A 72,089-nucleotide genomic window follows, 5' to 3' on the forward strand; every position below is an offset into this window, starting at 1 on the left:
CCTTCTCTAAAGCTACCCAACAGAAGTCCTTGAGGCAACGCTCCGACGTGGTTTCTGCTACCAAAACCAGGACCATGTTACTGGTCCTGCCGACCATGGCGCTGATCCTGCCATCTATCCTGATGACAAAGTCCCTGACTCCTCCTGCCTGCTCTGAGGAAGTGACCACTGCATGAGGGCTGCAGGCAGAATCCAGGCCTATGACATATGATTTGATGCACCTGTTCTCATTATTTTATATCATTATAGACTTTATCTTTTTAATTTCCAAAAGCTAATATACCAATGACAACTGTCCACCTCCCTGGATGGTGGGGGAAAACCAATGGAGCCAGAGGTATGGCAAAAGCCATGGTACTTCTTTGTACCCACCTCCAGGGTCCCATTCCCAAATCTCACTCCCACGGTTGGTAGCAGCATACTCATCCTCTTTCTCCAACATGTTTAATGGTAAGAATGGAAGCAAACAGCCGAGAACATCCAACTGTGATCCGGTGCTGATGGTACCCACCGCTTCTTCTCCTACTTCTCCAAGCAGCAGCACCTCTGCACCACCTCTGCCAGCACCAGGCAGTGCAGGATGAGCTTCCTTTCTGCAGCCAGTTCCTTCTAAAGACCTGGCCCCAGAGCTTCTGCACAAACAGATTTGACTCTTTCTGGAAACTGTTCTTGGTGACACCTCCATTTGGTACATTCTCCAGGGATCCAGATTTCAAATGGAACCTTCAATGTCTGTTTCTTTGAAGACAGGCCATTTCTCCTCAAGCCAGATTAGCAGATTGTAAAAAGACAGGAGAAGCCTCACTTTAACAGTGCATGGTGGGGAGCAGGTGGGGAGGCTTGCCCACCTTCTTCAGACATGGCCTCACTGTGCACTCAGCCTCCTTGCAGCTGTGGCTCAATGTGGCAGCTCAGTGACAGCAGATGTCCATCACGCCACAGGCCATCAGAATTCTTAGTGCTCTTCTCATCACATTCTCCTGACTCTCTCAACCTAAACATGCCAGAAAATACCAACAATTGGGTCCAAAGCAGACAGGGTCCTCTGTTTCCCTTCAGTTTCCCACTGAAGCTCCCATCAGAGCTCCTGAAAACCTACAAAGTAGGAAAAATATCACTTCTCCAGATTGTGACCCCTTTCTCTGGGTTGTTTCTTTCTGGATAGCAGGGAAGAGTTCTGGTGTCTGCCTGTGCAATAGTGAGAACATTTTCCTGGGTAAATTCTGTCCTAAAGGAAGGGTCTTGTCCATTCATGATCTGGGTGTTTATGGCAACTGAAGCCACCCAGTCCATTGGAGCCAGGCCTGGGCTCACTGAGGGGGCTCATCTTTGATATCACTCATGAATATTTACAAATGCAACTACTCACCAACCAGGGCACTGGCAATTCATTCTTCTCTTTGTAGGAAGCTGTCTAGCCATAGCCACACATGTGTCAGCATGTCAGCACCTGTCTGTAGGCATAGCTGAGAGGTGATTTTTGAGCAAGTCCTGAAGAACCAGGCAGGGCACAGACCTGCGATCCTCCATCCACAACATCCCGAGGACCTGGATACAGATGTTCTGTCACTACTTCTAAATTGGATATCTGCATGAGTTTGTCGAACAAACGGAATGCATACTGTTACAAAATTTAAACACAGCCAATAAATTAATAGGGACTGTGGTATGTGAGGACTGTGAGAAGATGCAGACAGTACCATGTGTGGTCTATACTTGTTTCTGTGTGCTTCCCGCATGGCTGGGGAGAATGCACACAGTGTGAGGACCGCAGAAAGGCAACTGGAGTGAGGACTGAAAATCCCTGGACCAGTTACTAGTTGAATAGGAAATGTTGCCTTGGTCCTTTGCTTGTGGACCTAGCGGGGGCAGTGCTGGAAACTCAGCAGTTGGGACCTAGTGTAATAGGTCACTGGGGTCATGTGTGTACCTGTACTGTGCAGCCTGCTTTGGCAGCATGAGGGAAGCAGCCTCTGCCATTGCTCACTGCTGATGAGATGATGTCTGCCTCACCACAAGCCTCTCACAACCAAGCCTGGACTGAAGAGGCCGGAAGCAAGCCAAAACACTCCTTTCCTCCTTGAAACAGTTTCTCTCGGCCACTTGTTGTAGACAAGGAAAGTCTAACAGCATCCTTGCAAAGTTTCTTAAACTTTTGTGCCTCAGTTGCCCCTTCAGGGAGTCAGTATACAGATTGAGTCAGAAAACATTTGTAAAAGGCCAGACCATTCTGGAGCAGGGTAATATATAAGGATTCCACTTCTGAGCATTTACCCAAACAAGGCCATACTAAAGCTACCAGCACAACTATGTCTATCGCAGCATTATTTACCATAGCTGAGATATGGAACCAACCCAGATATCCCTCAGTAGATGAATGGATCAAGAAAATGTGATGTGATATGTTTGTGTGTGTGTCTGTGTGTGTGTATATATAATGGAATTCTATGGTTCCATCGGAAAGAATGAAACCGCCCCATTAGTTAGGAAATGGCAAGACTTAGAAAAATTATATTAACTGAAATAAGCCAGACCCAAAGAAATATAGCTCCCATGGTTTCCCTCATTTGCAGTACTTAGTATATATCTAGGATAATTTCGTCAGATGAGCAGTTCTATAGCTATATACATGACCATAGAAGATGATGCTAGGTGAAATGAAGCCCAAGATATGGACCCAAGAGGTCTTTCTTTGTTGTAGTTTTTAATGTACTATGTGAATTTTTTGGTTTCCTTTGTATGTTCTTCCCTCTATGGTATAAACCCTGTTGTCATTGTACTTGATTTTGGTACCCTGCATCTTGTATATACATTTGTCTAATTTGGGGAGGGAAAGGGGAATAACAAAACTCTGAACCAAGGACACAGGATGACCTATTGCAACAATGATACCCAAAAGACAGTGTATTGGAAATGAACTTTACAACTGTGCTGCGGGAGAGGAGTGAGGGAAATGTGGGAGGGAAGGGACAGTAGGAGAACAACAAGGGAGTGGGTAACAATGCTTGACAAGAAATGTACTCATTCCTTACTCAAGTAACTGTAAGCCCTCTGTACAGCAGCTTTACAATAAAATAAAATTGAAAAAATTTGGAAAAGGCCAAGCCGTGCTACTCATAAGACATTGCTCCTACTGCATTTGTATAGCAGGGATTGGAGGGACAACCTCTTCTTTTTTAGACAATTTGTGTGTGTGTGTGTGTGTGTGTGTGATGGGGCTTGAACTTGGAGTGGGCACTATCCCTCAGCAATTTAGCTCAAGGTGAGCACTCTACCACTTGAGCCACAATGCCACTTCAGTTTTTCTGAGTCTCACAGAGTGTCCTGCCAGGGTTGCCTTTGAACCGCGATCCTCAGATCTCTGCCTCCTGGGTAGCTAGTATTGTAGGCGTGAGCCACCGATGCTCAGCTTTTTCTAGGAATTTTATGGGCAACCTTCATAATCACCCTGTGTCCTCATTCACTCAACTCTACTGTCCAAAGGTAAGCTAAGGAATTTTGTCCTAAGCAACAGTCATCAGTAGCTCTTAATGTGTGATGGTACGCTCCAGACATATGCCATGTTTGAGCTGAGGTGTCTCATTCTAGCTTACAAAATGGGATAAACTGGAGGGAGAGAGAAAACAACTGGAAACATGCCAAAGCATTCCTCCAAGGCACCATCAGAAGCCAGGAGTGCAGTCACAGGTTAAGACAGCTCAAAGACATTGGATATAAATACACTTTAGGTAATATAAACAGTCTGATCTATCTCAGAATGTTTATCATGTCTTCAGATATGAGGCATTGCAGAATGGCAAGATGTTTCTCACACCTCCATTTCCTCATCAGTAAAGCTGGACGTAGGGGTGCAGGCCTAGAGTCCTAGCTATTGGGGAGTTGAGGCATGAGGATCACTTGAGCCAAATAGATCAGCATCCTCCTGAGAAAACCAGTGAGAAGCCCATCTCTAAAATGAGTATACAGTCACAGTATCAGCTCCAGAGCCTGTGCTGTGGCCCTGTCTGGTCAGTGTAGGAACCTTCTCAATAAAGTTGCTTCTTTGAAAAAATAAATAAATAAAATAAAATGAGTAGGGGCTAGCTGGGAAGGTGGCTCAGTGGTAGAGCGCTTGCCTTGCATGCCTGAGGCCCTGGGTTCGATTCCCCAGCACCACATAAGCAAAAAGAAAAAAGCCGGAAGTAGCGCTGTGGCTCAAGTGGTACAGCGCTAGCCTTGAGCTGAAGAGCTGAGGGACAGCGCCCAGGCCCAGAGTTCAGGCCCCACGACCGGACCCCCAAAAACAAAAAGAAAAAAAGTAAAATGATTATACAAATAAATAGATAGATACTAAAGATTCTATTATTTGCCTTGGGAAACATGCTTCAATTCTGTAAGCAACAATTCACTTACTGGACAATGGAGGCCACACAAGCAGGACTGATTTCTAGCTCTGCTGCAGTGGGACAACTGGCCGTGTCCCTTGGGTTTTCTCTGTTGTCACCCTTGTGAAGAATGGACAAAGCCCAAAGTCTCTCTCTGTGCAGGTTTCTCACCACTTACCATCTGTCTTTGGTCTGCAGATGCACAGTCATTTGCATATACTGCTCCTCTTCTTGCTCTTCCAAAGTGGCAGACACCAGAGAAAGCTCACCCAACAAGGATACCAGCCAGGTCAGATGAAAGATGCCACCGAAGCTAGAAAGCCATACTGCTCTTCTTCCAGTGGGCCAGCGGTGGGGAATCACAAACTCTGTGAGGACTAGGAAGAAGAGAATGCCTGACAAAGAGCAGGACCCAGGTACATGGGAGAGCGCATGGACACAGGGACCTTGCATTACCAGGCGGCCAAATGTAGCCTCAAATAAGCAAGTCTCTTGTAGGTTTGAACTTCAATTTTGCTAGTAAAATGAGGCATGCTACTGGCAATAGCACACAATTCAGCTAAACAGTATGATGAAAAGATCTAGGCTTTAAATATAGGAAGTTTACATGTACTTAGGTAGACACACACATACAAACACATACATTTCACACGTGCACACGCATATACACACACACCTCTTCAATAAATGATTTAAAGTCACCCGGCAGCCAGGCACAGTGGAGCAAACCCGTAATATAAGCTACTTGGGACATGGAGACTGGAGGAGTATGCTTCAAGACCAGCAGTCTGGGAAAAAGTCAGTGAGGTTCTATATAAAAAAATAAGGACCTGGGGTCCCAGTACTTGCAGTCCGGAGTGAGGAAGGTCACTGACTGAATCTGGCACCAGGTAAATGTTCAAGACCCTTTGAAAAACTAAATTAAAAGGTGTTGAGGCATAGCTCATGTGTAGCAGGTAGAAAGTCCTGAGTTATTTTCCTCTGCCACCAAAATTGTTAAAGTCTTCTGCAAGAGGAGAACAACGATGGTTTGCTAGCTCCTAAAACCCAGAATCTTATCAATGGCACACATGAAAACGGAAACAGAGAAACAGCAACACCTTTCAGCTAGTTCAAGAGCATCAAGTTGATGGAGTGCTAAATGTTTCCTTATATCTTCACAAAAGCACACTCTGAAGCGTGTATGAATTAGAATTTCTGCTTGATCATGAAACTGACAGCCCACTCTTGTCCTTAGCCCAAATCTTAAACAGAACTAGACTTAACACTTCATATATGTTGCATTAAATTTGTCAATCAAGTCTTATGATTCTGACATTAACACTTAAATCAATGAGCATGTTCTTGAGAAATACAAAAAGAAGTTGTAGCTGAGTGCTGGTAGCTCATGTCTAGAATCTTAGCTACTTGGGACTGAGATCTGAGAACCACAGTGTGAAGTCCTTTGGGTCAGGAAAGTCTGTGACACTCCTATCTTCAGAAACCACCATAAAGCCAGAAGTGGAACTGTGGTACATGGTGGAGTGCTAGCCCTGAGAGAAAAAGCTAAGAGAGAACACACAGACCCTGAGTTCAAGCCCCAGCCTAGATACACAGAAAAATTCTAAGTAAACACACAAAAAGATTCATGGAGGCACTAGGACCTAAACGAGTATCAACCTTAGAAGCAAAATCAGCTCCCTCCAGGCTTCTCACCATCTCCTATAGTTCATCTCCTCTGAACACCTTACAGAACAGCTCCTACCACCTCCTGCCACAAACTGAATCTAACCTGGTTCTGTCACATGACTGGTGTGTGAGCTCAATGCCTGTGAGCTTCTATTGCTTTACCTGTTCTGAGGGTGGTAATTACCAATTTTACATAACCATTATGTGAGTTTCTGACACTTTCAATTGTTATCCTTCTTGTCCTAAGTCTCCTACATCATTTTCAAGCATCAGGACAATGAGGCTCCATTGTTTTGAAACTCATGAGGAGATAAAGCATCTTATCACCCATTGAGGTTAAGGATCCTAAAGATCTTCTTTCTCTAATAAAAGACACTCAGGTGGTCCTGATAACCACAAGAACATCCATCCAAACACAAGAGCAGGAATTTTCTAACAGGGTCCTCTTCTACTGTTCAGGCTCAAAGAATGATTACCAAACAATAAATGATCTAATGTACAATACATGAAATACTGTGCACCCGACCAATGTTCCTGTAACTTCCGGGACAAGGAAAGGAACAGCAGACTAAAACTGACCTGTGAAGACAAGGGACCCCTTGAGCTGTTCTTTCCCCATGACTTCTTTTTTCAGGAATGCAAATTCCTCCATCAAGAGTTCTCTGTGGTCTTCCTGCAGGACTTTTCCTATCATGACAAAAATGGGTTACATAAGCCAATTAGCAGTACTGGGTACAGCTGCACATCTTGAGAGGCTGTGTCAGCCTCAGGACAGGGCAGGACTCATGTCCCTTACAAATATTTCTCTTAGTCAGGTCCCACTGTCTCACTACGGTAATCCAAGCTACTCAGTTGGCTGAGATTTGAGGCCTGTGCTCCAAAGCCAGCCTGGGCAGGAAAGTCAGTGAGACTCTCCTCTCCAATTAACTGCCAAAAAGATGGAAATGGAGCTGTGGTAGAGCAGTAGACTTGAGACACAAAAGCTCAAAGACAACATTCAGGGACTGGGTTCAATCCCCAGGACCAGCACAGAAACATATACTATCCTAGTCAGGTGTCTAAGCTGACCTAGACCACACCTGAACACACCTCCTTCTACGTGCCAGCTGAAGCAGACTCCAGGTCAAAGCTGAAAACAAATAAAACTCTTAAGAAAGCAGAATGGTAGCCACCTGTCTCCACACACACCAGGAAACTGCAGAGTTGCCTGAGAGCCCACAAGTGATTAATTTGTGTTTTAGAAAGGATTCAGTGCCTGCCACAAACACACACACACACACACACACACATGACTTGAAGGAAGGCGTTAGACAGACTAGAGGAAGAGATAATGTATGACTCTATTAAAACTCAAGGAACAAATAAAATAAAATAAAATAAAACTGAAGGAACAATGATTCACCAATGATCGTGTCTTCAGGGTCACTGAGGAGAACATTATTTATAACTCAAATCTTCAGTTGTACCAGTAAGATGTTAACAGTTTTTGATGTATGGTGGCATTTTCATATCTAGGTATGATGCTTTCCTGTATGTAAAACAAACAGGCTCAGAGGTTGCCTAGACTTACATGAATATCTAGAATAAAATAGAACACACAGATTTGAGGATCATGTTTCAAAAGCCAGCTGGGGCATGAAAAGCTGTGAGACTCTTATCTCCAATTAACCACCAGAAAACCAAAAGTAGAGTGCTATCCTTGAGCTCAGTGACAGCACCGAGGCCTTGAGTTCAAGCCACACGACTGACAAAAAATAATAAAATAAAAATTGTATCCAGTCGAAGAATGGCAATGCCTCTGATTTACATGCCAGGTTTCTCACAACTCCTTGGTTAAGGCATCTGGGTGGGCTTGGGGGGGATTCCCGGCCAACGCACCAAATGTAAAGCTGAATTTGGAAATCCTTACCCAAAAGACCACCAGAGACCGTCACCAATGTAAAAGCAAAGGAGTCTTTATTGCAAGCTCGAGCTTGGTCCCCCCATGCACATGGCAGCAGCCCATGATGCTAAGAGGCCCCGAGCCCAGGGTTACAACACTTTTTATACATTTTTTAGGGAAGGCAGGGGCTTTGCATACATCATAACTTCTTGTAACAAATGACTACAAACCGCGGGAAAATCATAAAACAACTCTATAGTATGATTGGCGCACTACAAAGCGGGAAAGGACCAGAAACAAATTGTCGGTTAGATCCAGGGGGCTGACGTACTTTAAACTGTGTTGGCTTGCACCACAGGGGAGTCTCAAGAGGATAGGTGCTCAACTGCAGGGTGTCTGGTTTAGATAATGGTCACCAGACCCTAGGAGGAGCTGCTCTGGAGTTGCAGATATCGTAATTCCAGGCAATGGGGCTGAAGTGGGTCAAGGGTTAAGTTGCAGAACTGAGATGGGGGTCTTAGTGAAATGGAGTTGCTTAGGTTCCTCAATGCAAGAAGGCCCAGACCTGCTTTTTCACAGCTTTTATAATACACAGTGAGCAAACTTGGGAATTTCATTTAGGCCTACACTTGATTGGTTGACAATACCCTTACACATGATTGTTTAACACTTGATACTGTAGACATAGCAACTGCAGACATAGCACTTTGTTGGTGCAATCTGGCTGATCTTGCTTCCAGTTTGAAATGCAAGGGATCTTTGTTCTGCTTATCCTAGGTTCTTTCCACCTATTCCCTTTTCCATGGTGATTGGCTGACTTGTCCTGTGGTTATCAGCAAGCTCTAGCCTTTTCTGAGACTCAAGGACTACCTTAAGATTAGAGTTACTGTCTGGCTCTTCAATACCAAAGGAAAATAGTAATTTCTTCCTAAAAAAAAAAATTGTATCCGGTCTATTCATAGTGAAGCTGTCTTGGGTGAAGAACACTGACTACCCATTCAACACTGCTAGCTGCAGCAGATCCCAACGTGTCATGTTCCCCTCCTTTCTTAGCTATCCTGCAACAGGGTAAAATAAAACTGCTCCAAAGCATTATGAAGGCCAGCATGTAGATGCCCAGGTCCCGTCCTTCCCAGATCATACCTGAGATGTACTTAAGGAAGCTGAACATCCAGGAGGATGTGGAGGTTCTGGAGCAGTTTGGCAACCTTAGTATGTGAGCAATCTCTAAGACATGTTCAAGCAAAGATAACCATGACCTCCACTGACACTACTATTTTTCCAATACATGCCAGGCATTCTGCTTCAGGTGAAAAGTGGCAGGGAGGGAAAAATATGGAGGGAAAATATAATGCCTGGTCAATATTTGCACAATGATGTTCATTGTGGCATTGTTCATAATCACCGAGAGATAGAAACAAACGCTCCTCACTATGTGAATGCCTAAACAAAACTATGATGTATACACAGAATGGGATAGTACTCAACAAGAAGGAAGTCTCAACATTTGCCACAACATGAGTGATTACAGAGGAGGAAAAGCTAGTCCCAAGAGACAAGCAGTGTAATGACAATAAATATGATTAAAGTAGTCAAACTCTTAGAAAGAAAAAGGTGAATGCTGGTGACCAGGGGCTGGGCAGAGTGAATGGTGGGAGTTGTTCAATGGCAAGTTTCAGTCAGGCAGAATGAAAAAAGTTCTACAGGTCTGTTGCAGAACTGTACAAAGGTGGCCAATATCACCAAATACCATACTTTAAAATGTTCATCGTGATACATTTCATGTTCTTCTTTTTAGATGTCATGGTTTGAATTCGGAGCCTCATGCTCACTCAGCATGCTCAAGTCTTGCTCTTGGTGGTTCTTTTAGAAATGAAGTCTCATAGATATTTTTACCTGGGTTGACTTGGAACTGTAATACTCTGTATTTTGGCTTCCTGAGTAGGCAGGATTATAGGCATGAGCCACTGGCACCCCAGCTATGTTGCTTTAAAATACATGCATGCACACACACAGACACACACAAACACATACACACGCTAAAGAATTTTAAGCTGGGCTACTGTGGCTCATACCCGTAATGCTAGCTACTAAGGAGCTGAGATCTGTGGATCCCAGTTCGAAGCCAGCCCAGGAAGGAAAGTCAGTGAGACTTTTGTCTTCAATCAAATCACAGAAAAAGCTAGAAGTGGTGAGGTAACTCAAGTGGTAGCCTGATAGGCTTGAGAAAATGGAGCTCAGGGACAGCACCTAGGCCCAGAGTTCAAGAGTTCAGGACTGGCAAAAAGAAAAAAAAAGAAAGAAAAAAGAAAGAAAACAGGGAGAAAAAAAGAATTTAAAAACCAAATAATTTTCTGACCCAGTGAAGGACATAGCCCTCAGCAGAATTCAGCAGAAAGCACCTCCAGGAAGCTCACACACATTAGGGTTTTGCAAATAAAACATAAAGTTGCCTAAAACCTACTGGATACTATTGATCATTTCTATTAAAATTTTAATTAGTAAGTAATTTTTTAAAGCTATCATTACTGGAAAGTTACTTTTGTGCTGATTTTTGGGCCTTTTTTCATGGACTCTTCTTAGTGACTTTCTTTGACAAGCACCTCATCTCAGTTATATATTGCTGCATGAAAACAATCCTAAAAGGCAGCAGTTCAAACAATACCAATAGTTTTAGTCGACTTATGAGAGGGCCAGGATTGGTCTGTGTTCAAGCAGAGTCAACTGAACAAGGGCTTACTGGATGATTCACTTGCAAGACTGTCATTCACATGGCCAGGAATGGTCCCAGGCATTTACCAAGAGCTCAGCCAGGCCTGCAGGCCCCAGGCCTCAATGACTCCCACATGAGTGTGGGCTTCCTCAAGCATGGATGCTGGATTCTAAGAGAAATACATGTAGATGCTTAGCATTTTGATCATGTAACTTTGCAAGGAATATAGTAATCAATTCCACTATAGTCTGTCAGTCAGTCAAGGCTGTCATAACATATCCCTGGAAGACCAAAGAGAAGACACATAAACCCTACACCTCGAGTGAGAGGAGTAAAAAGGGAGCAGTGTGTCTATCTTTGGAAAAATTCAATATGCTACAGAATTCTTGATATCATCTCCATTTGGAAGATGGGGAAGCTGAACCTAGACAGACACAGTTTTCTAGAGACCCTGAGTTTAGGACTGTTGAGAAAAAGATTCATATGATCGGTGAGCATATTTTTTTCCTTGTCTGGTCTGTAAAAATTTGACTTGCTTTTTGATAATTATCAAAGGCACTTCAACAAGCACCTTCACAGTCTGCACGTCTCAGCATGGAGGAGAACAAATTCTGTGCATGGCTGCAGCTGTGTAAATACTGAGGAGGGAGTTTGAGTCTTCTTCCACTGTGATCACTACCTGAGGATTCTGGCCCTGGCACCTTATCAGCTGCCTGGCAACACCTCAGTTAAGAGACAGGTGCCAGTGGCTCACACCTATAATTCTAGCTAATAAAGAGACTAAGATCTGAGGATCCCAATTTGAAGCCAGTCCACACAGGAAAATCTGAGTCTTATCTCCAGTCAGTCACCATATAGCTAGAAGTGAAGGCATGACTCGAGGGGTAGAGCAACAGCCATGAACAAAAAAGCTAAGGGACAGCATCCAGGCTCTGACTTCAAACCTCAATATTGCCACAACATCAAAATCTCAAGAGAAAACTAGGTTAATGGAGAAGAGAGAAGTACTGAGTACTTACAAGCAGCACTTTCAAGTCAGGGAAGTGTTAGAAGAGTGCTGTGACTGTGCTGTGCGAGGTGTCAATAATTTCCAGGGCTTTAATTTACTGTTGGGGTGGATTGTTTTGTTTTAATTGATTTCTAATAAAAGGAAAATTGTGCTGTTGTTGTTTTTATCCATTACTAGTTGTTGCAAGGAAGAAATCTGATAGTGTGTGACCACACTGAGAAACAATTCAGCAAACTTAAGATTTCCTTGTGTATTAAAATGTAGGGGTTAGGGGCTGGGAAGTTGGCTCAGTGGTAGAGTGCTTGCCTTGCATGCATGACGCCCTGGGTTTGATTGCTCAGCACCACATAAACAGAAAAAGCTGGAAGTGGCGCTGTCGCTCAAGAGGTAGAGCACTAGCCTTGAACTGAAGAGCTGAGGGACAGTGCCCAGGCCCAGAGTTCAGGCCCCACAACCGACCAAAACAATAAATATATAAAAAAAGGTAGGGGTCAGTATCATTACTTCATATCATTAATAATTGCACACTGTTGGCTAGATGCAGGAAAGCCCGTCTGTCATCCACATATGAGTATGCTAAAATCTTCATATCATGTATTTCGCTCATCATTTATGGAATTTAGACCAAAGTCTCTCAAACTATGTGGCTTGTCCTTATAGGCATCTACCCTTGCACAAAATGTTTCAGTCATTGCTCTAAAACTGAATGCAGGAAGACAATCACATTTCCATTTACTTCTCACTGGAAAACTAGGCTGTTTCCATTTCCTCCCGCACAGCTAAAGCAGAGTGAACCTTTTCAAACAAAATTCTTGTGCAGAGTGCAAGATAAAACCCTTGAAACTTTTACCAAGTTCCAGGCACTACATTATGTCCTGGAATTTCTGCACCTTGCTCCCAGTCATCTTACCAGCAGCCCTGAGGCATGCGCTCTGGTTTCACCCATTAAATAGGAGGAAGGAGAGCATTCAGGTCAGGGAGGGCAAAGCACATGGACCGGCACACTGGCTGGGTCCCCATCAGGCTAGGATCTGTCATCTAGACAGATCACAGGGGAAACCACATAGGCCAAGTTCACAGTCACAAGATGGACAAACTGCCTCCTAGAAAGGCAGGAGCAATTTTACCCTGCAGAGCTATCCTGGCGTGGCCAACAGCAGGACAGCAGTTTTATTAGGCTTTGAGCCAAGGACAAACACATTTTATATATGATCATCTAGGCACAGGGGTGCATTTGCCATCCAGCTTATAAAACCCTTCCCATGATTGAGCCCTTGCTATTCTCCTTGCAAATAAAGGTTTTTTTTTTCCTTTTGTCACTAGTTTGGTGTTATTTTATTAATGCAAGCCCTACAACCCTACATCCATTGTCTAGCAAGACCACTGGGGGCTGTGGCAAACATAATGCTAAGTGCACTATGCCAAAGGTACTTTCCATAGCCACACATTTCCCAGGCACCTTGGCACTTGCCACTACTTCAAGGAACACAAGTAGAATGTAGGCCCCAGGTTGGCAATGCCCCTAAACAGCCCCATTCGCACTACATCAATATTTTGGGGTCACTTATATTGGATAAAACTCATAAGAGGACACTGATTGGATCAAACCAGTAATGGATTCACTCATGTTAATAAATAAGCTATTAAATCCAAGAAGGAACTCTTAGTCTGTCCTGGTAGCCTGACTTCAGTTAATGGCAGAAGGACAGACAGTTCATTAGAATAAGGTAAAACATAACTAATTAGAAAATTGCTGTCACCAACTAGAACCTGTCAATATCTAATTTTGACTTGTGTCTAATCTGGCAGGCCCCAAGTTCTCCTAACTTGTTTGTGTCTCTGAGCTAACAATGCTGTTTTCTTTTGTTTTGTTTTGTTTTTAACTGCTCTGTAGTATACTCTGCTGAATTTGATTAGTCTAAGAGGATATTGTTTTCCTCTTAACATTTTGAAACAGCATTTATCCTTAACTAGGTAACTAAAGACAGCAATGTCTTCCAAGAATGAACCACTCAAGTCCCACTAGTCTCTTGGCATGTCTGAGTCCAAATTACCTAGCTAATTTGGCATCTTTTGTTCCTGTTTCCAACCAAGCCATCCAGTGTGCCCACTGGGCTGTGACAGTCTTAGAATTTCAGAGCTGGAATCTCCTAATATCAGGGCATAAGCAGGACCCAGAATTCCTAGCCACTGTCTTCCTTAGGCCTAAATATACACTCTGCACCAGGCTTAGCTGTCTACTGAGGAGGCAGAGTGAGAGGCTGAGTTGAACAATTCCTCCAAACAGTTTAAAATCCAGAGTTGTCTGCAAAGGAGCACAGATGTTCTGATCTCTGACAACAGCCAGAATTTGTTGCCAACAAATCAGCCCATTGGAAGAAAAAAACAAACACAAAATACCAGATCTATGTTACTCTGTTTCTGCCTGACCTAGCATCAATTTTGTGATCTCCTAGGACACACACACTTGGCGATTACCAGCTAGAAAGGCTCAATGTCACTAGCACCCTTCAGAAACCTCTGTACTCCAGCCAACAACCTTATCAAAATATCACGGTTCATTTGGGTCACCCGCCAGATACGATAAATCTTTCCCTACGAGGATTCTCTCCACATATCAAAGCAGAGAACACTTGAGCCTGGAGAGTCTCCATCAGAATCAAGACTTCTGAACTCTAGGCTGATTGGAAGCTGACCTCAATTCACCACCTGGCTTCTTCGGGATTTGAATCTGAAGCCAATGAATGAAGCAGCACCAACGGTAGGAGGAGAAAGTTTAAGTCTGTCTCAAAACCGGGCACTGTGATGGATCTTCTGAATATTCTCCCAACAGGCAGTGATGGAAATGGCCAGGTATCACAACTTCTGCAGGAGAGAGCTAGCCAGGGGATTAAGTCACTTTCATTGGCCAAAACTGACCTAGTGCTTGGAGTTTGCAAATATACTATGGGGTTTAACTACAAGGAGCAGGACCAGAAGTGATGGGTGGGTGGGTCAGTCCTGAGTGAGACCAGGAAGCCATTGTACCCTCCCCAAATACAGACAAGGAGTGCCTCTGTCCCCATCCAAGTGGTAACCTTTAAAATATGCAGTTTGCAACCCGAGTGCATTGTACAACTAAGATATGTGTGGCCTTGTCAGACTGGTAAGCTCTGATGCTTAGGACATCTGACCAATGAGGTGAAAGCCAGGTGTAGCCAGAGTAGAGCAGCCCACCTTGATGCCAGCATCAGATTCATCTTCAGCCCCAACCACCATCACCATGCAAGCAAAACAGGATTTATTGATTATTGATGACACTGGTAATGTCCAGAGAAATAAATGCAATGAAGAAACATGGCTGTCTTATTCATCAACGTCTTATTCAGCCCTGAAAGAACCTTATTTCTAAATCTCCACAGGGAATTTATTCAACACGCTGGATATTATTGGCTTAATTCATCAGGTTGGTTTTTAATTTTACATGTGCTTTACTTTGGCCTGGGGGGTCTAACACAAGTCAGAACACATGTGTGGCATCAATGTGGAAGCTCATGTGGCTCTTGGCAAGAACAGATAACACTTTTAGGGAATCTGGTTTTGTTAGGAAGCAGTTGCTTTTCACTGGCTTGCCACATTCCTGTGGCTGTTCTAACAGTTGAACAGGCACATAAGCAAAAGAGGCAAGCGACAGTCACCTTCCTACTCAGGAGAGGGTCTTAGAACATGTTCACTAATTGTCAAGTAGTGTGTTCTGTACTGCAAGATGTCCCATTGAAAGAACTTGCCAAATCCAAGGATGCTTTGAGTTCCTTTGTGGGCTTGCTATGAACACTTGGAAATTTGTACACTTTTCTACTTATAATTCATAGGAAAGGGAGGCTACAGGTATGTGTTGAATGTTCCTATCTTGCGGAGGAAGAACAGGAGATTTTCAAGCACTACCTACTTTAGAGTCTCAATCCTATGACACTGAAAAAGGATCCAGGTCTGACTCTTCCTGACTCCAGGCTCTCTGCCCCACACTGATGATGTCTTTCGCCATGACAGGACATTTCCTAAGAATATGCAAGAGGAAAACCCTCAAGACTTCCCTTCAGTAACATATGACATGATTTCATCTGCCATTCCCTTAAGACACCAGTGGTTCATGCCAGTAATCCCAACCACTCAGGATGCTGAGATAATAGGATCACGATTCAAAGCCAGGCTGAGCCAAAAAGTTCATGAAACTCTTACCTCCACTTAGCCAGCAAAAGATCAAAAGTAGAGCTGTAGTTCAAGTGGTAGAGAACCAGTCTTGAGCGAAAAAACTAAGCAAGAGCAGGAGGCCCGGAGTTCAAACCCCAGTAATGGCACACAGACATACACACACACAAAAAGACATTCCTCTGGGGCTGGGAAGGTGGCTCAGTGGTAGAGCGTTTGCCTTGCATGTCTGAGGCCCTAGGTTTGATTCCTCAGCACCACATAAGAAAAAAGAAAAAAGCCAGAAGTGTCACTGTAGCTCAAGTGGTAGAGTGTTACCCTTGAGCTGAAGAGCTGAGGGACAACGCCCAGGCCCAGAGTTCAGGCCCCATGACCCGACCCAAGGAAAAAAAAAAAAAAAAAGACATTCCTCTTACAACCCATGGCAAACTGCACATATGACTAATCTATGACATACCTAACCTGTAAAGGCTCACCTTCCCCTCTGAAACTAAAGAAACTCACAGTTATCAATTTGTCAAACCTCTCTTCTTAATCTTCCTATGTATTTCATTGTAGCTCTTTCCTCAGATATAAAGGTCTGCTATTGCTACAATCCACAAAGCCATGTAGAGGGGAATCATTCTTTCCTGGAAGTGCCCTCCTTGGGATTTACCCCAAGAATCCTGCAAATGAAGCTGAAAGATGGGGATCAGATTGCCTTCCCTTCCTCTTCCTAAAGGTGTGAGGGCCTGTACCTGAGAGTGGCTGCATTCATAATCAGTGAAACTCCCTCTCTTATGTTTCTCATGCCTGTCCCCCTGCCTCCTCAGAAGCATTGGGAGATGACAGTCTGAGAGCTCTGCAAGGTGGTGATCTAGGATACTTGGGGGATACCCCTGGAGCAGGGAGTTCCCAGTGACAATGTAGACTAAGGCCCCTTGAGGAGAGACAGAGCATACTGTCAAAGGTCAGCCCTGGGGACCGTGCTGGACCAGCAGCTTCCATGTACCAGCTCCTCTGGGGATAAAAAAAGACTGAGGGTGGGCTATCATTGCTTTGTTGGCTTTCTCTACCTTTCCAGCTAGCATTGAGCATCTGGAAAGCTCAGAACCATTTGTACAAGGGGCTCAAAGCCTCTTGCATCATTTTATTTATTTATTTATTTTGCCAGTCCTGGGGCTTGAACTCAGAGCCTGGGCACTGTCCCTGAGCTTCTTTTGCTCATGGCTAGTGCTCTATCACTTGAGCCATAGTATTTTCTGTTTATGTGGTACTGAGGAATTGAACCCAAGGCTTAATACATACTAGGCAAGCACTCTACCACTAAGCCACATTCCCAGCCCTCTTCCATGGCTTTAGTACTAACCATTTTTCTTATGTCTTCATCTTCCTGTGTCAAAGTTGCTATGCATGCATCTTTTTACTAGTCCTTGGTCATTCATGGGCAAAAATGCACTAGACAGACTGGAAAACTGACAGCTGCGCAGATTGCCCAGGACCCTCTCATTCAGCCCCGGAAGCACTGACTGGTCTGTACGAGAACAAATGACACACTCTCCAAGAATAGGTTGATATAAGCATTGGGGTAAAGCATTGACAATTTGGGTATTTTAGTAAGAGGGCCAAGAGTTTAGGTATCTGCCAGAGAGTTGAGGGGATTTATAAACTTGGGGCTATAGCACTGCTTACCAAGGCTGAGAAATGTACAGAGATAATTTTCAAGCAGAAGTCTCATATACAATCTCTCTTCTAATTGGTGTCTGAGGTCAAGGCTATTACTATGAGATCAAAAGAACCACTTCCATCTGGGGACCTCTCAGGACATTTGGCTTTCAACTTCCTAAAGCATAATGCATCCTAAAAGTAGTGGCTATTGTTGCTCATTGATCTTAATCGTATTCTATTATTCACTTGTCTTTGGTTACAAAATAGGAACCATTTTGGAATCTTCAACAGCTTGTTCATTTACTTAAAAAGTACTGACTTTTTAAGCCATGTTGGTCCTACCCACTGCTAGAAATGAGGAAAATAAAGTTGAAAGGTAAAGGCAAGCCCTCCCTCTCCAGGATGCCCAGCGAAAGCACACATTTCCCACCTCCCCAGACTTGCTTTCTTTGTCAATTCAGCCTGCTCTAGCAGCTTACTGAAGCCTACATGGCTGAAACAACAGAGGATTCTTTCTCTCTACTCCTGAGTCTGGAAGTTGGAGATGGAGGGGTAGTGTGCTTGGAAGGTTGAAGACTGACAACAGCCTATATGAAGTTATGAGGGACCAGGACGAGAATTCTTGTGTCCTCTCTATAGGCACTTGCGGAGTAACTCATCACAACTTCATTTTCCACCAGTGAACACCAAGAACGGAGGGAACGTCACTTCCTTCCTGCATTCTAACAGAGATGCATCAGTTAGGAGTACTGGGTATTGGTGATGCACACCTGTAATCCTAACCACTCAGGAGGCTGAGATCTGAGACTCATGGTTCAAAGTCAGACCAGGCAGGAAAGCCTATGAGACTCTTATCTTAAAATAATAACTAAAAAGGTGGAAGTGAAACTGAAGCTCAAGAGGTAAAGTACTAGTGTTGAACAAAAAACCCAAAAACAGTACTCAACCCCACGACCAGCAGCCAAAAAAATAAAAAGAGGAGGAAAAGGGAAGTGTAAATAAAAACAAATCCATTGGAATAACTATGTGAAATTATTCATGTGTCTTTCTGGGTTTGGGGCTTGGGGATTTGTGGCAGTACTGGGACTTGAACTCAGCACCTCACACTCTGCTGCAGAGCTTTTCCATTCAAGGCTGGCATTTTATCACTTGAGCCACAGATCCACTTCTGGCAGTTTCTTAGCTAACAGGAAATAAGGGTCTCATGAACTTTCCTTACCAGGATTGCTTGGAACTAAGATCCTCAGATCTCAGCCCTCTAAGTAGCTAGGATTACAGACAGGAGCTACAGTGAGTGCCTGTCCCAAAGCCTTTCTAATCTTCTAACAAAAGCACCTCCCTATTGAAGCACAATCCAGAGAACTGCAGGCCATCTTTCCATTCAACTCTGCCTCTGTCGGGATCTACCACCTTCTATGAGTTCACTCTCTGAACTATGAACTTTTCTTTTCTTTTTTTTTCTTTGTGTCCGGTCGTGGGGCCTGAACTCTGGGCCTGGGCACTGTCCCTCAGCTCTTCAGCTCAAGGATAGCACTCTACCACTAAAGCCACAGAACCACTTCCAGCTTTTTTCTTTTTGCTTATGTGGTGCTGAGGAATCGAACCCAGGGCCTCAAGCATGCAAGGCAAGCGCTCTACCACTGAGCCACCTTCCCAGCCCTGAACTTTTCTTAAATGAAATAGGAGTACTAATAGTTAAAAGGCTGCAGTGAGGATTAAATGAGATAGGCTGACTCCCTCACTGAGCACCCTTCTTTGCAGTGAATGCTCCAAATGCAACTGTCACCATCACCAACACTGAGGTTTCAAGCTATGTCCTATCCAGCCTCTGCACCAGCTCAGGCCCCACACAGGCTCTGCAGTGCATCAGTGCTGCCCAGGCCTTTTCTTGACCCAATTATACTTCCTATATCTCTTAAAATCACTGCAACTTAGTCTCATCTGAAGCAAGAACATCAGTCCATCACAAGTCTGCTGTGCTCACTATGCTTCATCAAATATGGGTTAAAAGAAACAAACAAACCACCATTGAAGTATTCCTTAAAAGCCAGCAGGAACATCTCACACATTTCTTCCACATTCTGCAAACTGTTCACTCAGCATCCTCATCCAGAATCCTATCCCTAAAAAGTCTGTAGCTTCCTTCTGGAAAAATCACAAGCCAACCTCTGCAAACTCTCCCCTGAGCCTCCTAAGGCTGTGGAGAGAGGTTCAGAACAACAGGGGATGTCTTTGGAAATGATCTTCAAACCACTGACTGTCTAGAGTGTAACCTCGACAGCTCCCCACCCCCAGGCCTAGGTGTTAGCTCTGATGGCAGCCTGGAAGGTTCTAGAACCTTAGCAAGAAGGGCTCAGTGGAAGGAAGTCAGGTCACTGGAGACTTGTCTAAGGGATGGTGGGACCCCACCCCTTCGTGTTCCTCTCTTTTTGCCTCCCGGCCACCATAAAGTAGGCAGCTTTGCTCCATCCTGTGCTTCCACCATGAGGACTTGCTTTGCCACAAGGTCCAAAGACAAAGGGCTGAGACACCATGACCCATCTCTCTGAAACCCAAATAAACCTTTCTTCCTTAGAGTTTGGCCGTCCTGGGTGTTCAGTCCCAGTGACAAAAGCTGACAAACAGGTATGGAGCCGACCCTATGGCTTTCCTAAGTCAGACTGACACCCAGACTGCTCCTGTCAAGAATGTTAACCTATGTACTTTGGTGAAATCAAATGGCTTGTCTCCATGGTCAACTTTTTTGCAGTTCAGTTGAGAGAAGAATAAGAACTCTCTGTAATGAGCTGTATTCCCTGAGAGAGGAGAAAAAGTTTTCTTTGGTGGTGCTAGGGTTTGAACTCAGGCCTCCCATTTGCTAAACAAGTGCTCAGGTTATTGAGTCACTTCAACAGTTGCTTGATGCAGTGGGTTTTGTGGGGGAGGGGGTTGGGGGGTTGCTGTTTTTTGGTTTCTATTTTTGTCAGTTGTGGAGCTTGAACTGTGGGCCTGGATGTTGTCTTTGTGTTTTTCAGCTCAAGGTGAGCACTCTACCACTTAAGCCATAGCTCCATTTCCAGTTTTCTGCTGGTTCATCGGAGATAAGAGTCTCATGGGCTTTCCTGCCTGGGCTGGCTTTGAACTATGATCCTCAGATCTCGGCCTCCTGTGTAAAGAGGATTACAGGCATGAGCCACCAGCACCAGGCTGCAGTGTTTATTTTCAAGGTGAGGTCTCAATTTATGCCCCAATCAATGTAGACTGTGATCCTCCTATTGGCGCTTCCATTCAGGGATGATAGGCATGGACTGCCAAGCCCAGTGATTGATTGAGTGGGTCTCAAGAACTTTTATGCCCAGGCTGGCCTCAAAGTACCATCCTCCAATCTGCACCTCCCGAGTAGCTAGGATCACAGGCTGGAGCCACAACATCTGGCTGAGGAGCGCTTCATAAAGATATAAGTTGGGCTAAGATTTTTCCCAAGTTCTGGAATTGACAAAAATCATGCAATAGATATGATGGTCCTGGCCAAGAATGAGAGGCCCAGCCTCCTTCCAGGAAAAGCTCAGAGCCCAGTCACATCCATAAGAAACAGCAGCAGCCACTACACCATAGGATGGCAGCAACCTGCACAGACTATGAATCATAGCTCACACCCACAGAGACCCTCCTTTCTATGGGGCAAATGGAAAGCCACTGCTGACATGGGGGAAAGTAAGCATCATTAAAATGACCTAACATGAAATTTGAAAAATCTGCTATGGACTCCAAAAGCTCAGCCCTTTCATGGAAAAAAAAGCTGTTACTCACACATGTGTGTGAATGCATCTATGCATGAATACATCTGTGTTTGCATGTATTGGGGCATGTGTGTATAAATACATATATATGCATTTGTGAGTGTGTATATGTGTGGGCATTGTAAGCATGTGTGTATGCATGTATCTGTGTGTGCCTGTGCATATATGTGTGTGAGAGCATGTACCTGTGAAGTCATGCATATGTATATGAGCATGTGTATGCATGTGTGTGCATGCATTTCAGAATGTGTATGTGCATGTGCACATGTGTGTGCGGCTGTGTGGTCATATATGCATGCATCCATGTTTGTGTGTGCATGTGTGTGCACACATATGCATATGTTTAAGGAAACAGAGCCCACAGTTCCCTTTGGAAGAGAAGAGTTCATATTCCAGATGTGATTAATCCTGTAAGCCTCTTCCTCTAAGGACACATCCCAGGGAAAAAAGAAGCAGGTCAGAGGCACAAAGCAGTCCATAAAATAATAAGATTCTAAAGCTAAAATTGCCCCTAGTAAGACAGGAAAAAAAAGTGAGTGATGACTTTTGGCATCTGTCCCCAGATACTAAAATTGTGTAAATGTGAAAGTATAACTTCAGAGGAGCTGTCCATACTCAGGACAATGAGGGCTGCTCTGCAGCCACTTAGCAGCTCTGGGTAAGGGGACACCGGGTCCACACAGGGAGAGGACACCCCAGTGAACAAGCAGGGACATGCTGCAAAGCCCAGGGCTCCCACCTCCTCTGCACAACCACCAGGGCCCCTGGCCCACACGGGATGTACCCGTCCTCATACAAGTCCCCAAGTCCACATACAGCCTAAAAGATGAAATCAACGCAAAGGAAAGGCAAATTACCAACACCTCAAACCACACGCTTGCCACACTTTTACATTTTCACCAACTCAAAGACTCCACAGAAAAAAGCAGCGCAATTCACCGCGGAGGGCGGAGGTGGCCGGTGGCCAGGCCTTCTCCCTGGGCCCTCGGTGCGTGAGCTCAGTCTGGGCGCGGGCTGTGGCCGTTCCCTCTGTGTGAGGTGGGGACGTGGGGAAGTCGGGCCCCGCCCTCGGCGCGGTGGGCGGCGGTTGGGGGCGCGAGCGCCGGCGCGGGTGGCCGGCGGTTGGAGGGAGTTGGCTGGGAAGCGCGCGGTGCTTTGCGCAGGTGCAGACGGAGGCTGCGGCCGGCCGGCCGGCGGGAGGAAGAGTTGGTGAGAGCCGCGGCGCCTCCCGACTCGCAGAGTGAGTGCGAGCGGAGTGGCAGCGGAGCCGGGGACCGGCGGGGAGCAGCGATTCGCCGCCCGCCTGGCCGGGCCGCCGAGCCGCGGGGCCTCAGTGCACTGCGCGGGGGGGTCGTCGGGCTCCATTTGCCGGAGATTCCCACACCCCCTTCCCCGGCCGCCGCCGCCGGGGAGGTTCGTAGTTTTCTGGCCCGCACCGCGCGGGGTCGCTGACCTCCGGCCGGCGAGGAGGGGAGAGGGCTCCCGGGGCCGGCCGGGAGGGGAGAGGGCTCCCGGGGCCGGCCGGGAGGGGAGAGGACTCCCAGGGCCGGCGGGGAGGGGAGAGGGCTCCCGGGGCCGGACGGGAGGGGAGAGGACTCCCGGGGCCGGCGGGGAGGGGCCTGGACCGGGTGTCGGCGTGGAGGGCTCCGGGGTGCGCGGGAGGGGACCGGCGTGGGGCGGTGGGGATGGCGGGCAGGGGGCTCCAGGGCGGACGGGGAGGGGGTCGGAGCCGGGCAGGGGCCGGGTGATCAGCGGAGAGGGCGCCCGGGCCGGTGCGGTATCCCGGGACGCCTCAGGGCCGGAGACCCCAGCGAGACGTGTGGACCGAGACCGGCTCGCGGGGCGTCGTGACGGCAGAGTCCGCAGCTGCAGCAGCTGCTCCGGGACGCGGCTGGCGGGGGCTGGACCGCGCTCGTGGTTGTGTGTAGCCGAGAAGCTCCCCGGGAGCGCTTATGGGACCGGCCGCGGTGGATGAGGCCGAGGAGGCACAGGGGGCGCCGTGGACAGCTGCGATCCCCGCAAACTCCCGCTCCTGGGGATGCGTCGGGGCCCCTCTGGGGTCCGGGCTGGAGGCGTGGACCCGCCATGCACCCCGCAGGACGAGGCAGTAGTGCCAGGGGATTCGAGCCCGAGCGGAGAGCATGGCCCGGTGGCCCTGGGACGGTTTCCAGGGCTGAGGGAGTAATGCCTCCTGTCCCGGGCTGAGCATGGGGCCGGGAAAGTCGGGGGCCTGGAAAGTCGGGAGCCGCGGGTGGGAGCGTGAGGCCAGTGCAAGTGTGGCTGAGGGCGTCTCCCCTCCCACTGATCCTGTCTGTCCAGGGGCCCCTTGAAGATGGCCAGGAGGGTCAGGAGCCTTTGATTTCAGAAGCAGCCTGGCTTATTGCCAAAGGGCCTTCCTCCAGCAGGGCAGGTTTCTAGAGGAAAACACCTTAAAATGTTTACACACTGGATGGATTCCGCCTTTACTTATGGAGCACCTTAGTAGGTGCTTCTTAAATGTCTGTTGACTGACTGCAGAGATGCACACTTCATGGGCCAACCTTATGTCACCTCGGTATAGTTACCTGAGGGAACAAAGTGCAGCCACAGAGGTTTCCTTTCTTATAAAAATCTTTAATGAAAATAGCTATTTACAGAGCAGATAATAAAACAGATGCTTCTAGCTCCAATTCCCTTCCCCCAGCCAGGCACAGAGGTAAAGCAGATACTTCAGGTGGCTCTGGCTAATGGAAACTGAGATTCCGTTTTCAAGAGAAGATAGGGAAAAAAATCACATTTTTTATGCTGCCTCTGTAGTTGATTCTCCTCTTTTCAAAGTCATGGAGTAAGACACTTAGCTAGGTGGCAACCTGTTTTACATATCCCTATATAAAACGAATGGATTCATAGGGTAGCAAAGACATTTGTATGAAGTTGGTGGCCACGGTGTTCAGCACCCTGACAGCTACAGGGAGACAAGGGACAGAATCCTACTCTCAGACCAGCTGATGAGGCAGAAAAAGGTGCAAGGACAAAGGATGGGAAAGGAGGCCAGGTGGTGCCTGCCACAGCTGCATATGCAGGTAGTCCTGGGAAGGGCGGTCACTGGCATCCACGATATCCTCCAGACTCCAATGAGAACACCCACTTGTCCTAATTTCCCAGGAGCCTCTTGGCTTCTTCACTTTGAACCTGAAGGGTCTCCCTGGCTTATTGCTGAAGCAGTTTCATTTTCTTCCTTTGCACCAGGGCCTCTTCAGTCTCCTGCTGTGATGGCACAGGAACATGAGCAATGAACTTCAGCTGCCCATCCTCCCCTGCCTTCTCCAGGCTGCCTTCCTCATCATACTCCTCCTCAGTGACAGCATAAATGTTGATCTCCTCTTCCTCCTCCTCCTTTTTCGCCTCTTGCCAGCCGAGCCTCTCTCTCTGCTTTCCATTTTTCCACCAGCTCAGCTCTCAGTTTCTTTTCATAGTCTTGCTCCAAAGGCACAATAACACCATCATCTTCATCTAGGTAACCATAGTATTCATCAGCTCAGCACGTGTCTTTCTGGGAGGAGGAAGAGGTTCTTTTTCAAACAGCTCTCTAACACCAGGTAAATCTCTTGCTGCTCCAAAGTGCTTGTAACCTCGGTTTCCTGGGACTGCTTTCCCTTCATGATCCAGCATTTTAGGACCAACTTTCCCATAATCAGGGCCATCAAGTTCTTTTATCCGCACCTCCCAGTGACCTTTTTCTCTTAACAGCTTATTGATCTCATCATTCCGGTTTCAAATTTGGAATTCACCCAAACCAGCATTCTGAATCTGAGCTACTTTTTTGGAGATCTCTCCAATAATCTGTCGTCTCCACTTCTCTGCTTTGGGCAACTCTGTACATTCTGAAGCAAGGAAAGGTCTTCGTTCCTTCACTTTTCCCTCTTCCACCTGGGCTTGGCGAAATCTTGCTAAGGCCCTCATGGCCTTTTCTGCATTTTGGGCCATGGCACCAAGGTGCAGCCGACGTCTCCTAGGCCCTTCTTTTTTTAAGTTTTCTTTAATAATCCAGGAAGTTCTAGGAATCTACACTTTCTGCCAACTTTGTAGTGACTCTGAGAATATTGAAATAAGAAAGACATAGCTGTTTCTGGTGGCTGTTGGTATAATCTGTAAAAGACACTATTTCTAAAGCTTGAAGCAAGAGCAGTAAATGTCAGTCATTGGCTTAACTTAAAAAAATATGCCTCTTTAGGCAATTTTTGTCTTCTGTACTAGAGTTTGAATTCAGAGCTTTGTGTTGCACACTGCCATGTGACCCAGGCCCTTAGTTCTTTCTTTTCTGTAGTTATTTTTTGAGATAGGGTCTTACTTTTCATCCCTGATGGGGTGAATGGACTGGTGGTCCTGTGCTAGCAGGTGCACACTGCTGCTCCCTGCTGAATTTTCTGTTGAGGTGGAGTCTCAACATCTTTTTGGCCTGGGCTGACCTGAAACCTAGATCCTCTGATTTTTTTGTCTGCTTATGGACCACAGCAGTGTGCTAGGCCCAAACATCACCCTCCTGGAGGGATCAGAGACCCAAGACCATGCTTTTCACTGTGGTGATACAGAATTACTTAGTTACTGCACTTAGAAGTAAATCTATTTGCTAGTTTAGAACTTTGAAGATTTTTGGAAATTTACTCTGGTATGCCTTCCTTTTCCTATTTTATGCTGAGCAGTTGTCATATGTTTGATTTTAATTAAGAGATTTGCAGAGACACTGGCAGATCTCTTTTGCTAGCAGCCACAGTGCTGCAGTATCTGATTCAATTAGGCATTTCAGCCAGTTGGGACTTGAGACCCTTTATCTAAAGAAACAAGCCAAGGGTTTCTAACTTCAGCACTGTCAAAACCTAAGGATGTGAAAGCCAGCCCTACATCCACAGTTCCGGTGTGGTCCCTGGAAATTACCCGTCCCTCAGCCTTGCAGTATGTCAGCGTTGTGTTTGCAGGCTACTAAGCAAAGCCAGCTCATGTGCAGCATGCACACAGGTTGTTCTGCTCAGTTAGTTCTGAGCATAATTTAGGCTGTGTGATTATTAACTATCATGACCTACCTAACATAACCACAACTGAAGCCTGACAGACTTCAGTTTGCATGATATACAGTGAAATTAATGGTGTCTTTGCAGTACATCTTCTGATGTTTTGCAAAGTCAGTGCTCTCATAATTTGAGCACTTTTGTCACTGTCCTAAAGCCAAGGGAGGTGTGTGTGGGAGGTGATGGGAGAGTGGAGTCTGAGGAGATAGAAGTGCATGTGAGCACAGGAACGCTAGCTCACAAAATGGAATCAACTGTAGGCACAACCTGATATAGTGGTGAGTAGAGAAATTAGTCACATGTATAAATAGAAGGAGATGCTGGTCAAGGTTTCTGAGGCCGTCTTCCCTCCCCCCCACCCCCACTTCTCCTGTCTTCCAGAAATGGAGCAAGATTATTATTGGAACCACAATTTTAAGAATTGAGGCTACAGTTTGGGCTCTTTTAGTTGTAAGAGTTAATAATGTAGGAACAAAACTTTACCTCAGTTGAAAATGCTGGATTCTTGGTACTTGATCTGCTCCAGGGAGAACTGTATTTCTGCACAAAGAGCAGTATTTGGCAGGATGGTGGGTCGGTAAGCACTAGCACATGGGTTGGAGAACCAGTGTGGAGTTAGTTGATTCTTCCCCTGAGCAGGAACCCTTTTCTCTCATGCAATTTGGAAGCCCAAGGAGAGTCTGCACATAATCCATCTCCTGACACCTAGGGCTTGGAGGAGTGAAATGTCTCAGGGGTATTTGGAGAGCATATCTGAGCCTAAATCCAATTCTTTTGATTCTTTTTTCTGCTACCCTTTTTCATCTTCTATATCTGATGTCTGAATGTACTGGTTGATTGCTTCTCTTGTTGGTTTTCCTGGACTTGCCAGCCTCAGAGACTAGAATGCTTGAGTCAGACTTTTCCTGCAGTAGCTTCTGGGGAGGATCATCATCATGCATGCTGATAGAAATGCTCAGTGGGCACCTGTAGTTGTTAGCACCTGTAATCCCAGCTACTCAAAGGCTGCAGCTGAGGATCATGAGGATGAAATTGGTGTGGTTCAGCTGAGGGAGTTGCTCAAGTTGCATGCCACCTTGACTTCACTCCCCAGCACCATAAAAAAAACAAAAACAACACAAACAAACAAAAAAATGAATGTTGTTGCTTGTGAGGGATGGTTTCCGGGTTGCCATGGAAAACAGGGCTACCTGCTGCCACTGAGGCAGAACTCTGTAGAGCTGACTCCTCTTTGGATTTGCCATTCTTCAGATGACCTTGGCTTTCACCTTCCCCTAGGGACAGTGTGCCCATCAACCTAGCCCAGGATAGATGTACTCTGGCATGTGAGCCAGAGTGCAATTTAAATCATCAAAAGAACTATTTGCCCTATAGAACAAATGTGTGTGTGTGTGTGTGTGTGTGTGTGTGTGTGTGTGTGTGTTTCTTGTGCCAGTACTGGGGCTTGAACTCAGGGCTAAGTTCTCTCTTAGGTTTTTACTGGTGCTCTACCAGTTGAGACACACCTTCACTTCTGGCTTTTTGGTGGTCAATTAGAGATGAAGAGTCTCATGGACTTTCCTGTCCATGTTGGCTTGGAACAGGGATCCTCAGCTCTCAGCCTCCTGAATAGCTAGGATTACAGGCCACTGAGTCACGCTGAAGACAGGAGCATAGGCCCCAGGGTGCCTCTGCTATTTTCAACCATAGATGAATCCAGAGTCTGTTAGGCAGGATGGCTTTCCTCATGGGGGATGCTCAGGTCTCTGGTAGTCTTTTTTTCTCTACTTGCAGAACTGCCCTTGAAATTGGCCGTCTATTTCACAAAGTCTGAGTCTCAATGCTATTGACATTTCAAGCTTTATAACCAAAAAGTTTCCCTCCCCACTTCTGGGGACTGGCTTGCTCATGTGTTGGGATAACCAAAAATGTGTCTACACTTTCCAGATTGTCTTCTCAGGGAGCAGCCTATTCCCTTTTCCACTCCTCCCTAGCTGAGAACCCCTGCTTTGTTCTCGCTAAGAAGTGAGAGCAGTTGTGTGATATCAGAGCTTCTAGAGCTTTCTGCAGCAGGTGGAAGCTGCGTTTTCATTCTTTGAGGCTAGAAGTAGGACTCCCGCGTAGAAGATTCCCACTTGGGGGTCTGTCCTTTGTGTTCCTTTAATTTTCCTTGGGTTCTTTGCCCTTTGTGTTGCTTTATTTTCCTTAGGTTCTCCACATTTCCTCCCCAGTTTCCTTCACTCCTAAAAGGCCATTCATTGTCTTCCTAACACTCCCTAAATGCTTTGCAATTTGGACCTTCCCGTTTCTTTCTCTTACTTACCTATATGATGGTGGAAGGGAGAAGTGGTGGCTGGTGAGTTTGAGTCTTAGTTTTCTAGCAAGGTTTGGATTCTGAGTGCTTCTCACTGAATTGACAGCTACCTTCAGAGGCTAAGAATAAGATGGATGGAGGAGGGTGGGTAACTGGGCCAGCATGGCATACTTAGTGGTCTGAGTCAGAAAAGAAAGACGTGTATAGGACAGGGGCAGTGAGTAAAGAGCCACACATCTCTTTCTCTGTCTCTCAAGTCCTCTTGGCTAGCTGGGTAATAAAGGATATTGGTACTTGGTCAGTGTCCCCAGTAGAAGGCTAGAGATACTTGTTTACTTGATTAAATTAAATTATTTTGGTTTGTCACTGGGACTTGAGCTTTTTTCTTTCAGGCTGGGACTCTACCACTTGAGGCATACCTTTCCTTCTTGCCCCCGGCTTTTTTTGTTTTTAATAAGTTTTTTATTGTAAAAATACTGTACAGAGGGGTTACAGTTACATGAGGAAGGTAATGAGTACATTTCCTGTCAAGCATTGTTGCCTTTGTTTTTCCCTTACCATCTCTTCCCTCCCACCTCCACAACTGCACTCCCCCCCTCACCTAAATTGTAAACAACATAGTGTCCTGTATATCTAATTGTTATAATGGGTCAACCTGTATCCCTACTTAAACACTTTGTTTTTTCCCTTCCCCTCCCCAAATTAGACTGACATTAAATACAGTGAAAATAAGTGTTATACCGTGGGGGAAGAACATACAAAGCAACAAAAAAAATCATATGGTACATTATAAATACATTAGGAACAATAGCAAGAAAGAAAAAACCACTTGTGTCCCTATCTTGGGGTTCATTTTGTTTAATATCATCTTTTCTGGTCATATGTACATAGCTTTTGACCTTTTCTGCTTGTCACAGACATATACTAGTTTTTGCAAATAAAGGAAACCATGGAACCTATTTTTCTTTTGGCCTGGCTTACTTCCCTTAATATAATTTTTTCCAAGTCTTTCCATTTCCTAAGAAATGGGGACCCCAGGCTTTCTGCTGATTAATTGGAGCTAAGAGTCTCATGCACTTTTTTGTCCAGGGTGGCTTTGAACTGTGATTCTCAAACCTCACCTTCCTAAGTAGTTAGCATTACAAACATAAGCCACCAGCACCTGGTGGTCCCACATTTGTGTAAAATCTTTACCCAGTTTGCCTGAGGGGATTTGTGTCCTAACCCAGCCACATTCTATTCTTATATAATGACTTTCCTTTTGTTTACCTTCTCTGTTTGGCTATTGCATCTGGTGGCTTAAGCTGCATCCCTGGGCTGTTGATTAGCTGAGCCCTCCCCAAGGAGCCTTCTCAAAAGTCACAGCCACCCACCTTCCTTCCTTCCTTCCTTCCTTCCTTCCTTCCTTCCTTCCTTCCTTCCTTGCTTCCTTGCTTCCTTGCTTCCTTGCTTCCTTGCTTCCTTGCTTCCTTCCATTTTCAGTTTGAAATTGCCAGGGTTTAGGATTCTGGCGATCAGTGGCCCTGAAATCCTGTGTGAGCTATTTTTTTCCATGCGGCTACACACAATTAGCCTTGATTTTGAAGTGTAATGCATTTCCAAATAATTGTGTGTATTTGTGTGCATGTGTGCACTCGTGTGTGTGTGTGTGTGTGTGTGTCTTGGAAGTACAACCAGTTGAAGGGTTTGGGGCAGATTGCACATTTTTTGGCTGAGCAAGATGTGAATTCCAATAAGCCTTGGAAGGATGGTTTCTCCATAACTCCTGCCCACCCTGATCCATGCTGCCTCACCATGGCCAAGACTTTTTCAGTGAATTCATGACCTAATTCTTTCTATGGCCACTTATGGAAGTTACCCCTTAACATTTTTTGACTTGGGGGAATGAGACTCTTCTATATGCTAGTTGATAAATAGGTGCTGAGTGTGTCAGATGCACACACCTACACACACTCAAGCAGTTATACTTAGAATGGAAGGTGGTCAGCAGCAGAGAAACAATTCTGTCAACGACAGAATCCCATTTTCTCTGGTGTGTGTCGCTTTTACAGTAAGTTGGCTCAAATCTCCTCAATTAAAGCTTTGGCCAAGGACTGGGTGTGTTGGTACCACATCTAGCCTTCATTTAAGACCAATGACAGACTCTTTTTTATTTTATTTTAGTTTAGTTTAGTTTTTTATTGTAAAAATACTGTACAGAGGAGTTATAATTACATGGGCAAGATAATGAGTACATTTCTTATCAAGCATTGTAGCCTCCTCCTTTGTTTCCCCTTCCCATCCCTTGCAAGCCTCCTCCCCCCACCCAATCCTCCCCCCAAATGACAGACTCTTTAGAAGTGCTTTCTCAGTTCCATTCCTCAGCCGAACCTGTTCTAGAAACCTTCACTCCATTCTGGTGGGAGAAATATGACAATACTTTATTTCTTCTAAGTGTTGGAGTTGTAGGTGATGATAATGTGCAAACCCAGCATGCATAAGGCTTTACTATTCCAGGCCTTCCAAAGTGGGGGTAGAGAGGAAGAAAAGAAAGCAATAAAAAAGAACTGTGAAGCATATACTGCATTTTGGCAGTGCTCATGGCTTGGACCTCACTGGTAGTAGTTTGTTGCTCCACCACTTGAGTTATGCCTTTAGCCAAGCTTTTTGCTGGTTATTTTGGGAGAAGGCATCTCCTAGACTTTTCTGCCTACGCTTGCTTTGAACTGGGATCTTCTAGCTCTCAGACTCACAAGTAATAAAAATTACATGTGTGAGCTACCTCTGGGTCTGGCTGAGGGAGTTATATATTTAAAATTTATATAAATATTTTTAATTGACTATATAATACCATATCAATCCATCATCCATCATCTATTCATCATCCATCTACCATCCATCCATCATGCATCATGCACCATCTATTCATCATGTATTTATCCAACCAGTCAGCCGTGTGAGAGTTGCTCTGATTACATTGTATATTCTGGGGTCAGAGGACTCATGTGGAGCATAGGATTGAGTGCTGAATTAGAGGAAGGCCTATTAAAAGACAGCAATAATTAAATATACTAAATGTATGTTTACAGTGTTTGTAGAGGAAGGAGTTCACAACTGATCTGAGTATTAAGGAAGATGACATGCCCATGGAATTCTACAAGCAGTGTAAGGCGGTCTGGAAGGGCCCGTGCCAGCTCTGCTGGGAGCTGGGCATTTGAAATGAGTGGGAAACAAAGCTAATGGATCTTAGGGGAGGGAAAGAGGCAGTCAGAGTTCCCTGAGAATTCTTCTCTCCCAAAGTGGAGGATGATAGATTAGATAATATAGCTAGCAGGAAGAGGCCAGGACCAATGTGAACTGTGAATTTGTCTTCTAGGCCTACCCAGGTAAACAGCATGGTCTCTGCTAGATCAATCAATCAATCAATCAATCCAGTAGTGTGCTTAGTGTGCAAACGCGATTTGAAATCAGTTCAGCCCTCCCAGACTGCCCATCTGACACCCCATGTGCTGATGCTGGATGGGTCAGGAGAGGCAGATGTTTGCTCCTGATGTTCACAACCAAGCATGGATAAGAACACTAAAGGATTTGCTAATTGATTGGATTTGGGGAATAGGAAAAGAAGGAGTCTTTGAAGTCAAAGCTAAATAAGGGTTCAAGTTTGTTTCTGAGTATACCAGCTGGATGATTGGGGTAATTCAGTGATCTCCCTCCACCTCAGCTTTTACTTTTCTCAGACAGAGGTGGTCTGAGCTGTGTACCTCATGGTGCTGAGGTGGATAAATGTAATCCAATGGATTGCCCCCAATTCATCCGATTGGCCAGTTCTGTTGATGTTATTGTTAATCATTTTGTAATTTCTACTCAGGTTCTTAATTCAGATATGGTGCCAGAATCACTTAAAGATCCACATTGGCTATTTCATCACTCCTCCTAAAATCTCAACTCATTATTTTTGCTACGTAATTCCTTCAAGAATGCAGAAGTGCCCTGCTGACATATAGGCAAGGATGAATTACAGTCATTTCTAAATGAAAAGAACTGGTGTAATGCATTCTGTTACCAGTTGGTTTGTATTCCCTTAAAAGCTTTGTTAAACTGAGGCCTACCTCTACTTCTACTAAAACAACCTGAGATTCTGCTGTTTTATTGTAGTTTTACTTTGGAGGGAGAGAATGGATGTTGGTAAGATGCTCTCCCTTGTTCTCAGGTTTTATATTCATTCTGAGTGTGCATGTGAGTGCATGCGCATATACACACACACACACATACACACATACACATGTACTTGCCAATACTCAGCTTGAACTCAGAGCATTAGGCTCTTGCTTAGTTTTCACTAAGTCTGGTGCTTTGTCATTTGAGGCATACCTCATAGCCTTGAGTGGAAAAAATATTTCAACTCAGTCTAGTCAGATTAGCAGTTACAGGAAATCAACATAAATAGTGGCACGGAAGGGAAACGAGGGAGGAACCATCATGCTGAATATAAACTAGTCCAACCACTATGGAATCAATAGGAAGGTTCCTCCAAAAACTGAATGCATACTCACCTATAATCCTACCACACCACCACTGGGCATATACCAGAAGGCATGTAAATACACAAGAAAGACACCTGCATACCTAAGTGGATTGTAGTGCTGTACACAATAGCAAAATGGTAGAATCAGCTCAGTTTTGTCTGGAGTGAAGTGTCTTCTGAAATGAGGTCTGGCTGGATATTTCTTTAACAATATTTAATAATAATAGTCTAATCACCACCATATTGTGTATAATACCCACCTACCTTGATTTTTTCCAGCAGGCTTTAAGTGGCAGGACCTTTGCAAACATAATATCACATCTCATTCCTTGCCTCTTAATTCCCTTCTCTTAAATGGTATGGCTCTCCAGGCTCCAGTTCACCCAACTCAGCAGCTCTGATGGAGATGCTGTGAGATCACACAGGTCTCTGAACCCTGCTTGCCATTGGCTCAGGCTGGACCAGACAGCACTGCTCAGCTAAGCTCCATAGTGAATAGTTCCACTTGTGTGTACACACACATACTCAGCAAAGCAGGTTAGCATTGTAGTATTCCCTAAACCTGTCCTATGCACTGTACTTACTATGTGTTGAATATCACGTGTGCAGTGTTCCTGAATCATTTATCAAACAATAATGCATCCACAAACAACCAGTTCCCCTAAAACCTGAAGACCTCTAATATGAGCAACAGTTGTGCTCCCTCTGCTGGATATTTATTTTTCTGCAGTTAGTGAAACAATTGGGGTCCTTTCTGAAAAGGAGATTCAAGTACAAACCTGCACTATTGATTATCTCATAAAAGCCACACTATGCCCCATTAGGAAAGAATAGCATCAAACCATAGAGACAGCTCCAGTGGCTCCTTGCAGTCCTGGGTGGATTGAAGGCTGAATTTCCTGGTGTCAAATAAGGTAACGTTTGCAAATAGCCTGTGTCTGTGAATCATGGTAATGCCTGATAAAATGCAAATGCAATGCGAATAGTTGGTACGTTGCATTTTTAAGAGAAGAATGTCAAAGAAAAACTGTACATGTTCAGAATAGGAGTAAACTGTTCTCTAGTATTTCCTATTCTTCATTGGGCTGAACATGTATATGTATGGCATAGCAAGAAGGGTATAAGAAAAAAATCAATATACAATCCTTATCACACTATTATTCAACCCCTAATGGTACACTTGTTATAATACAAGCATTGTAAAGATGAAGCACAAGCCACCTGTCAAGACAATGTCTACCTCTTATACTTTGGTATTGTAAACTAGTTCCTTCCAGCCCCCCTCTTTGTTCTTTTGAAAGCATGAGAAGTTATAGTTTCAAGAAAATTTTCTAGAGCTAAGCTTAGAAAGGAGTACACCCCTGTTGCTGACCAGGGTATGAGGGAACTTTGCGTGGATTTCCTTCACCAGCCTGGGCTGCAGAAACCCTGCTTAGATAGTGATGAGCTTAGGTGACAGAACCAGACTCTATTTTCACAGGCAAAACCCTGACCCCACTGAGTAGGAGTCTGGAGCCTCTGGAAGGCAATCAGCCAAAGCCCTTATCAGAAGTGAAGCTTAGCCAAACACCTGTGCTCAAGTCTGTCATCCTAGCCAATTAGGAGGCTGAGATCTGAGAATGGAGGTTCAGAGCCTCCCTTGGCAGCAAGGTCCCTGAAACCTTTATCTCCATTTAACAACCTAGATGCCAATAATAGAGCTGTGACTCAAGTGGTAGAGCACTAGCCTTGAGCAATCGGGCTCTGAGTTGAAGCCCCAGGACTGGCACAAAAATATTAAAGACCAAAAAAATAGAGGAGGAAGTTTGGGTTTTGTATGTCTGGGGAAAGAAGTGGAATTATTTTCCTTCTTTACACTTTTCTGTATTTTCTCCCATATTTGATGCTGCAAATGCAACTTTAAATATTCAGAGCAATGTCATAAGGACTATTATGTTTCTTCTTTAACATCTTTAGGTAGTTTTATAATGTCAGTTTATGGGTGTAATATATCTTGATCAATGTCACCCCTTTTATCATCTCTGCATCTCTCTCAACCCTACCCGTCTTACAGTTACCTGCTTCCATTTTCACCTATGTGCCTTGAGTATTATGACTGTGTTTTCCCATCCTTCCTTTCCCCATTCATCGGGACCCTCTCCTAACCTGTCTCCCCCTACAGCACCTGTGCCATCTTCCTGCGGTTCAGCCAGCTCATTGATGATTTCAATGCTCCACAATGGCTCCTTGTTATTGGTCATGGTTCTTAGTAGACAAAAAATTGTTTCTAGCAAGTTTCAGCAGGAAGACTATTTTCCTTCACATTTTTCCCTCATAGGAATTGGTGAAAATTACTTTCAATGAGAAATAGAAATCAGAATTTTCACTTTCATGTAATTATTTCTTGACTGGATTCTTCTCTTTGACCTTTCGATATGATTCAATGTTTTTAGTTTTAAACTACCATTCCTCTATACATCATCATAATATGCTTTTGTACAGATACCAACCATTCTCTACCACCTCACAGCTACTAAATTGCTTCAGGAGTTTCAGTGTTTGTTTTCTAGTCCTTTCCATCCTATAACCCTTCAACTCCTTCAATCTGATTTTTGTCTCCTTATTCCCCACAATTTGACATTCATGTGGCCAGGTGATGATAAACAAAATGGCTATGTTTTAGTTGTTTGTCATTTTGTGCTGCTGAGATACAGGTCAGTGGTGACTGTGTCCTCAGATTTAAAGCAGGGGTGACTAAGGTGAGTCCCGTGACTGTTCCAGTAGGGTGATGACTCTCGTTGAGGTACTAGGGGATGCCACCACACCTTCTGTTGAAGGAAGACAGACACAGTGGAAGAAGAAACCAAAGAGTTGGGTTTACAAATTTTCACACCATTATCATCTTACTTTAATATCCTGATCACAGTACCCAAAAGAAGATGCATGAAAATAAGGAGCAGGCTTGGTAAATGGTCCACATTCAGTAAGAATCCTTGATTTATTCGGAAAATAAAGTCTTTCATATTTTCCTCTCTACTGTTAAATGACAAAACCATTGCAAAAGTGCAGGGTGCAAATGTGCTCCTTGTTAAGAGAAAAGTCATTAGCTTGGTCAACAGAAAGTGCGAAATAAAAAATGGTGAACTCTGGGCCTGGGCGCTGTCCCTCAGCTCTTCAGCTCAAGGCGAGCACTCTACCACTTGAGCCACAGCGCCACTTCCGGTTTTCTGGTGGTTTATTGGAGATAGGAGTCTCACGGTCTCTCCTGCCCGGGCTGGCTTTGAACCGCGATCCTCAGATCTCAGCTTCCTGAGTAGCTAGGATTACAGGCGTGAGCCACCAGCGCCCGGCTACCCCATTTCTTAAACTTGGTAGTGTGTCCGTGTCAGATCCTCTCCCCACCTATTGTTGCCATCCTGCCACGAACTGCTTGGCTTAAGGCTTATGGGGAATGTAGGCTTGTCCTATGATTAATTTCCAGTTTGTTTCCAGGGCCATCTGTCTTACCAGATTAAAAAATAAAAAGATGTTCACGTGGTCCCTGCTACAGTGTGAAAAAAAAAAAAAAAATGGTGAAATAGTTTATCCTCAGGTCATGTAATGCTGTCTATTGTTGCCTGTTCTAAGTTTTTAAAGAGATTGCATTTCTGTGATTTCACTAAACTACATCTGGAGGAAAGGTGTATTTAGGGTTGTGGCTCCAGAGGTTTCAGTGCACAAGCTCTTGACTATGGTGCTGTGGTGGGCAGAACATGATGGTGGGTGTCTTATGGTAAACTAAGTTCATCACCTCATGGGTGCTAAGAAGGGTAAAGAGTGTAGAGGTGGCGGTCACTATTGCTGCCTCCCTGCTCTCCCCCACCCCGCCCGCACACATGTCCTCCTTGCCTCCCGCCGCACATAATATTTGGACATAACTTCCTCGTGGGTTTCACCTCTTAAAAGCTTCATGAGCTCTTCTTAGCACCAGGGCTGGGCACCAAATCTCAATTTTATACATGCCTTTTGGGAACATTCATTCACACCACACCCCTTGAGAACAAAGTGGGTGTTTGAATAATATAATACTACTTCTCAGAAACATTTTGGCCTCAGACATCAAAGACATTTTGCTCCTTTACCTTGTATGGTTTTTTGAGGCATGAGTATTTACTAGAAACAAAATTTCTAAATATACTTTCATCATTATATTCATGTGCATTTATACTTTATTTGTATTTCTCTTTCACAGTATAAAAAAATTGTATCCTGCTACACATTAGGAGAGGATGATGGGGGATGAAATTAGGAATATGTTGGTAAGTATCTTTATAGTATTGGCTAAGTTTCCTGTACAGTGGTGTTCATTACTGCATGACTTGTAGCTACAAACAACTGGTTACCCCTTATTTTAGACAATGAAAGACTTCAGATTATGTTTCGTTCTTTGCATGTCTCAGCCCTGAAAGTCACTGTTTTCTGTTCCTCCATCTTGTAGCTTTGGTCTCTGGGTCTGGAGTTTTCAAAGGTTATCCCAAACCGTGAACTAATGACTCTTACAACTAACCGGAACAGTAGACTTCCAGTTCATCCATCATCCATTTCCAAAGCCATAGGAAAATCATTTCCTCTCTGATGACAGTGAACAATTTCATGCACTGACTGGATTCCCTGTGCCTGTTTGCCTGTCTGGGTTTCTGTTTGTGTGTCTGTGGATGTGTGTTCATTCAGAAAGACATCTGAGACAAATAGCCACCCTCAGCCAGCTACTTGCCATGAAAAATATGGATAGAGAAGAAGTCACAGATGGTAACTTTGTCGTTTGAGTCTTGTAGAGGATGTGGTTGAAGTTTCTCTCCTTGATCATTCTGATCTACATGAGCCATGAATGTCAATGTGAATTCTGTCAGGATCACCTATGCTGAACTATGCACTATTTTTTTGCTCCCTTCCTAAAAACTTGGTGATGCTTCCCCTGTGGGTACATATAAGAAGCATGCTTTGTTTCTAAGTGGAAGTTTGGGGAATGGAAATACCGCAGAACACACAAAGTTATCAGTGATCAAATTTCACCACACTTTAGAAAATAGGCATTTCTAAACACCACACCTCTCATTATCATGATTTTGAGCCAAGACTGTGACATACTATTGTTTCCCCCCTTACGCCCCCCCTCCCCAGGGGGGAGAAAAGTACAATGTTACTGTGATCAAACCTGATGATGTGAATAGTAGAAAAGCTCTGCAACTTAAAAACAAAACAAAATCAAAAAAGGAAGTCACATTTGCTCACGATAGTTTCATTTATTTGAGAAGTTACAATAAGTGTATGGATAATTGGGAGACAAGCTTATTGTTTGTAACAAAATAAAACAAATGCAGTGATGTATAGGGTACCTCTAAATGCTTTGAACATTCTGTCTTTACAAAACCACAACTGACTGACCACTCTAGCCAGTCTTACTAAATAACATTGCTTGAAGCACCAACCTATATCACTTATAAAAACTATATATCATACAGTGGATTGTAACAAATACTATTTTCTGTTTAATAATTAGAAATTGGATCTAATTGTCAGCTCACATCAACTTGCTTGATTCTTTGTGCCTTAGGTCTGTGACTACAAAAGATGATTTTGGTGTCTTTCATTCTTTATTTCCAGCCCCTCTTCATCTTTCCTTCCTCCTTTGTTCCATCATTCCTTTCCTCTGACTTTACTTCCTTCCTCTTCTTCTTTCCTCCTTCCTTCTTTGCTTTGTTCCTGTTTCTTTTTCTTTCCCTCCTCGCTTCCTATCTTCCTTCCTTCGTTCCTTCCTTCCTTCGTTCCTTCATTCCTTCCTTCGTTCATTCGTTTGTTCTTTCCTCCCTTCCCTCCCTCCTCCCTCCCTTTTCCTATCTTGCTTTCTTTTTCCTTTCCCTTCCCTCCCTTCCTTCGTTCCTTCTTTCGTTCCTTTCTTCCTTCCTTCCTTGCTTCATCTTTCTATCTGTCTGAACTGGAATTTGAACTGAGGAGCCTTGTGCCTATATTGCTGCTTCATCATCTTTCAACCTAAAATTCTTTAACTTGATTTTGTTATGCTGTATGTTATATTATTTTCTCTGTTATTTCACATTATCTGGATCTTCTCTATTCTCTTCTTCTCACCCTGCTTTCTATCAGCTTTATTCCTGTACATCCTCCTGTTTTTCTCCTTTGCCTAGTTTTGTTCTCAAGTAGTATTTTTTCCAACGAATTTAATTCCCATTCTTCATAACTATTATCTTATTTCATGGAATATTACCTTACGTCCTGTTTTCATCTACTCTTTTTGGAATTGGGGAATAATTACTTTTGTCTGGGGGCTGCTCTTTTTATTTCCATGGCTGCTTTGTCTGTCAGCTATGGAATGAAGCCGGTTCATCACCCACTAAGAAAACACTAGACGACATAACCCTTGAAATGTTCATTTCTCACACACACACACAGATTTCATCAAGTCCAATTGGAGAAATTCCATTCCAAAGAATGATTCCAAGAATGAGGAACATATACAAATACAATGCACCTACCTCTGCCTTCCATACAGCCTGGATTATAGGTGTATCCCATATGCTTAGTTTCCCCATGGAATTGATGGGGTCCTTCCATGATGTGCATGTAAACCTGAGTGACTTAGACATGCCTGTGCATAATTAGCTTTTACTTGTGTTCCATGTGATCTCACATCACATCTATAGATAGCCCTTTGCAAGACAGCCCAATGCAAGATTTGTCATAGAAGCAGAGAAGAAAAAGATGCTCATGGAAGAGGAAGACAGATTTCTTCAGTCAAACGGCAGAGGAGGTTAGAGGCTATGAAATGAGCTATTGTGTATTCAGAAATAGCCAGGGATTCTTAGGAGCCTTCCATCTTTAAGACAGAAAAGCAAAGCAGTATGGCCAAAGAAATGAGCCTCAGGTTTTTCTGAACCTATCCATGTTCTGGTGTTGAGCAGATGGCAGGTCTGGAGAGATCTAAGTTAGAAGTAAGGACACCCTGACAAATCGGAATTTGTGGCTCTGTGTTTGTGGCAGAATTCTTGTCTTCTGCAAGTGAGGAGTCAGTCATTTCCTGTAATTTTGTGACTAAAAGCTCTCTGGTCATGGTCCCAGGAATGCTTCCACCCATTCTTTATCCAAGTCCTTACTCTCAGGTAGGGTTATGAACACTATATTTACTCAAGTCCAATAATGCTGAATATTCTCTCAATTGCTCAAGTCCCATTCCAAGTGTCCAGTAGCCACCTGTGACTATGGGGTTGCAGAGCATTCCGGGGATGTTAGTCACAACAGAAAGTCCTACTGCACAGCAGTGTGCAGATAGAGCTGGCTAGCCTCCTCAACCTATTGTTTCTACCTCCTGTTTCCACATGTAGCACACAAAAGCAGCTCACAGACTCAGGCCAAAACCACCACTTTTGGCATCTTCGGTGGCTGTGACCAAACACCTGACCAAAGCCTGTAAAAGGACAAAAGGATCCTTTTGGTCCAAGGCTTTATGGATTTCCATCCATGGTCACTGGGCCACCTTTCTTTGAGCCTGTGTGGAGGCAGAAATCATGACAAAGCTGTTGAGCTGGTGATGGTCAAGAAGCAGAAACGACATAATGGCAAAGCCAAGGTCCCAACAACCCTTCTCATGGGGATCCCATGACTTCACTTCCTTCTGCTTCTTAAGTAACACCAGAGGCTAGTGGCCAGCCTTGAGCACATGGGCTCTGAAGCAATTTCAGTTGCAGGTATTCATAGATATTGGATGGAGCTCAGAAAATTGTATGCTAACATTCCCTGCAGATGTAAACCTCCCAATGCTAGAAAAGTGATTGACAGAATGCCTGGAGTCCCAGTGCCTGTAAACTGTGAGACTGGATCTCTCAAGGTCTTTGGAAAGCAGGACACAGTTTAAGGATAACATCCTCTTGCCCATGATGGTGAGGCAGAGATCTCACAGGCCTTTCACTGTAGCTGCCATTGTAGTCTACTAAAATTAGGAGTCTGAACTGAGCAATTTGTCCTTTCATTTTGCAGCCTGACTTTGAAGTCTCTGTCCCTGATGACCTCTGTCCACTATATTTCAGTGATTTCAATGGGAACAGAAAGTGAAAATTCCTTGGAGATTACTTCTCAGTGATGCAAGCTAAAGTAAGGAAATGAACTCTATCACTTGGGGGGTAAGGGGAGTCATGAGGACAAACACTGGGAGAACCGGAGGGAAGGGGTGACACTTTTGAAAAGAAACGGACTCAGGGCCTAACTGTAATCCCTCTGTATTTCACCTTTACAATCAAAAGAATCATCTTGATCTCAGAATGAGTGTGAAGCTCAGCCCTTACCTAGAATGATAAAGAAGAAATGGGACAGGTAGCTCCAAGCAGGAATTCCTCTATTGTGTACAACGAGGAAGGAGTTAATGAAGTGTGTGGCCCACACATCTCACAACTGAAGCACAAAGGTTTCTGTGTTGAAACCCCAGTATTTCTTCCAGTCCATCTGAAGCTGTGTCTTCAGAAAAGCTAGGGTTGCCCCAAGGCCATTTGAAAGGGAAGAGCTTTTTCTGCTTCTCATTGTGAACATGAGACCCAGCCCTTCAGTCTCATGGCCTTGGTCCTAAGGCATGGATTGGAGCTATGCATTATCCCTCCCTAACCAATCTCTTATCCATCTCCTCACATCCTCCTTCCACCTACCCTGTGCCCGAAAAACATCACATGAGGTTGGAAACATGACTCATGCATGCAGTCCCAGCTAGTGTGGAGGCAGCCATTGGGAGGATCACAGTTCAGGGCCAGGCTGAATAAAACTGTTAGCATGACCCCATCTCAAACAGTGAGCTAGGTGTGGTGACATGTACCTGTGAGTTTATCTCTGTGGTTGACTGCAGATTCAAAGGATCCTGGTCTAACCTGAACTAGGACAAACCAGGAGGTGCTATGACAGATTTGCCTGAGAGAAGAGTAGGGAGTAAATTACTGGTGTGTTGTGTCACCAACAATGATAAAAACTGACATCATGCAGGGCACTGGTGGTTCATGCCTATAATCCTAGCTCCTCAGGAGGCTGAGATCTGAGGAGCGCAGTTCAAAGGTGATAGAGGGAGGAAAGTCTAAGAGACTCTTATCTAAAATGAACCACCAAAAAGCCAGAAGTGGTAGCCTTGAGCATAAAATTTAGGGGCAGTACCTTTGCCCTAGGTTCAAGTCCCAAGATCAAAACACACACACACACACACACACATACACACACACACACACACACACACACACACACACACACACAACTAACCTCATTTAAAAGTATGTAAGAATTATTAGGAAAAATACTTTACGTTAAAATAAGAACAGAAAATTCATCTACTATAGGCAGTGGATCACAGGTCATCTTTAGTAGATGCAATAGCAATACACAACTTCATTCATCTCAAATACATTTTCTGTTTATCAAGAAATCTCTACCAGAAGATTTTCTGCTTATCATCCAATAAAACTGGAAATTCACGATAAGTAGCTGAACGAAAATATCCACTTGAAAAGAGGACACTCTTTTTAAATGATCTTTGAAGACAAAATTAGAAAGGAGAGGAAAGCTATCTGAAATCTCCTCACAGGAGAAAGGAAACATTTCTCTTTTCAAGTAAACATTGTATCTTCAGGTGTTTCCCCTCTCATCACATCCACCACTGATGCTGTTAGGTCATTCATTTGGGCAGTGATTCCATTAGGAAGTTGGGTTGACTATTCTATTCTTGCATCTGATAGAATTTACCATTTTGTGAAATGTTACGTTCCTGCAAAAGCTGAACTCCACATGATTTCTGACCATGTAATCTGTCACTGTATGGCCATGGATATGAAGCTTTAAGTTTTGACCATCTTAAGTTCTGTGTTTGGTTTCAACAGTCTGCAAGGATATCTGGAATGGCAGCGTGTACCTCAGTTGTGTGAGGTTGAAGATCTTAGGTTGTTGAGACACTGAAATTGCAGATGAGTCACAAGCATCTGGCAGGTAATTTACAGTTGCGGATTGAAGCAACATTCCCTTCCCAGATGATGAGTGTGCATTATCCTCTATTGCTCTCTTGCTGGGCTCCTTTGCTACTGCTCTGTGGAGGATTCTAGGAGCATAGTCCCCACTTTCCTTCCTGGTCATGTGTGTCTGCTTGGCCGGATGGACATTTTGTCCACTGGAACTCTGGTATTGTGAAGTAAACACAAAGGGGAAGTGCTCTTGCCATGGCTTTCTTCAACTGTGTAATGGAGAAAAGATAATATATCTTCCTACAACAGGCATAAAAGCCCAGGAGGGCAACTATTTAAGAATTATTTGAACAATGAAATGATGAGGGAAGAGGGTTTATATTCCCTTAGGAATCTGTGAGTGGCTCTGGCATTTGACTGATGTGCTTTCTGTGATCTATGCCTGCTCCTTTGCATGTTTCCCTGTGTTTTGCTTCATCTGTGTGCTTATGGATTTAGGAATGTACTTGGGTTGTAAGAATTGTGATTTTGGTTTGACTGAGTTTAGCACTTCTGGCAGTTCAGCAGTGTCTCCCTCCCTGGAGCACTGCCCTGGGTCTGGTGTGGCATCAGGTTGTTTTTCCCCCAGGGTCCTGCAGTTGTGCATGGCGACTCCAGTCCCTCCCAGCAGGTTGAGGGAGGCTTCCCTACCTGCATGGAAGTAAGCCAGCAGCTTCCCACACAGATGATGGCTGTTACAAAGGAGACTTTTCAACACTCAGATTTCAAGGCTTGTGGAACAGGTGACAAAGCGACAGATGGAAGAGGGAGGGAGAGGAGGAGTGTGAATGGATTTCCCATTTTGAGGCCGGACTTCATCCTAATGGGAACAGAGGGGTGCAAGGAGAGCCACTGTGACCCTTAGGTCACATGGTTAGGAACAAAGTCTTGAGGGGAAACCTCCAGCTCCACCCAATTTCCAGAGTGGTTTTGCTTGGAAGAGCACTGTACAGTCTGGTGTGGCTGTGATGTCTCTGAAGGAAAAAGTCTCCAAGGGCCTTGTGCAATGTGTGGCAGAAAAGGAATCCCAACCTAGCAGGCCAATCCCAGGCAAGGCCATAGAGCTGTGGTATCTGCCATGGGGCACTGCCATTGGGCTCCCAGAAGATGGACGCTAAGCTGAGGAAGCAAGGGTTGCCCAGGAGAAAGGTGCACCCACCTGCAAACCAATCTCCACGTCTTCTTCAGGCCTTGGAGCTGGCTGCTCTGCAGAGCACACACAATAGCAAAAACAGTGCAGATATTCTTACAAAGGTGGGACTTCTAGGGCTGAAGAATGGGTGAGGTGAGCTGTGGAGGGAGCTCCTGGGGTCCTGCTTTGGCCCTTGGGCTGAGCCTTTCTTACTGGGCTGAACTGGGACAGCTTGGGGGAGTGGAATGGCAGTGGAAGCAGGGCAGGAATGCACACAGCCCAAGTGAGGGCAGAGTACTAGGGGGCCTGTTGGGCTAGGCAGTGGCTGTGAGTGAGCAGGCAGCCACCTGGTAGGAGTGGGAAAGGGAAGAAGGGTCCCTGGGCCCCTCCTGCTCATACCAGAGCCACCTCTATCCAGTGCTGCACCACTTGGGCTCTCTCTGCTGCCTCCATGCTGTGGTCCCTGAGGCACGTGGTGATCACACAACTGGAGACCTGCTCACAGTGCTCCAGTATGGGAAGCAGAGTGGGTGCCAGGCGCTCCAGACACTCCTTCTGGTCAGGTTTGGCATATACATAATGCAAACAGTGATAAGGGAGTAGGTCTTTGAACAGTTTCTGAAGAGAAGAAATAAATGGTCAGCGTGAGTGTCCTGAGGCAGCTTCGGGAATAGAGGTGCAATGGAAAGCCCGCATGCCCTGCCCTGCAAGCTACTCACAACAGCCATGAGGGAGAACAGCTCCGCCTTCACTTCCGGCAACCATATCACGGTCTGTCTCCACATCATGGTCTAACTCCATCAGGGAAATCCAGGATGGCTCCCTGGAGGAAATCTGCACATCCTCCATCTCCACACACTCCCAGGGAGCTGAGTCTATTTCTGCAGGCCTGTCTGCCTTGCTATATGGTGTGCAAGCAGACTCTGGCTGGACATCACAAGGCAGAGCACCATTGGTGTCTTCAGCCACAGGCAGCTTATGGTGTTTGTTAAAGTCATTAATTGGATCACATAAATAAGCCTGTGTCAGCATCCAGCTTCGGAGATGGGATGGGTGCTACATCACGGTTGGGCGGCAGAGGCTCCTGTGCAGGCTGCTCTGCCTCCCCGGCAGGTACTTCAAGGCAGTCAGCCTCTCCAGCAAGCGGGCAAGACTCCACTTGCTCCGCAGATGTACCGAGAGGCTCCATGTGCTCCTCAGATGGACGCAGAGACTCCACTGGCTCCCCAGAGGGACTGAGAGACTCCACTTGCTCCCCAGATGGACCGAGAGACTCTACTTGCTCTTCAGATGGACCGAGAGCCTCCACTTGCTCCCCAGCGGGACCGAGAGCCTCCACTTGCTCCCCAGAGGGACTGAGAGACTCCACTTGCTCCACAGATGTACCGAGATGCTCCATGTGCTCTTCAGATGGACCGAGAGACTCCACTTGCTCCCCAGATGGACCGAGAGCAGACTCCAGGCTTTCATCTCCTGCAGCCTCTAGCTCTGGCCCTGAGCTGCTCACTACAGTGGGTTTCGGGGCCTCTGGTTGAACTGCAGATGCTTCTCCTTCTTGGGCGGGTTGCAGAATTGGGTCACCCTGGCCTTCAGGCAGCTGGGCTTCTGGAGTGGGCAGTAGCATACCCTCTTCTCTTGCATAGACTGGTGCATCGATTTCTGGCTCTAATGCCATTAGTACCACTGGGCTAAGTGCCCCTGGCACTGAGGGATTAGCCACTGTTTCTTCACCTGCTAGAGGACTTGCGTATTGCAGGTCAAGATCCAGACTTGGTGCTGGTGACAGTGGAAGGCTGTGGGCCATTTGCTGACCTGCAGGTTGCTTGATCTCTTTGGTCAAAAATGGTGCAGGTGAGTCAGAACATCTGTCTGCATGGTGTTCTCGCTGGCGCTCAGCTGCTGCTCCTGGAGCTGAGGGGGCCTCTGAGGCTGCAGCTAGTACCAGCTCTGACTGACATGGTAGTACTGCTTCTACACGGGGTGTTAGATCCAATGGTTCAGGTGACTTTTTTTTTTTTTTGGGTGTGGTCATGGGGCCTGAACTCTGGGCCTGGGCGCTTCCCCTCAGCTCTTCAGCTCAAGGCTAGCGCTCTACCACTTGAGCCATAGCGCCACTTCCGGCTTTTTTCTTTTTGCTTATGTGGTGCTGAGGAATCAAACCCAGGGCTCAGGCATGCAAGGCAAGCGCTCTACCACTGAGCCACCTTCCCAGCCTTAGGTGACTTTTTGTACACTAATTTTCTCATCAAGCATTAGAGCTGATGGAACAGCTGCAAGAAAAGATCCCATACAGCACTGCCCTCCTCTCAGTCATTCCTAAGGCTATGACACCCCTGCCTGCTGAGAAGCCCTAGTCCCTGGACTCCACCCCAGGAAGCCCTGCCAGGAGAGGCTTCATGCCAATGCATCAAGGTTCCCTGGCTGTCCTGCTGATGGCCCCATGGTAGGCTTGGAGCTTCCTTCAGGTGGAGAAAGCTCAGAATCCCCGACCTGTTCTCTCCTTTGCCAGCCCATGCTACTCACCCTCCAGCTCTGGATGCTTGGGATGCATGTGCTCCAGCTGTTGGGCCTGCTGCTCCTCCACAGAGCCAGGCATATTGAGGTGTAGATATGTTACCAGGTGTTGCAGGCAGGACGTGTCCGGTGCTCCAGTAATGTCTTAAGGGTACTCCCTCATCCAGGAGCCCAGTATGAAGGAGAAGGCTCTAGGTGCAGAGGGAGAAGCAGCAGAGTCAGAGGCTGGGCCTACCCTCCTTTCAGACCCCCTCAAACACAGGTGTATGAATTGGGCTCCTGGGCCTGCTCATGCCCATAGCCTATAACGGGCCTGGTCACCTGGCTGCACTACACACATTGTCTACACGAGCGATGGGACTAGACCTACATCACAGATGAAACCACCCCACCCACACCCACCGCCTGGTGTCCCTGGGCATGCTCCCGAGTCATCTTTGGAGTGCTTTGTCCTGTTGCTTGTTATCTCCAGAACCCAGAATCTCCTCACTTGGGCAGCCTCTAGTGGCCTCTATGTCTTGAGCCAGGTGTGAGTGATCTTGTCCTGACTCAACCCAAACAGCATATCCTGGTCCTTGAGCACTCACTGAGGCCCCTGGAATCTCAGGGGATTGTCCATGATGGAGAAGAGTGGGCCTCCCTGTTCTGTGTAGCCCTGAGGTTTCCCAGGGCAGGCATATGGGACTGGGTGTTCATGGTGACAGAAGCTTCTCCCACCCTGCTCAGGCACAGAACAAGCCAAACTGGCTCCCTGCATGCACACATTTTTACCTGGACTCAAGCCCTCCCTCAGGAATCTCAAGCCAAGTGACTGCCATTTCCCTTGGTCCAGGCCTCCCCAAAGGCAGCCCTCCAATGCACCCACCTTCAACACATGTCCTCCTTCCTCCCCCAGGCACACTCACTGCTGCCGGTGCTCCTGCGCGCCTGCCTTCTCCTCCTCATAATCATTGAAATGACTGTATCTAGGGGACACCATGAGAATGTCACACACACACTGTCTGCATGTGACATCTACAGTCCCAATGGTCTCTGAGCAGAGAATGGAGCTCAGGATGACAAGGATTTCCCTGTTCTTTCACTGAGTGGTACCAAGTGTCTGGAAATGCATCCCCCCACAAGATGAAGAGCCCACTAGCTTCCTCCCACACACACACCTCAATGGGCATGGGATCTCTCAGTGTTTCCCTTGGGCTTCCTAGTGAGGTTCAGGTAGCTCAAGATGCACAGATGGAACATAACCACCATTTTGAATTTGGAAAATGCTTTGCTTGAGGTCTTAGTCGTGTGAGGCCTCAAAGTAGAGAATTGGGTCTTCACGTTAGAGGAGGCTTCTCCCAGCTCCGCCCACATCCCTGCGCTCCCTAGTGTGTAAGGTCATGATGTGGCCAGGCCTGTTCAGGGCCCATCCCACCGCTCCAGCCTCAGGCAGTGAGGATGTTGCTCCTAGCATGCCAGCAGTCAGGATCCAAGCAGATCCTCACTGGTGCAGCACATGCCAAGGCCTAGCCAATGGGCCCATCCCTAGGATCAGAGGTGTCACTTACCTATTGAAGAGCAGGTTCAATACGTGATGGGCGGTCATGAAAGTGTGGTGTGTCCCCAGAAATACTGGAATAAACAAGAATCTCCAAAGAGCAGGGCAGGCACTAAGTGGTCTACTAGCTTCTCCACTTTGCCTCCCTGCAGGTATCCTGCCTTGCAGGGATCAGGAAGGGTTGGGGCTAAAACCCACCCAAACTGGGTGAAATGAGACACAAACATGAAAGAGCAGCACATTGGGAAAAGGCTCAGGGCTATACAATGAAAATAACCTGGGGACACACACACACACACAAACACAATCACATATTTACACCCCACTCAATGTCAACACACATGGAGTCTGAGCCTGCCAGAAGGTAGTAGGTGAGGGGACTCTCCCTCCCTCCACACCCTTTCTCTTTCTTGATTTACCTGTGGGATGCATGTTGGAGTTCTGCTCTGCCAAAAGGGACAAGGGATGACCTAGTGACTTTGAACTATATCAAACTCTCTCTGTGGAGTTTTCTGTGCTAATCCTGCCATCTATACGGATGGCACAGTGCCTGACTCCTCCTGCCTGCTCTGAGGAAGTTACCACTGAGAGAGGGCTGCAGGCAGAATTCAGGCCTATGACATATGATTTGATGCACCTGTTCTCATTATTTTATATCATTATAGACTTTATCTTTTTAATTTCCAAAAGCTAATATACCAATGGCAACTGTCCACCTCCCAGGACGGTGGGGAAGAACTAATGGAACCAGAAGTATGGGACAATCAATTCAGCTCCACCATGGTACTTCTTTGTACCCACTTCCAGGGCCCCATTCCCAAATCTCACTCCCATGGTTGGTAGCATACTCATCCTCTTTCTCCAACATGTTTAATGGTAAGAATGGAAGCAAACAGCCAAGAACATCCAACTGTGATGTGGTGCTGGTGGTACCCACTGCTTCTTCTCCTACTTCTCCAAGCAGCAGCACCTCTGCACCACCTCTGCCAGCACCAGGCAGTGCAGGATGAGCTTCCTTTCTGCAGCCAGTTCCTTCTAAAGACCTGGCCCCAGAGCTTCTGCACAAACAGATTTGACTCTTTCTGGAACCTGTTCTTGCTGACACCTCTATTTGGTACATTCTCCAGGGATCCAGATTTGAAATGGAACCTTCGTCTGTTTCTTTGAAGACAGGCCCTTTCTCCTCTAGCCAGGTTAGCAGATTGTAAAAAGACAGGAGAAGCCTCACTTTAGACAGCGCATGGTGGGGAGCAGGTGGGGAGGCTTGCCCACCTTCTTCAGACATGGCCTCACTGTGCACTCAGCCTCCTTGCAGCTGTGGATCAATGTGGCGGCTCAGTGACAGCAGATGTCCATCACGCCACAGGCCATCACAATTCTTAGTGCTCTTCTCATCACATTCTCCTGAGAACCTACAAACTAGGAAAAATATCACTTCTCCAAGTGGTGACCCCTTTCTCTGGGTTGTTTCTCTCCAGATAGCAGGGAAGTGCTCTGGTGTTTGCCTGTGGAATAGAACATTTGCCTGGGTAAATTCTGTCCTATAGAAAGGGTCTGGTTTGGGGCACATGGACAGCAAAGATGGCGCTGAGAGGGAGTTCAGTGGGCAGAACCTGATGGGTGTTCAGTGTGTAACTAACCCGTGGAAGCTTAGGTGCATGATAGGGTGTGACCTTTATAGTGATTGGTCCTTTTCATCCTCTCCTATGTCACCTGCTCTATTTTGCTTTTAAAAGTGCTTGGTGTGTGTTAATCAAGTTTGAGTTCCTGCTTGACTCCCTGCTGCGTCTGATTGTCTCCTGGGCTGAGGGAGGCTGGGGAACGGGCGGGAGAGTGGTGCACTTACCTTTCCTACCACCCCATCCATCTTTCGTGGGACGGACGAAGACCCAACATGTGGCTCCCAACGTGGGGCATGAAAGGAAAAGATACTGGCTGAGGCTAAGCGGTCTCTCAGGGTAAGTGAAACCCTTAGCATGGATAATGCTATCTCACAGAAGGAGGGGGAAGAGGCAACATTAGGCCTAGAGGGAGTAAAGGAGGACTTGGGAAGTGAGAAGGAAAAGGAATGGGTCAAATTTGAGAACGCACTGAAACATGCACAGTGGAAGTCAAAATGAGGGTGAAGGTTACCCCTCTGACTCAGGTGCCCCTGACGGTCATAGGCCCCCTCCCTATTACCCCTGTTGCGGGGAGGTACGGCGCCTTACACGACCTGCGAGAGGGACCTGCAAGACCCGGACCCCTACCAACCTTCCATGGAGGGGCGGAGGGCTGGGGAAGTAACCTACTCGGAGGCCTGCTCTTTAAGGGAAGTGCCACCCAGGATCCGAGGTCCTAGGTCACAGGATTGGCTTTCTCATGTGTATCCAGTCAATCTGGCACCAGGGGCTAACAGGCCCTTGGAATGGTATCCATGGGAAGCTAAGGATCTTAAAGAGTTCCACAAGGCTGGGGTGGAGGATAGCCCAAATTCTCCTTGGGCCCAGACCCTATTACAGGACATTGCTTATCACCTGTGTGTCCCTAAGGACTGGCTGGATGTGGCCAAAGCTGTCCTCACCAGTTCTGTTTATTAAATGGTGTGCTTTAAGGAGGAATGCAGAGTGCAGGCAGGGAATAACCGACAGTCTCAACCTACGATACCTATTACTTATGCCATGTTAACAGGGACAGGGGAAGGGTACTCCACTGGCGTCCAACAGGCCGCAATACCTGGCGTGTACTGTGACCAGGCGAGGCAGGCTGGACTTGCCACGTGGTACAAACTGGATGATGGGCCTTCTGAGTCCCCCATAGCAGGTGTGAGAGAAAAACCTGGTGAGCCTCTACCTGAGTTTGTAGACCAAGTCCAACAGAGCGTTCACCACAAGCTGCCGTTAGGGAACCTCCGAGATCAGTTTGTAAAGCTGCTGGTCTGGGAAGGGATGAATGCAGACCACCGCATGGCCTGCATGGGATTGAGAGAGAGTTCCCTGGGCAGATGGGTGGTGGCCTCGCAGGATGTGGGAATGCAACAGCACCAGTCCCAATCACTAGCTTTAGCTTTACAGGCTCAGACATCTGCAATGACTGAGGCTATTACCCAGGCGCTGGCAACCCAGGGCCAAGGAACCCCCAAGACCATCAGGGAGAGGGACTTGCTTTAAATGCAGGCAAGAGGGGCACTGCCAATGGGGGGGTAACCCTCCCCCTACACCCTTCCTCAGGGGCAGGAAGGGATACCATTGGAAAAAGGATTGCTGATCCAAGTTTGATTTAGATGGGAAGCCTTTAAACTATGGGAGGGGCATCCTCCAGCCCTGTTAACTCAGGAGGAACCCCCTCTGCTGTAAGGCCCAGGCAGCCTCGTGGCAGGATGACCCAAACCCATTGGACCATCTCCCTGGTGGAAGGACTCCGCCCTAAAATGAGTATTCTCATAGGCGGAAAGAGGTTTCACTGCTTAATTGACATGGGGGGGGGGGCGTTCGAACCATACTCAGGGAGGAGGAAGTGCCCTTGGACTGGAAGCTTGCACCCGGGCCCCCGATATTGGGGATAGGGGGCAACTCCCAGTCTAAAGAGATGGTTGCCTTTATCACATGGACTAGCCCAGATGGAGAACAGGGAAAGATATGCCCTTTAGTGGCAAAAAAACCTCACTGCCAATTTACTAGGGCAAGACATGCTAAAACAAATGGATGCCATAGTCACTACAGACCATCAAGCATCCTATGATGATATCCTGGATGGGGAAGAAGCACAAAGGCTTAAACAGGATCTAGAGGGAGTTAAGGAAAAGGATTATTTTTTAACTTTCATAATTACAGAGAAGAACATTGGGGGCCTGCTCGGGTGCACCCCAAATCCTAAAGGCCACTGCGCCCGAGTACCTCCTATTAGGTGGAAACCGGGAAGCCCTATTTGGGTGGAGCAGTGGCCATGACCAAACCTAAACTTGTAGCCCTCCACCTTCTGGTGGAGGAACAAATAAACCTTGGGCACATAGGCCCTTCTATGAGTCCTTGGAACACACCTGTATTTGTTATTCAGAAATCCTCCAGGGCTTGCCCTATGCTCCAAGATCTATATAAGGGAAATGAAAGGATGAAGCTAGTAGGAACGCCCCTAAGAGGCATGCCCTGGACTCCTGATGTACCTTCAGTATATACGTTGGTTGTGATTGATATTAAAGATTTTTTTTTTCTGTCCCCCTGCGTTCAGATGACTGCCAGAAGTTTGCTTTCTCCATCCCTTCTCTTAATTTTTCCCAGCCTGAACGGAGGTTTGAATGGATGGTGCTGCCACAGGGAATGGCCAATAGCCCAGCCTTTGGCCAACAATACTTGACCACATTTTTAGGGCCTGTGCTGGGTTCAGATACCTCCCTTGCCTATGCCTCCATGAATGACATAATTCTGGGGCACCAAGACCCAGGCTACCTGGAGGGCCTTCTGGCTCAGGTTCTCGCCATATTAAAAAGGGGGGGGGGTTTACCATAGCCCTCCATAAAATTCAAAAGGTACCTCCTTTTAAGGTGCTCAGAACCCACCTTACCTAGACTCAGGCCAGCCCCCTGAAGCCTTTGCTGGATATTCCAGCCTCTCTAACCTTAACCCAACTTCAGAGTCTTTTAGGGGAAATCAGTTGGCTCTTGCCATGGGTTCCCATCCCTAAAGATAGTCTTGTGCACTTATTTGCCCTACTAAAAGACAGGATGCCCCAAGAAGTTATTACAATTACAGACAGCCATCTGGCAATATTTTTGCAGTTCCACAAAGCCCTAGATGAAGTTTCCCTGAAGAGGTATTCTATTTTTGAGCCCATTTCCCTTTGGTTGTTTGCAGGTGTCACATTGATTTTGAAATGTCCATTCCTCCAAGAACACTGGAGACCACCGGAGACTCAGACACTTGAACTGCAAAACACAAGGTTTATTCAGAATAAGCCAAGGCTGGGCCTCATCCCATACATTCTGACAAGCAGAGGGAGGGAGGAGACCAGCAAGGTTTATAAAGGCAAAAACTACAAAGTGACAAAAGGATACATTAGCAAAACCCACAAAGTGACAAAAAGATACATTATCCAGGTGTTCAAACCGAATTACATGTGAATACAAATCTGATTGGCTCAGGGCTAGGGGTAACATTCCAGGGTGGTTAGCATCAGCAGGGGATTATAGAACCAGATGGGTCATTTGTGTGTGTGGTGGGGGCGGGGTAGTTAGGGTCTGATGGTTTCAGTATAAACAACCTCTTTCCCTAATTTGTTCAGGTTCTGGTCAATTTCAACATAATACCTCTCAATACAATGGCACTTCTCAGAAACATCTTGGCCAGCAGGGCTTAGAACAAAGGCAAAAAGTTACTCATGAAATGTCGCCTCTGTGTCGCCTGAGTAAAATGGAGTTGTTTTTGCTAGAATTATTTTTGCTCTCTTACTCTCTCAATTTCTGCAGTTAAAGGGGGAGCCATTTGAGTGGGTTCACACTCCCCTGGGGGGCACACCTCAGGTGTCTCTCAGGTGACCAACTTGTAGATGCTGAAAGATAAAAAAATTAGAGTTACATTTTACAATTGCTAACTGCTGATTTTGCTTCTGTAAACTTGCTTGCACTAGCACCAACTCCCCCCCTCCCCCACCCCCGGAAATAAGAAATTGAGTAAAAAGTTTCAGAGTCCAGATGCCGGCCCGGGACAAGGTCTGTAGTCATAGATAAAGAACAAACGAGTATGTTCTTCTAAGTTCCTGTGTGAAAATTCCCCAAATGGGACCCATCTGGCGAGTCCAGCAAACTAGGCCAAATGTCAACCAATCACAAGCCTGAAACTATGTGAACTCCCCTAACCCTTGCCATCCAGGGTGACCACCCCCCTAGACTCGCCCGGGCCAATCGTTTTACGAAGAGTGTTACAAAGTTTCCCGCGTAGCAAAATGATTGCTGGAGGACACAGTGACTTTTAAATGAGCCAATCCCGGGACACCTGGTGTCGTATGCTAATCTTGTGGGTTTTGCCTTTAAAAATGCCTGTAACTGCTGCTCCGGGCTCTCTCCTTTCCCGAGGCAGAGAGTCCGTTTGCGCAAATGCCAAATAAACTCCTCTTGCTTGTTGCATCTACTGGTTTGGAGTCTGGGTTTCTGGGGCGCCCTCCCGTTGACGAAAGTATCCCAGGAGTCTGGGGTCTTTCAATGCTATTGTCAAGGGAAGGACCCAAGCTCAAAGGCATTATGGGCTCAACCCTCACTCCATTTGTTTTTCCTTTTCGAATGGCAGACGTTAAGTGGCTAACTTGAGCCAATGCTCATCTTGCTCTCTCCTTGGAGGGGTTTCTAGGCCAAATTGACTGCCATTATGGGCCATCCAAATGGACTGTCATGTTATGGCGACTTCCCCTCCAAATGCCTTCTCTATTTTCTCCTATGCCTATTCCTGGCACCCTCCATGTTTTTACTGATGGAGGTAAGGCAGGCTCGGCTTATGCAGCCTTTGAGGAGCAACAAAAGACCCCGAGCCAACAAAGATTTCAACCTTGTCAAGGGTCAGCACAATATAAAGAAATGCTGGCTGTAATTATGGCCCTTCAGTACATTCAAAAACCCTTTACTTTGTATTCTGATAGCCTATATATGATTAACTTGCTCCCTCATATTCCCCAGGCACATATTAAACTGGATGAAAACCCTATTTCCCCTCTTATGGTTACCCTTAAGGGCCTATTAGAAGAGAGGGGAGCCCCTATTCATATTCAATATTTGAGAAGGTATTCAAAACTTCCTGGGTTTTTATCCCTAGGCAATAATTAGGCTGACCAGTTAGCTACTGGCCCACAAGCATTAAAGTTACAAGAGGCTACCTGTTTGCATGATTTAACCCACATTAATTGGAGAGGTCTTCAGCATAGATTTCCTCAGATTCCTGTAAAGGACCTCAAAAGGATAGTACATACCTGTAAAACATGCCAGCCCTTCTTAAAAGTACACCATTACAACCACCAGGGGTGTAAGGTCCACTCCTGGATGGCGAGAAGACTCCACCCTCCTCGCAGCAAAGTCTCCACCCAGTACCTGTGTTACCTAGGCAACTGGCACACCTGGAAGAGGTCACATCTGCGTTCCCTGAGGTCACATCTGAATTTGATGTGGCCACACCCTTCTCCACCCACACCCTAGATAAGGCGTACCCAGGCCCAGACGCTCTTTTCTAGCTCATTCCTTCTCAGCTCATTCTCAGCTCTCTTAGCTCTTTTTCCCAGCTCTCTCTCTTTCCCTGCTCTTTCCCAGCTCTCTCTCTTTCCCACCTGTTTCCCAGCTCCAGCTCTCTCTTTCTCAGGTCTTTCCCAGGCCTTTCCAAGTCACATGGAGTGCCAACCTGGCCTGGCAAGTCTACTGAATAAACCTACCCCTTACCTGAATACTACCTGCATGGTGCTGTTCTTACTCGGCTACCTCTTTTTAAAAACTAACAAGGGGTAAATCCCAGAGGCCTTAAACCTAACGTCCTCTGGCAAACGGATGTTATTCCTTTCCTAGCCTTTGGTAAGTTTAAATATATCTTTGTCTCTATAGATACCTACTCTGGAGCATGCTGGGCCACAGCACATACAGGAGAAAGAACTAAACATTCACAAGCACATGTTCTTCAACGCTTTGCCACCTTGGGTCTACCAGCACAAGTTAAAACCGATAATGGATGCTGTTTTGTTAGTAAAACAATGTCAGAGTTTTTTGACAAATGGCATACTAATCATACTACAGGAATTCCCTATAATCCCCAAGGCCAAGCAATTATAGAAAGAAATCACCAGTGTCTTAAGGAGCAATTATTAAAACAAAAAGGGGAGTTTGCCCCCATATACAGTTACAGATAGCTTTGTTTACCATTAACATTTTAAATTTTTCAAAAGGGGCAACTGAATCCAGATTTCAGAAGCACTGGGGACAACTAAGCCCCAAGTGAAAGTCAGGTGGAAGGACCCCCTGACACAACAATGGAGAGGACCTGACCCCCTAGTTACCCTGGGCAGGGGATTTGGGTGCATAGGGGAGACAGCCCCCATTTGGATCCCTGCCTGGAACCTTAAGTTTTTACCCATCTCCTCTATGCAGGAGGATGCCCAAGGATAAACTAACCAACAAGGAAAGAAAAAAGGCTATGGTGGCCGAGGCTTGTGTTTAAAAGAGGAAAAGCCAGAAAGATAATTACTAACCATCCCCAAGGGCAACCAGACCTTGAGAAGCTCTTGTGTTCTCTAACATGTGCAGATGTCCTGACCCTCCCAGTCCTGGCAATGGCCCTGCAGAATCTGCACCAACCTCAACGGGTCACCTGGGCAGTGATCAGCACTGGCCGTGCAGAAATCATCAAATAACTTGTCTTTAGATCCTTTTCAACCCCACAGGCAAATAGCCAGATTAGAACAAGCCCCACCTCTGGACTCTGAAGTGGCAAAGACTGCTATCCCATCCCTGACTAATGTTAAAGGACTGCTAATGACATTGGTTGGCCTGCTAATGCTTTTGCTGATGGTTTTTCTATGCCTTCCTTGCATTATACATGCACTGCAAAACTCTTAGGAGCTTAGCGAGCCAGTTACATAAGATCCAGCTCCAAGTGAATGAATTTCCCCTGAGAGGAATCACAGCCAGAGATGGGTAAGAGGGGGGTGTCAGTCTGACCAACCTAAGACAGGGCCTTCAGCTTCGCTATGAAGAAGTCCCCAGTGATGGGTGAGGCAGACAAGGTGATCCACCCAACCTAAGACAAGTGGGTTTGCTTCTTTAAACAAGAAGGCAGAGATGTTGGGAGCTGACAGTAAAGTTCAAAGGTCATCTTGACCCTGTGCTCCATTAAAGGCACGTACAAGGAACTGGCTTACTGCCCAGGATTGCTTTGCTATGTCTGCAGTTTGTTTTAAATTTTCCTTGTTTTTCTGGACTATGGTAGAATGGCCTGAGTGTGGAGGCCCACGAGGATGCACCATGCCATGTCGCATGTGTGGAACTCCCAACGCCCAGGCTGCTCCCATGTTCTGAAGACAACTACGACCTTACAACATACTGACTTTTATATATGCCCAGGAATTAATCGAACTGCTTCAGACATTTCTAACCGTAGCGGGGCTGATGTTTATTACTGTGCTAGGTGGGGATGTGAGGTAACTGGGACGGGCTCTTGGATCATGCACAAGGGCCCTCCCTATCCTTGTCTGGTGAATCTCTCCCCCCAGACTTGGCTCGAACCCCTTGCGTGGCCAATGCTATTCTTACCAATGTAATCCTGTTAAAATGACCTTTATAATGGAGGAAAAAGGATAACTAACTGGGAGGTGGGTCTGCCATTAAAACAAAAAAGGGGGAATCTGTGGAGCACATGGGCAGCAAAGATGGCGCAGAGAGGGAGTCGAGTGGACAGAGCCTGATTTGCTGTAAGGCACATGGGCAGCAAAGATGGTGCTGAGAGGGAGTTGAGTGAGCAGAGCCCGATTTGCTTTATGTTCAGTGGTTCAGTGCATAACCAGCCCCTAGAAGCTTAGGTGCATGATAGGGTGTGACCTTTACAGTGATTGGTTACTTTTCCTCCCCTCCCATGCACCCGCTCCTTTTTGCTATAAAAACTGCTTGCTCTGTGTTAATAAACAAGTTCCTGCTTGACTTGACTCCCTACTGCGTCTGATTGTCTCCCAGGATCTAAGGGAGGCTGGGGAACAGGCGAGCAGCCTCACTTACCTTTCCTCGGATGGGGTCCATCTTTCATGGGACAGACAAAGACCTGCTTGTATGGCAACTGAAGCCACCCAGTCCACCAGAGCCAGGCCTGGGCTCACCGAGGGGGTTCATCTTTGACATCATTCATGAATATTTACAAATGCAAGTACTCACCGACCAGGGCACTGACAATTCGTTCTTCTCTTTGTAGGAAGCTGTCTAACCATAGCCACATCTGTGTCAGCCTGTCAGCACCTGTCTGTAGGCATAGCTGAGAGGTGATTTTCGAGCAAGTCCTGAAGAACCAGGCAGGGCACAGGCCTGCGATCCTCCATCCACAACATCCGGAGGACCTGGATACAGGTGTTTTGTCAAGACTTCTAAACTGGATATCTGCATGAGTTTGTCTTGAACAAACTGAATGCATACTGTTACAAAATTTAAACACAGCCAATAAATTAGTAGGGACTGTGGTATGTGAGGGCTGTGGGAAGATGCAGACAGTACCATGTGTGGTCTATACTTGTTTCTGTGTGCTTCCCGCATGGCTGGGGAGAATGCACACAGTGTGAGGACCGCAGAAAGGCAACTGGAGTGAGGACTGAAGATCCCTGTATCAGTTACTAGTTGAATAGGAAATGTTGCCTTGGTCCTTTGCTTGTGGACTTAGCTGGGGAGGTGCTGGGAACTTAGCAGTTGGGACCTAGTGCAATAGATCACTGGTTAAGTGTCTGTCCTGCCCCTTCCTGTACTGTGCAGCCTGCTTTGGCTGCATGAGAGAAGCAGCCTCTGCCATTGCTCACTGCTGATGAGATGATGTCTGACTTACCACAAGCCTCTCACAACCAAGCCTGGACTGAAGAGGCCGGAAGCAAGCCAAAACACTCCTTTCCTCCTTGAAACAGTTTCTCTCCGTCACTTGTATAGACAAGGAAAGTCTAACAACATCCTTGTGAAGTTTCTTGACTTCTGTGTCTCAGTTGCCCCTTCAGGGAGTCAGTATACAGACTAAGTCAGAAAACACTTGTAAAAGGCCAGACCGTTCCGGAGCAGGGTAATATATAAGGATTCCACTTCTGAGCATTTACCCAAATGATCACAAACAAAACCATACTAAGGCTACCAGCACAAATATGTTTATCGCAGCATTATTCACCATAGCTGAGATATGGAACCAACCCAGATGTCCCTCAGTAGATGAATTGATCAAGAAAATGTGATATATATATATATATATATATATATACACACACACACACACACACACACATGTATATATATATATACACACACTCATATATAAAATGGAATTCTATACTTCCATCAGAAAGAATGACACTGCCCCATTAGTTAGGAAATGGCAAGACTTAGAAAACTTATATTAACTGAAGGAAGCCAGACCAAAAGAAATACAGCTCCCATGGTATCCCTCATTTGCAATAATTATTACACATCTAGGATAATTTTGTCAGATGAGTAGTTCAACAGCTCTATAAATATGACCATAGAAGATGATGCTAGGTGAAATGAACCCCAAGATATGGACCCAAGAGGTCTTTCTTTGTTGTAGTTTTAATGTACTATGTGATTTTTTGGCTTCCTTTGTATGTTCTTCCCTCTATGGTATAAACCCTGTTTCACTATACTTGAGTTTGATTCCCTGCATCTTGTATATACATTTGTCTAATTTGGGGAGGGAAAGGGGAATAACAAAACTCTGAACCAAGGACACAGGATGACCCATTGCAACAATGATACCCAAAAGACAGTGTATTGGAAATGAACTTTACAACTGTGCTGCGGGAGAGGAGTGAGGGAAGTGTGGGAGGGAAGGGACAGTGGGAGAACAAGGGAGCAGGTAACAATGCTTGACAAGAAATGTACTCATTCCTTACTCATGTAACTGTAAGCCCTCTGTACAGCAGCTTTACAATAAAATAAAATTGAAAAAAATTGGAAAAGGCCCGGCCATGCTACTCACAAGACATTGCTCCTACTGCATTTGTACAGCAGGGATTGGAGGGATAAACTCTTCTTTTTTAGGCAATTTGTATTGTGTGTGTGTGGGGGGGGGGGAGTCATGGGGCTTGAACTCAGAGTGCGCACTATCCCTTAGCAATTCAGCTCAAGGTGAGCACTCTACCACTTGAGTCACACGCCATTTCAGTTTTTCTGAGTCTCACAGAGGGTCCTGCCCGGGGTTGGCTTTGAACCGCAATCCTCAGATCTCAGCCTCCTGGGTAGCTAGGATTACAGGCGTGAGCCACCGATGCCCAGCTTTTTTTTTTAATGGGCAACATTCATAATCACCCTGTGTCCTCATTCACTCAACTATACTGTCCAAAGGTAAGCTAAGGAATTTTGTCCTAAGACAACCGTTATCAGTAGCTCTTAATGTGTGATGATAAGCTCCAGGTATATGTCATGTTTGACCTGAGGTGTCTCATTCTAGCAGAATGGGATAAGCTGGAGGGAGAGAGAAAATAACTGGAAACATGTGAAAGCATTCCTCCAAGGCACCATCAGAAGCCAGGAGTGTAGTCATAGGCTATGACAGCTAAAAGACATTGGATATAAATAAACTTTAGGTAATAAAAACAGTCTGATCTATCTCAGAATGTTTATCATGTCTTCAGATATGAGGCAGTGAAGAATGGCAAGATGTTTCTCACACCTCCATTTCCTCATCAGTAAAGCTACATGAAGGGAGCTGGGCGCAGGGGTGCAGGCCTAGAGTCCGAGCTACTGGGGAGGCTGAGGCATGAGGATCACTTAAGCCAAATAGATCATGATCCTCCTGGGAAAAGCAGTGAGAAGCCCATCTCTAAAATGAATACACAAATAAATAAAATACAAAGTATAGATTCTAGTAGTTCACTTGGGAAACATGCTTCAATTCTGTAAGCAACAATTCACTTACTGGATCATGGAGGCAACACAATCGGGACTAATTTTTAGTCTTTGGAGGGTGACAGCTTTGCTGCAGTGGGACAACTGGCCGTGTCCCTTGGGTTTTCTCTGTTGTCACCCTTGTGAACAATGGACAAAGCCCAAAGTCTCCTTCTGTGCAGGTTTCTCACCACTTACCATGTGTCCTTGGTCTGCAGATGCACACTCATTTGCATATACTGCTCCTCTTCTTGCTTTCTCAAAGTGGCAGACACCAGAGAAAGCTGATCCAACAAGGATACCAGCCAGGTCAGGCGAGAGATGCCACCAAAGCTGGGAAACCAAACTGCTCTTCTTCCAGTGGGCCAGCTGTGGGCAATCACAAATGCTGTGAGGACTAGGAAGAAGAGAATGCCTAACAAAGGGCAGGATCCAGACACATGGGAGAGCGCATGGACACGGAGACCTTGCCTTACCAAGGGGTTAAATGTAGCCTCACAAAAGCAAGCCCTTTTAGGTTTAAACTTCAATTTTGCTAGTAAAATGAGACATGCTACTGGCAATAGCACACAATTCAGCTAAACAGAATGATGAAAATTTTCTAGGCCTTAAATATAGTTAGTTTACATGTACATAGGTAGACACACACATACATATGCACACATGCACGCCCCCACACACACATACACCTCTTCAATAAATGAAAATCACCCAGCAGCCAGGCACAGTGGAGCAAACCCGTAATACAAGCTACTTGGGACATGGAGACTGGAGGAGTGTGCTTCAAGCCCAGCAGTCTGGGAAAAAGTCAGTGGGGGTCTATATCAAAAAATAAGGACCTGTTGTCCCAATACTTGCAATCAGGAGTAGGAAGGTCACTGACTGAATCTGGCACCAGGTAAATGATCAGGACCCTTGGAAAAACAAATTAAAGCAAAAGGTGCTGAGGCATAGCTCATGTATAGCAGGTAGAAAATCCTGAGTTATTTGCCACTACCACCAAAAATGTTAAAGTCTTCTGCAAGAGGAGAACAACCATGGTCTGCTAAGCTCCTGAAACCCAGATTCTTATCAACTCCATGTGAAATGGCGCACTTCATGAAAATGGAAATAGAGAAAACAGCAACACCTTTCAGCTAGTTCAAGAGCATCAAGTTGATGGAGTGCTAAGTGTTTCCTTAAGACTTCATATATGGTGCATTAAATTTGTCAATGATGTCTCATAATTCTGACATTAACACTTAAATCAATGAGCATGTTCTTGAAAAATACAAAAAGAAGTAGCTGAGTGCTGGTAGCTCATGTCTAGAATCTTAGTTACTTGGGAGACTGAGATCTGAGAACCACAGTGTGAAGTCTTTGGGTCAGGAAAGTCTGTGACACTCCTATCTTCAGAAACCACCATAAAGCCAGAAGTGGAACTGTGGTACATGGTGGAGTGCTAGCCCTGAGAGAAAAAGCTAAGAGAGAACACACAGACCCTGAGTTCAAGCCCCAGCCTAGATACACAGAAAAATTCTAAGTAAACACACAAAAAATTCTGACAATTCAATTGTTATCCTTCTTGTCATAAGTCTCCTACATCATTTTCAAGCATCAGGATAATGAGGTTCCATTGTTTTGAAACTCATGAGGAGATAAAGCATCTTATCACTCATTGAGGTTGAGGGTCCTAAAGATCTTCTTTCTCTAATAAAAGACACTCAGGTGGTCCTGATAACCACAAGAACATCCATCCAAACACAAGAGCAGGAATCTCTAACAGCATGCTTTTCTAGTGTTCATGCTCAAAGAATGATTACCAAACAATAAATGATCCAATGTACAATACATGAAATACTGTGCACGCAGCCAATGTTCCTGTAACTTCCGGGACAAGGAAAGGAACAGCAGACTAAAACTGACCTGTGAAGACAAGGGACCCCTTGAGCTGTTCTTTCCCCATGACTTCTTTTTTCAGGAATGCAAATTCCTCCATCAAGAGTTCTCTGTGTTCTTCCTGCAGGACTTTTCCTATCATGACAAAAATGGGTTACATAAGCCAATTAGCAGTACTGGGTACAGCTGCACATATGAGAGGCTGTGTCAGCCTCAGGACAGGATAGGACTCATGTCCCTTACAAATATTTCTCTTAGCCAGGTCTCAGTGTCTCACTACTGCAATCCAAGCTACGCAGTTGGCTGAGATCTGAGGCCTGTGCTCCAAAACCAGCCTGGGCAGGAAAGTCTGTGAGACTCTCCTCTCCAATTAACCGCCAAAAAGACAGAAATGGAGCTGTGGTAGAGCAGTAGACTTGAGACACAAAAGGTCAAGGACAACATTCAGGGCCTGAGTTCAAGCCCCAGGACCAGCACAGAAACAAATACCTAGTCAGGTGTCTAGGCTGACCCCACACCTCCTTCCACATGCCAGCTGAAGCAGACTTCAGGTCAAAGCTGAAAACAAATAAAACTCTTAAGAAAGCAGGATGGTAGCCACCTGTCACCTGTCTCCACAGACACCATGAAAGTGCAGAGGTGCCTGAGAGCCCACACGTGGTTAATTTGTGTTCTAGAAAGGATTCAGTGCCTGCCACACACACACACACACACACACACACACACACACACACACATCAATGACTTGAACAGGAAGGAGTTAGACAGACTAGAAGAAGAGAGGTAATGTATGACTCTCTTAAAACTGAAGGAACAATGATTGATCAAATGATCATGTCTTCAGGGTCACTGAGGAGAACATTATTTATAATTCAAATCTTCAGTTGTACCAGTAAGATGTTAACAGTTTTTGATGTATGGTGGCATTTTCATATCTAGGAATGATGCTTCCCTGTATGTAAAACAAACAGGCTCACAGGTTGCCTGGACTTAGGTGAATATCTAGAATAAAACAGAACACACACATCTGAGGATCATGGTTCAAAAGCCAGCTGGGGCATGAAAAGCTGTGAGACTCTGATCTCCAATTAACCACCAGAGTGCTATCCTTCAGCTCAATGACAGCACTCAGGCCTTGAGTTCAAGCCATACAACTGACAAAAAATAAAAAATAAAAACTGTATCCGGTCTATTCGTAGTGAAGCTGTCTTGGGTGAAGAACACTGACTACCCATTCAACACTGCTAGCTGCAGCAGAGCCCAACGTGTCATGTCCCGCTCCTTTCTTACCTATCCTGCAACAGGGTAAAATAAAACTGCTCCAAAGCATTATGAAGGCCAGCATGTAGTGGCCCAGCTCCAATCCTTCCTGGATCATACCTGAGATGTACTTAAGGAAGTTGAACATCCAGAAGGATGTGGAGGTTCTGGAGCAGTTTGGCAACCTTAGTATGTGAGCAATCTCCAAGACATGTGGAAGCAAAGATAACCATGACCTCCACTGACACTACTATTTTTCCAATACATGCCAGGCATTCTGCTACAGGTGAAAAGTGGCAGGGAGGGAAAAATATGGGTGGAAAATATAATACCTGTTCAATAATTTCACAATGATGTTCATTGTGGCATTGTTCACAGTCACCAAGAGATAGAAACAAACGCTCATCACTATGTGAATGCCTAAACAAACTATGATGTATACACAGAATGGGATAGTACTCAACAAGAAGGAAATCTCAACATTTGCCACAACATGAGTGATTAGAGAGGAGGAAATGCTAGTTACAAGAGACAAGCAGTGTAATGGCAATAAATATGATTAAAGTAGTCAACTCTTAGAACATTCTAACAAAAAGGCGAATGCTGGTGGCTAGGGGCTGTGCAGAGTGAATGGTGGGAGTTGTTCAATGGCAAGTTTCAGTCAGGCAGAATGAAAAAAGTTCTACAGGTCTGTTGCAGAACTGTACAAAGATGGCCAATATTAAGAAATGACATTCTTAAAAATGTTCATTGTGATACAATTCATGTTCTTCTTTTCTGATGTCATGGTTTGAATTCAGGGCCTCATGCTCACTCAGCATGCCTTTAGTCTTGCTCTTGGCTTGTTCTTTTGGAAATGAAGTCTGATAGACATTTTTACCTGGGCTGACTTTGAACTGTAATACTCTGTATTTTGGCTTCCTGAGTAGACAGGATTATAGGCATAAGCCACTGGCATCCAGCTATGTTGCTTTAACACACACACACACACACCACACACACACACACACACACACACACACACAAAAGAATTATAAGCTGGGCATCTGTGGCTCATACCGGTAACCCTAGCTACTAAGGAGCTGAGATCCGAGGATCCCAGTTCGAAGCCAGCCCAGGCAGGAAACTCTGTGAGACTTTTATCTTCAATCAAATAACAGAAAAAGCCAGAAGTGGTGCTGTAATTCAAGTGGTAGAGTGCTAGTCTTGAGAAAAAGGAGCTCAGGGACAGGACCTAGGCTCAGAGTTCAAGAGTTCAGGACTGGTAACAAAAGTAAGAAAAAAGAAAGAAAAGAGGAAAAAGAATTTAAAAACCAAATAATTTTCTGACCCAGTAAAGGACATAGCCCTCAGCAGAATTCAGCAGAAAGCAGCTCCAGGAAGCTCACACACAGTAGGGTTTTGCAAATAAAACATAAAGTTGCCTAAAACCTACTGGATACTATTGATCATTTCTATTAAAATTTTAATTAGTAACAGTAATTTTTTTAAAGCTATCACTACTGGAAAGCTACTTTTGTGCTGATTTTTGGGCATTATTTCATGGACTCTTCTTAGTGACTTTCTTTGACCAGCATCTCATCTCAGTTATATATTGCTGCATGAAAACAATCCTAAAAAGGAGTGGTTCAAACAGTACCAATTGTTTTAGTCAACTTAGGAAAGGGCCAGGACTGGTCTGTGTTCAAGCAGAGTCAAGGAAACCCAGGCTTACTGGATGATCCACTTGCAAGACTGTCATTCACATGGCCAGGATTGTTCCCAGGCATTTACCCAGAGCTCAGCCAGGCCTGCAGGCCCCAGGCCTCAGTGACTCCCACATGAGTGTGGGCTTCCTCAAGCATGGACACTGGATTCTAAGAGAAATACATGTAGGTGCTTAGCATTTTGATCATGTAACTTTGCAAGGACATGCCTGGGTGCAAAAGATGAGGGAACCCGATGAAATTAAGCATGGACAAAATGGGAGAGGATGAGGGCCTTGGCCTGGGAAACCCAGCCGTAGGCTCCACAGGAAAGATGAGAATCAGCTAACCATTGGGTCACTATGACACTTCCTTCTGTCTCTGGTTCCAGTTAGGGTTGACAAAGACCTCGTGGAAACTGGCTGCTATCCACCTTGGGAATATGGTTGCATCTACAGATGATGGTAATGACAGGGACTGGTCTGGTATCTTTACTGAGTAGAGGTGTCTGCCAAGGGCAGCCCTGATGAGGTTCTTCTTTCTGACTTGGCTTCTGGAGCAGGCATTGGGAGCTATGGTTAGACTCCTTGTATTGATCACTTCCATGGCCTTGTGACTTTAGTCTCATATGAATCTCCTAGCAACACAGGAGACTGGAACAGCTATATGGTCTGCCATTCTCCCTTCCTTCAGTGCTCTTGTACACACCACTGGTGGCCATTCTCTAAGGAGGTCTTTCTTATGCCCTCCTATGTAAGGGCTCTATATGTGTATCCCTTCTGAGTCATCCAATACAACATTTTTTCTGGACTAATATTGCTAATTGTTCATTTATTCCCCTAATTGAAGTTTTAAAATGACTAGTGCTTTTTCTTCCTATTCTTTTTCATTCAGGGTCCTTATAACTACTGAGAATGTATAATCTAGTGAAAATGCATAATCATCTGTATTTTCTTGGAGGAGAGTAGGTGAAAGGAAGCAGTGATTAATATACATCTAGATAAGCTTCCTGAGAGTTTAATTTCTGAGAGTGAGTATATATAGGAGTAACTTTCCACAAGTTAGCTTTTCAAATGACTTTATTTTCTGGTACTGGGGCTTGAATTTAGAACTTCATGTTCTCACTTCACTTTTTCCCCCCAGGGTGGCACAATTCAATTTGAGCTACTTTTCTACTCTTGACATCATCTTGTTAATTAGAAATAAGGGTCCTATTAAATAGGGATACAGGTGGACCCATTGCAACAATGCGACATTCAAGTTGTTATGTCAAAAACGAACTTTACAACTTTGGTAGGGGAGGGACGAGGGTTGGGGGGAGGGAAGGATGGCATAGGAAGGGGAAACAAAGGAGGAGGCTACAATGCTTGATAAGAAATGTACTCATTATCTTGCCCATGTAATTGTAACCTCTCTGTACAGTATTTTCACAATAAAAGAAAAAGAAAAAAAAGAAATAACGGTCCTGTAGATTTGTTTGTAGATTTGTCTGACCAGGCTGGCTCTGAGACATTATTTTTCACATCTTAGCCTTAGGAATAGTTAGGATTATAAGCAAGAGCAACCAGTGAATGACTTGATGTGTCTTTAAATAAAACAAATGCTCATTGGCTCATGTTCCATTCAAGGATTATAGGGACTTAGCTATTATTTTTGTGACAAGTGGTTGTTCTAGGGCTAATTTCAATTTGCTTTTCAGGAATTCCTCTTCAGTTACTTGGTAGAATCTGGCTTTTAAAAAAATTTCCCTGGATTCTCTAAATCTTTTTCATTTACATGCTTTACAGGTTTTTCTTTTTTCCTTTTGACATAGTTTTCCATGAATAATTAATTGTGCTTACTGAAAAAAGGAAACAGAAATTAAAAGCCCAGGCTTAAGCCAGTTACTGGTGGCTCATACCTATAACCCTAGCTACTCAGGAGGCGGAGATCTGAGGATCATGGTTTGAAGCACAGACAGGAAAGATTGTGAGACTGTTATCTACAATTAACCAACTGAAAACTGGAAGTGGAGTTGTGATTCACTGTGGTAGGGTACTAGTTGGGAGCAAGAAAGCTCAGAGACAGCACCCAGGCTCTGAGTTCACAACCCCATCCCCTACAGGAAAAAAAAAGGCAAGGGATAAACTCTAAAATCACATCAATCACAAAACTCAGAAATGTAAGAAATGGGCCCAAGGAATGCCCCATCTTTTGAAGGAAGTAGGTATGACCAGGGGGCAGGTAACAAACGATGTTGATTTTTAATTAAATTGTCTCTCTGAGGAATCTGAGTAATTGGTACCAAGTAAATCTGCGTTCTGTACCTTCAACAAAGGCGTTTCTTCACTTGGTGCTAAAAAAAAAATAAAATATTTAAAAGACGTAGTCTGGAGCCTTATTGAGACCCTGACTTCAAGCCCTAAGACCAGCACAAAAAATGTACTTTGATCTGAAAGATTGAAATTGGGGCTATGTTCATTTTACAATATGCTAACTGCTAATTCTGCTTCTGTAAACCTGCTTGCGCTAACACTGACTCTTCCCCTCCCAGAAATAAGTTACAAAGTTACAAAGTCCAGATGCAGGCCCAGGAACAAGGTCTGCAAACATAGATAAAGAACAAAAGAGTATGTTCTTCTAAATTCCTGTTTAGAAACTCTCAGCAAGGGGCTCAAGACAAGGACCATCTGGCAAGCCCAGCAAACTAAGTCAAATGTCAACCAATCACGAGCCTGTAACTATGTGGACTCCCCCACCCCCCAAGCCTCCCCCTAGAGAGCCAACCAGTTTACGACTAGTGTTACAAGACTTCCTACACAACAAAATGATTGCTGGAGTATATGATAAGTTTTAACCTGAGCCAATCCTGGGGAGCCTGGGGTCTTATGCTAATCCTGTGGTTTTTGTCTTTAAAAGTGCCTGTAACCACTGCTCGGGGCTTCCAGTCTGCCTTGGAAGGGGAGCCCGTTTGCGCAAACGCCTAATAAAATCCTCTTGCTTGTTGCATCTGCTGGTTTGGAGTCTTGGTTCTTGGGGTGCCCTCCCGTTGAAGAAAGCATCCCAGTGAGTCTGGGGTCTTTCAGTTGGGGGCTCGTCCGGGATCCAGGCGCCCCCAGACCCCAAATTCCAGGACCGGTAGGAGGTAAGATAGAGCTCTTGTCTCGTGTCTTTCGTGTTTGTCACTTCCGTTTTGCATTCTGGGATCCAAATCTGTATTTGGACTAGAGGGAAAAGCAGACGTGCCCAGTACCCTAGTCCCGCCCTGGAGTCCTGCTCCAGGGTCGTCTGAATCTGTATTTGGGCCAAAGGGAAAAGCAGACGTGCCCAGTACCCTGGTCCCGCCCTGGAGTCCTGCTCCAGGGTCGTCTGGAGGAAGGAGGAGATCCGAGTGTCTCTGTTCTGGGGAGTTAAGGCGAGGCCAGCCACTCCCATCTGTAATTCCTTCCTCATCTGCACTCGGTTGCCGCGCGGCGTCTAGTTTTGTCTGTCTCTGTTCAGTGTTACTCGTTTTTAGTGTGTGTTTTGTATTCTCTATAGAGATGGGACAACAAGTGAGCCCACTCCTAGGACACTCGAGACCTTGTCCTAGTTCGTTTGAAAACTGCTGGTTCTGCTTTTGTAACTTGCTTGTTTGTCAATTATGAAATTGCCACTGACCACCTGCGAGTGGCCCCAGTTAGATCTCAGCCTTGGGCCTTGGCTTGGGGGGGTCTGAGCGTGGGGGAGAACCTGTCAGTCTGAGGGGACTGCCGCTAGGGACTTTTGTCCCTTGCCCCAAGATGACTGGGAATTCTCCTCCGCCTTGGAAGGCCCCTAGGTCAACGTCTGCAGGAATCTAAGAGAAAAATCCTCTGGAGGTGATAGGGGGGTTGAGTCCCCTGGTAAGTGAATGGTGGTGAGATGTGGCCCCATTCACTGAGACTTGATTTTGTCTTTGTGGCCACTTTGTCTTGTTAACTTTAGTGTGTGTTTGTTTTATGTTTTCTGGGGTAGGGAAGTTCTGGGTGAGTGGCAGGCTCACTCAGCAGACTCTGGATTCAGCTTGCTGAGTGGGAGCAGCACAGAGTTCCGGTAGGGATAAATTGGGGCCTTCAGTCCTTGTCTAGTTCTGTTTTAGAATTGGTACCAGTTTTAAATGTGGATTCTTGGTTTTTGTGTTTATCTGTGTTTTTGTTATTTTTTTAAACATCTCTGGGGGAATAAAAGTTCCAGCTGGGCTTGGTCACAGACCTGTTGTGCCTCCCTCCCTGTGAGGCATGGAAGGTTACTGGGCTAGTTCGGTTCCCTTCAAGCCTCAGGCTGCATTTTCTCCTTGTGGAGGCTGCCAGCAGGGAGGGTGTAGAAGGCTGTGTACCTAGTTTGGACTTTTTCAGCTAGTCCTGACAATGTAACAATTTGTAAAGTGCTCTTGTCTAAATTGGATAAACAATCTGGCCAGTTTAGTTTAAAGTGACCCCCTCCCCCAGACCTCCTCCAACAGAAGGGATTCAAAAGACTAATTAGTGAATTGCCTTGCTAGACAAACAAGCTCTGGGAAAATAAAGCCCAACAAAGGTACCTAGTTTAAAAGAAATACTGTCTTAAATTTTTGTTTAAAAACTTTAAAAGGTGTACGTACGACTGATTTTGATTTTTGTGTGCTTTAAGATCCGTGTGTTTTGTGTATGTCTGTGATAAGAATTGTCAGCATGCTGTAACAATTGGGTGAGTTAAAATTTAAATGTAAAGGTTAGTTTAACACTGTCAAAGATGTTACCTGTTCTGTCTGTCTAAAACTGTGTATTTCATTCGAGAACCAAGAGATAAGAAAAGGGAAAACTAAAAGCCAACAGAAGACCTATCTTTAGGGGTGAGGGGTGAACGAGCAGAAGTGCAGTTCAGCTGGTCATGCATGGTGGGACAGGCCCTGGGAGGAGCCCACGCATGGTGAAAGAGGGTAAGCTGGCACAAACACAGTTCATCTAACCCTAAAGAGTCGGATTGGGTGTGTGCCCATTCCATAGAAGGGGCTGAGTGGCCCATCTTTGTTCTCTCTCTTTTCCCTGCAGATACAGACTGAAAACATGATGGTTAAAATGAGTGATGTGATGATCTGATTAGTATTGCTAAAACTTCCCCCTGGATGTGTTAACATTAAAATTAGGATTATCAAAATGATTGCTATTCCAGTTTGCTCTTATAGGTTGTTTTTTTTTAAGTTTCCAGCAAAGTCCAGAGCAAACCACAGAGGATTCTTAAAAGTTTGTCAGATGTAACTTTGACTCTCAATAAGTTTTAGGTAAGAGCATGCTTAAAAGCTACTTCTATGTTGACCCCCTTGTTGCTTTTAATTGGAGTAAAATGGCCTTTTATAAGACTCATTGATCGGAAACTGGTTCAAGGCCAGCCCGGGCAGAAAAAGGTTCCTGTGAGATTGTCACCTCTACTCAGCCAGCAGAGTGCTGAAAGAGCAAGCAGAGTTGCTTTGGGACTCAAAGTGGCAGAGTGCTAGCCTTGAGCTGGAGAGCTGAGGGACAGTGCTCAGGCCCGAGTTCAAGTCCAGTGACCAGCTAAAGGGAAATGCCAATGAGGCATTTATCCCAAAGTGGAGAAGACACTCCTGGGACAAGAGCAATGGAGGAGCATCCAGAGGCAGTAAGCCACTGCTTGGATGGCAGAAATGTCAGATCCTAGAGTCATTTGTGCGTGGCCCTTCAAAACTGGTCAGAGCCGGGAGGTCATGGGAAGAGTTTGTAAGCATGCCTAATGTTCATGACTACCTTGTAAGGAACAGGAACTTGCCACTTGCCAGTCCTCTGTGATAGTAAAAAGCTAATGTTATGAAATGTGGGGGATAGTTTAAATCTCAACCCCTTTATGTGCCAAAAGCTTTAATTGGCAGTAACTATTGAGCTGACATCAGCTACATGAAATTCATCTGCTCAGGAAAAGTTTGTAAACCAGAGAGTCCATTGATATCTGTCTAAAGGCCTGCAAAGGTAACTTAGGCATTGTTAGGGTCACTAGAGATCACGTTCCTAAATCATCCAAAAGGATGTTTTTGCAAACCAGAGTGCTAAACAAGCTACACTGCTGTAGCCGGAGAAAAGGTCTGTGCAGTTGTCAAAATATTGTTCTTAATGACATCTAACCCTGATGGCCTCTTTGTAAAATAGGCTAAGGTTATAGGTTCCTGGCTAGGTAAGATCAACGCCCCTGAAGTCAGCTTGAAAAAGTTACAGAAGATGGACCTTCGCTCTTCTACCCCCATTTTAAGATCAAGGGTCCAGAGTCAGTTTTGGAGAAATGAGGAAAAATAGATAAAATAATTTTTTTAAAAAAAGACATAAAAATAGTGTTAACTGTTATAGGTGTGCAAGGTGTGGAGACTGCATCTGTCAGAGATGGTTACAAGATGGTTACAAGACTGAGCCTTCTGTGTCAATTTACAAAAATATCTG

The 72,089-nt window shown here is 45.4% G+C and overlaps 3 pseudogenes; all 3 read right to left on the bottom strand.

Moving 5' to 3' along the window:
* Positions 1 to 380: 380 nt before the first annotated feature.
* On the bottom strand, positions 381 to 22,615 carry LOC122112120 (annotated as a pseudogene).
* Positions 22,616 to 24,382: 1,767 nt separating this feature from the next.
* Positions 24,383 to 25,216, bottom strand: LOC122112121 (annotated as a pseudogene).
* Positions 25,217 to 46,653: 21,437 nt separating this feature from the next.
* LOC122112122 lies at positions 46,654 to 62,864 on the bottom strand (annotated as a pseudogene).
* Between the last annotated feature and the right edge of the window lie 9,225 nt (positions 62,865 to 72,089).

The sequence above is a fragment of the Dipodomys spectabilis genome, unplaced genomic scaffold (genome assembly GCF_019054845.1).
Source record: "Dipodomys spectabilis isolate Male_0828 unplaced genomic scaffold, ASM1905484v1 ptg000092l, whole genome shotgun sequence".
Taxonomy (NCBI): domain Eukaryota; kingdom Metazoa; phylum Chordata; class Mammalia; order Rodentia; family Heteromyidae; genus Dipodomys; species Dipodomys spectabilis.